Source organism: Lacerta agilis, chromosome 8 (genome assembly GCF_009819535.1).
Source record: "Lacerta agilis isolate rLacAgi1 chromosome 8, rLacAgi1.pri, whole genome shotgun sequence".
In the NCBI taxonomy this organism is placed as follows: Eukaryota; Metazoa; Chordata; class Lepidosauria; order Squamata; family Lacertidae; genus Lacerta; species Lacerta agilis.
The window spans coordinates 40087255-40155552 of record NC_046319.1 but is presented as its reverse complement, the minus strand read 5'-3'; the positions used below and the strand labels follow the sequence as shown (position 1 = coordinate 40155552).

At 50.7% G+C, this 68298-nt stretch overlaps 4 protein-coding genes across 5 annotated transcripts in view; 1 reads left to right on the top strand and 3 right to left on the bottom strand.

Annotated features, from left to right (window-relative positions):
• Window positions 1-2935, bottom strand: part of NQO1 (NAD(P)H quinone dehydrogenase 1) — a 4533-nt gene extending 1598 nt beyond the window's left edge. The window contains exons 1-5 of the mRNA XM_033158915.1: window positions 2677-2935; window positions 2049-2213; window positions 1677-1807; window positions 962-1075; window positions 201-302 (exon numbers count right to left, since the gene is read on the bottom strand). Coding sequence (XP_033014806.1) covers window positions 201-302; window positions 962-1075; window positions 1677-1807; window positions 2049-2213; window positions 2677-2683 — 519 coding nt within the window. The 5' untranslated portion in view covers window positions 2684-2935. The remainder of the gene's footprint in view (window positions 1-200; window positions 303-961; window positions 1076-1676; window positions 1808-2048; window positions 2214-2676) is intronic.
• Window positions 2936-7973: 5038 nt separating this feature from the next.
• Window positions 7974-13931, bottom strand: NOB1 (NIN1 (RPN12) binding protein 1 homolog). Its single transcript, XM_033158902.1, has 9 exons — window positions 13816-13931; window positions 13133-13265; window positions 12591-12724; window positions 11655-11726; window positions 11041-11190; window positions 10709-10915; window positions 9422-9519; window positions 9121-9265; window positions 7974-8572 (listed from the first exon to the last, which is right to left on the bottom strand). Exons 1-9 carry the CDS (start codon window positions 13876-13878, stop codon window positions 8303-8305), a joined length of 1272 nt encoding a protein of 423 aa, XP_033014793.1. The 5' UTR covers window positions 13879-13931; the 3' UTR covers window positions 7974-8302.
• A 305-nt stretch (window positions 13932-14236) lies between these two features.
• Window positions 14237-52338, top strand: WWP2 (WW domain containing E3 ubiquitin protein ligase 2). Of its 2 annotated transcripts, XM_033158867.1 has the most exons (24): window positions 14237-14375; window positions 17552-17615; window positions 20054-20201; window positions 20766-20887; window positions 26801-26938; window positions 27966-28062; window positions 32452-32573; window positions 33607-33799; window positions 36287-36376; window positions 37590-37764; window positions 39854-39908; window positions 42326-42407; window positions 42888-43016; window positions 43352-43430; window positions 43609-43680; window positions 43811-43899; window positions 44499-44658; window positions 47466-47599; window positions 48398-48538; window positions 48993-49113; window positions 49669-49773; window positions 50125-50221; window positions 50573-50645; window positions 50751-50850. In XM_033158867.1, exons 2-24 carry the CDS (start codon window positions 17567-17569, stop codon window positions 50848-50850), a joined length of 2571 nt encoding a protein of 856 aa, XP_033014758.1. In that variant the 5' UTR covers window positions 14237-14375; window positions 17552-17566. The 2 variants fall into 2 exon arrangements, with proteins under 2 accessions (XP_033014758.1, XP_033014757.1); XM_033158866.1 differs by lacking the exon at window positions 14237-14375 and having other exon boundaries at window positions 17567-17615; window positions 50751-52338.
• Window positions 52339-57649: 5311 nt separating this feature from the next.
• PSMD7 (proteasome 26S subunit, non-ATPase 7) lies at window positions 57650-63283 on the bottom strand. Its single transcript, XM_033158913.1, has 7 exons — window positions 63049-63283; window positions 61825-61916; window positions 60156-60248; window positions 59392-59489; window positions 59128-59208; window positions 58611-58702; window positions 57650-58089 (listed from the first exon to the last, which is right to left on the bottom strand). The coding sequence occupies exons 1-7, from the start codon at window positions 63120-63122 to the stop codon at window positions 57651-57653; spliced, it is 969 nt and encodes a 322-aa protein (XP_033014804.1). The 5' UTR covers window positions 63123-63283; the 3' UTR covers window position 57650.
• Between the last annotated feature and the right edge of the window lie 5015 nt (window positions 63284-68298).

Sequence of the window (68298 nt, the reverse complement as noted above, 5' to 3'; positions counted from 1 at the left end):
TCTGGCCAACTGGTTGGAATGCAGGATTGTAAACCTCTGGATTACACAAAGGTTCTCAAACCAGACATGTACAGTAACATAAGAATTCTGTGTAAGGCAGAAGCTTGCACTATCTACTTAAGTATGACACCTTTTAATAATAATTTTAAAACTCTCTTAGAAATAGCTATGGGTTTTGACAATAAATGTTGCCTTGTTACCTGTATTGGCCAAAGAAGGATGTTGATGTCCCCGTTGATGCCTTCAGGGGTGTACATGGAGCCCATCCCACCAGTGGTGAAGGAAAGTAGAGTCTTCTTTTTCTGTAAGTAACCAAATATGAGTTATGCTTTACACAGCAGCTGAGACACTGCCATACAGAGAGCAACTAGTGGACAAGGGTCATTTTGCAGAGTATTGTGAAAGCCCAGCTGATCATCATCTTGCCACAATATGGAGGAAAGGGACTGCACCTTCTCTGTCCCACATAACACCCTTCTCTAAAATACAGTGGTGCCCCGCTAGACGAATGCCTCGCTAGACAAAAAACTCGCTAGACGAAGGCATTTGTCTAGCGGGAGGCTGCCCCGCAAGACGAAAAAGTCTATGGGGCTGCCTCGCAAGACGATTTTTTTTCGGTTTTTCTTTTCGTCTAGCGAAAACCACGGTTTACATTGCCGCTTCGCTAGACGAAAAAACCGCTAGACGAAAAGATTCGTAGAACGAATTATTTTCGTCTAGCGGGGCACCACTGTACCAAGAGGAAGGGTCATTGTCAGAATCCTTGGTCTTTTCCCACTACCACCAGAGTCTGCCATATTATTTCATGCAGAGCACCAAAGAGGCTGACTGCAGGGCTCAAATGCACAACAGACAGGCTGCAGCTACTGGCCAGTTGGAGCAGAGCATGGAAGAGAATGAAAGGCGGTGGCTACAGCAGCAGCAAGACTTCACTCCCACCAAATCCCCACTGCATACCTACCTTGAAGGGCCCCTGGTCATACATGGCAGTGTAGGAGTAGGCAAATCCACCAGTTAGAACACGTTCATACCACCCTTTCAAGATGGCCGGGACACCAAACCACTGGAGAGGGAACTGCAAGAAAAGCAGAGCCACAGGCTAAGAGTTGAGGCCCTTGTTGCACATTCATTTCATGGTACTTTAGAGTCCAGGTACCATTCCCAAAAAGCTCTTCAGTGCCCATGGCCATGCCCTTAGAACCACAAGATCCAGAACTTTGTTCCAATGGCAAGCTCTAGCAGGGGTTAGAAGCATATTGTTTTCCCCCTGTGAAGTGCAGGTCCTGTGTGGACAATTTCCATGTTTTCCAGAATCCAGTTTTTAAAGCCTGAGCTGCCAGTGTTGCTCCCACCCTCTTTACTGAATTAGGACTTCCTAATTTTGCCTCTCCAGAGTTCATTGGCCAGCAAGATACATGGCCAAAATCCACACCCAGGTCAAACATTACAAGCCTAAGGCAAGAAGAGGCTTATGATGCAGGTGAAAAGTCACCACCCTCTAAATCCACTCCCAAGAAGTCTGTGCCCATCTTGGATAGTTGGAGAAGGGCTGTAGAAGGGGTGGGGGAGACTCATGCCTGAAAACCTGAAGAAACAGTTCACTTAAACAACACTGGGCTTCATGGACCAGGTGGTCTGACTCCTTAGAAGGCAGCGTCCTATGATCTGGGAACCACCTGGAAGATGACAAGATCGGCAGCATCCAGCTTTTTTTGCTCCTCTACGATGTCCTTGCTCAGGCGGCCTTCTTTCCATGCCAGCCCCGTTTCGGCAGGGTAGCTGAAGTGCTGCGGGTCCTTCGGCTTGCCTGAGGGAGGGGAAGAGGGGGAAGGGTGGGTCCAGGGACGCAGGCGAGGCGGAGACTTTGGAGGCTCCGGGAAAGGAGCAGCAAAAGGTCCCAGGTACTCGCCCCGACGGCACTTCCTCCAGGCAGGAAGGCTGGGAAAAAGCGCCCCCTACCAGCCGGCCTGAAACCCAGCCGAGCTGGCGCCGCCGCCAGTCAGTGCACACAGACCTAGGGGAGCGAGGGGACTCAGAGACCTATGTACCGGTGATGTCGTCCCGGGAGAGGACCGGGTTGAAGCGCATGGCGTAGAGATCCGAGACGGTCACTTTCCATCCACACTTCTGCAGCGCCTCGACAGCCGCCTCCTTCATGGCATAGTTGAAGGATGTCCGCTCCGGGTGGGCCAGCACGATCAGCGCCTGCCGAGCTGCGAGGAGAGCATGAGGGCAGAGCCTGGCAAGGCAGGGTGCCTCGGGTGGCCACTGGCCAAAGCTCCGGGAGAGCCGCCCTGCCGCTGGGGCTGCAACAGAGGCGGACAGCCCGCAGCAGATAAACTCCCGCCTCGGCGCCTCCCACTAGGGCAGCGCAGCCTCGCAGGCCCCTGCCTGCCTTTCGGGGGCACCACCAGGTGGGCGCCACCCGCCTCCTTGCAAGTTGCTGTCGGCGCTGTGGCAGGGCCTCGGGGAACCCGAGGGGAGACGCTCTCGAGGCGGGAAAGGGCTCCAGCAGGTGGAGCCTGTGCCTTGGAGACTCGACTCTCGATCCCACCCACCCCCGTCCTTCCTCTCTTTTCGACCTGGCCGCTTGGCTCCGGCCCCGGGAAGCAGCCTGATGCGTACTTTAGGGCCCACCAGAGTAAGGCTGGGCCGAGGAGACAAGCTATGACTTACCAGCCATGGCGATGCAAGCCGGGCAGCGGTTGAACTAAGCCGTCGGCGCCGCGGGTCTTATAAGAGGCGGAGGAGGCGGCGCGGATTTGCTGAGTCACTGGGGCGGGGAAACCACACTCCGGCCAGAGCCAACATGTTGCCTCTTGGTGCCCCGAGGGGAAGGCGTCGCCCCGAGGGAGACTGCCTCTGTATCGCGAAACTCATGACCAGGAGCCATCGATAGCCCATTCACTTCTCCCTTAATTTGGCAGCTCTCCATCTAAAGCCCCCCCCCCCGGCCCAGCATCCCGCTTTCTCCCAGTGACCAACCACCAGATGTCCGAAAAGAAAGCTCACAAGGAAGACGCAAAGCCTGCTGTCATCTCTACCACTGGCATTCAGAGATAGACTCTCTTTGACTCTGAAGGCTCCATTTAGCTGCCATGCTGTTAGGGGCAAGCGTCCACTCGTAGCCCTCACAGGGGAGTCTGGTGACAATGCTTGATAGCTACTTTTCCAACATGGGTGTAGCCAGGATTTGGGGGGGGGTGAAGGGTGCAGGACCGACATGATTGGTCAGTTAGTTAAGTATTTCTATTGTTTTACTTTATCTAGGGGAGGGCAGCTGCCATCCCCCCCCCCTTGGCTATGGCCATGGTTTCCAACGTGAAATGTGCCTTTTTCATTGATGCAGTCCCAGCTTGGGGCTCTATCCAAGGCAAAACCCCAGGCAGAATTTATCTCACTGGAAAGCAGATAAAAGGGCACCAAAGTATGCCATGCTGCTTCACTTGCCCATTTGCTGGCAGAAAGCAGAGAAAAAATGACTATAGGAAGCCTTCTGCAAAGTGAACCTGGAATACCTGACATAGTGCAAATGAAATACATGAACCCAGCCTTGTACTCTGCCTTCCCTTAATTCTGCATGACTCCTGACCCCTGCTGCAAATGAAGACAAGCCCCAGCCCTGCCTCAGCTTCCTTTTCTGGAAAACATATGTTGAAAGGGTGGAGAAATTGCCCTTCTATCACCTCTTAATAAGAGTCATTGGATTGTTTGCAAACTGGCCACCACACAGCCAACCAAGATTCTTCATTTGGTCCAGGATGGGGCAAAGGTGAGTACCAGGGCGTGTGCAGATGGCAGCTCTGGGGAAGGATCAGTGCTTGCCAAGGACTCCTCCCATTCTGGATCTCTTACTGTATTTGCAGATCCATGTAGCAGGCCTGCAATATTTAACCCCCTCCCCTGCAAAAAAAGCACCTTGCTAGTTGAAGATAACCCATGTTGATTCAGTGCTGAAGTGTTAAGCCAAGCTGCTAGAAACATGCAGTTTGAACTTGTCTTAGGTGATGAAATTACAGAATGTGAATTTTACAAGAATCACCCATTCCCACCACCCTTCTGAGTAATACCCCTCCCCACTCCCTCACTATATTTAAGGGTCTGGTGACTTCCGTTTCAGTGTATCTGAATAAGTGTGCATGCACACGAAAGCTCATAACAAGAACAAACATAGTTGGTCTCTAAGGTGCTACTGGAAGGAATTTTTTATTTTATTTTGTTTTGACTATGGCAGACCAACACGGCTACCTACCTGTAACTGGCTTCTAGCTAGGCATTCTTGCTGGTGGCTTTTGACATCTCAGCAGCCCTTCCCTTGCCCACAGCATTTTGGGGAGGGACTTTTAGCTCCCCCCCCTTTTTTTAAATGAGCAGAATCCCTCAATTATTGAATGAAGGCTATCCCTATTAAACAATTCATGCCCTAAGCTAGTGGTATCATACAGTACAGGAATGAATGTAAAAAATCCTACATTAGTGCAAAGACTTTAGTAAGTCTAGAGATGGGCATTCATTCTGGAGGATATAGAATTTTCATTCAATGAAAATTGAACTGTAGACAATGCAAAAACCCATTTAAATACTAGTTGTGAAAACAGCTGCTGTTAATCCTCTTCAGAGGCACCAAATAGCCTAGTCAGTTAGTGTATGAATCTGTACCGTTTGCACATGATTATGTGTAGCATTTCTTATATACAAAGTCAGACAGTTGGTCCTTCAACCCTGCAGTATTTACTCTGCAGGGCATAAGGACAAAAGATGAGCCTGCTGGATCAGGTCAGTGAGCCATTTAGTTCTGCATCCTGTTCTCATAGTGCCCAACCAGATGCCTGCAAGCTGGACATGAGTGCATCAAGCACTCTCCCCACTTGTGATTCCCAGCAACTGGTTTTCAGAGGCATGATAGTGCAGGTACAACATAGCTGTTGATAGCCTTCTCCTCCACGAATTTGTCTAATCCTCATTTTGTCTAATCCTCATTTGTCTAATCCGCCAACCAAGTTGGTGGCTATCATTGCCTCTTGTGAAAGCTAATTCCATAGTTTAACTATGTGCTGTGTGGAGAAGTATTTTCCTTTGTCTGTCCTAAAATGACAGGCATCCGCAGCAGTGAGCAGAGGAGAAATGACCACTGGGAGGGGCACAGAGGGAAGAAATGCCATGGTGCCTCTGCAGTACCACAACCAGACATCATCATCTGCCCCTGCTGCAACAAAACATGTTTCTTCCGCATTGGTCTCTACACCCAAAGGTGCCCTTTTCCATTGTCTCCCAAGACAGTTGATGTCAACAACTTATTCCCGCCACCCATCCACTGCACCATTCATCAAGCTCTTTGTACAGCTCAGATTACTGCTTAGATCTTTGGAGGAAAAATTACCAAATGAAAAAATGAGAGCATGTGAAATAGTAAGCACATGAAAGAATTAGCTCTTGCTGCCACATTGGGGAGAAGGCTAGGCAAACACACAAAGCCTTACCAGCTCAGGCTCCTATCAAGGGACTACTGGACTGCTGGCATTGACAACAGGCAAATGGTATCCAAAGCAATCAAGAGAGAACTAGGGCTCTTTAAGGGGGTCCCCAGGGCCCTAGATGTTGCTGTAGTCCTTAGTCCGGTCATAAACAAAGGAGAACAAACATGCTAATTAAACTCCAAGCAGGCCAAGAGCCTTGCTAAGAGGTGGCACTTGGGTCCTCACAAACACATTGAATCTGTTCCTGTGAGACTACTGATGTTCCCCAACAGCCTCTGGGTGCCACTGCAAAGAATCTTGTGGACAGTATTTGGAAGTAGTAAAATGATTTGGGGCTGTACCAAACTAGCTTCTGCTGCTGACAATGGCAATCTATATGAGTACTGTAATGGGATGGATCCAGAGGCAGCAATGTCACATGAATTTTGGGTGATGGTCATTTATCTGAATGCTCTGCTCTGTGGCAGAATCACACATCTCCTGGGAGTATTTTCAATACATATTAGAATTAATATTAGTTAATGAATGAATTAATTAATTAGTAGAATACAGTTCCAATAGGAAGCAGCAAGGTCTGCTTTTTGGCTAAAGGTATATGGCAGGCATCCCCAATCTTCGGCCCTCCAGATGTTTTGGACTACCATTCCCATCATCCCTGACCACTGGTCCTGTTAGGTAGGGATCATGGGAGTTGTAGGCCAAAACATCTGGAGGGCTGCAGTTTGGGGATGCCTGGTATATGGGAACTGGTCAAAGAGACAGGTACAAGAAGAAGAAGAAGAAGAGTTTGGATTTGATATCCTGCTTTATCACTACCCAAAGGAGTCTCAAAGCGGCTAACATTCTCCTTTCCCTTCCTCCCCCACAACAAACACTCTGTGAGGTGAGTGGGGCTGAGAGACTTCAAAGAAGTGTGACATGCCCAAGGTCACCCAGCAGCTGCATGTGGAGGAGTGGAGACACGAACCCGGTTCCCCAGATTACGAGTGTACCACTCTTAACCACTACACCACACTGGCTCCAGTGTGTTTGTGTGTGTGTGTGCGTGCATATGCACGCACACACCCACACTGCCCCAAGCCTCTCCTGTGTTTATTAAGTCCTAGCCACCAAGGGCAGATCTTTGGTGTTTGCACGGCAGATTCAGAACAAAGCAAGCAGGCTAGGCATGCCTATGAAGTTGGCAACTGCCTCCCTAAATGATGGTAAATAATGTTTTTGTCAGCCCTTTCATTCAAGCTGCAAATGCCCAGATTAGCTTTGTGTGGTGCCAGGGTGGGGCACTGTTAGCTACTTAACTAGAGCTATGCAAGGACTGGGCAGGGCCCTTTGTTTGCACTAGAAATCTATCTGATCAAATTTCATTTACTAGTCAGTTTTGCCCCTGGGTATATAGTGGGCCTTTGTTGCATGTTGGGGCATAGTTAGGAGGAATGGAACAGGGGCCAGCCTGCAGCAAACTGGCTGTTAACCTTTTCTCTACAAGGAAAAAGGCTTGTTAAGTGCAAGGAGGATTTGCTGCAGCCCAAGGCAGTAGAAAATGTGACACAACTTGTCTTGCAAGGGGGCCACCAGCTCATTGCCAGGCATTTTTGCAGTTTTTTGTGACATTCCTGCAGTTGTCCTTCTCATGGCTCTTTTAGACCCTTTTCACAAAAGAATAGATTTTAGGCAACCTATTGTCATACATTCTGACAATAGTGGAAGTTTGAGTTAAACAGAAGCCTATTTCCCAGTGTAGGTATTTAGACCAAAAATTAAAACAGGCTTTTACAGGTTCCTACTCTTATTAGTAAGGGATGCGGGTGGCGCTGTGGTCTAAACCACAGAACCTAGGGCTTGCCAACCAGAAGGTCGGTGGTTTGAATCCCCGTGACAGGGTGAGCTCCTGTTGCTCGGTCCCTGCTCCTGCCAACCTAGCAGTTCGAAAGCACGTCAAAGTGCAAGTAGATAAATAGGTACTGCTCTGGCGGGAAGGTAAACAGCATTTCTGTGCGCTGCTCTGGTTTCACCTGAAGTGGCTTAGTCATGCCGGCCACATGACCCAGAAGCTGTACGCCGGCTCCCTCGGCCAATAAAGATGAGATGAGCACCGCAACCCCAGAGTCGTCCGCGACTGGACCTAACGGTCAGGGGTCCCTTTACCTTTTTACTCTTATTAGCCCACATGGATGTGTGTTTTGGGGTTAATCAGATTATCGGGCCATAAACTTTTCTGTTTTTGCTTTCAACAGCCACTTCTGAGGAACAGCTTTGTGGAACTCAAAAGTTTGCAGCCAGCAATGTGATAGAAGACAGTCAAAGAGTAGTGCTTCCTCTCTAGCCATCCCAAACAGCTCACTGTATGGCTGAAGACCTGGTAGAAAAAGGCCAAGGCCTGTGCTCTTGACTACAAAAACAAGGGAAAGGTCACCTTCCGCTCATGGGAGAAAAAGGGGTCTAGTTGTCAGGAAAGGGACAAGCTAAACCACAAGGAGCTGTGCACAGAACCAAATGTGCAGACACCTTGGTTTATTAAAAAAAACAAAACAAAACATGCAGCCACTGCTGCTGAGTCTTTTGCATTAGAATGCACCCAAGACCTGAGAGCAGCACATGGATTCTGCCACACTAGGGCCACTCTCACTTTCCAGATCGTTTGGCAGTCTGCCTCCCACCTTCCTGCTGCTTCCCCTTTATTTACCCTAGTGTCTGTTGTCTTGGAAGCAGTCAAGAAGCAGAGTCAAGGGGCAAAGTCCTGCCTTCACACAAGCTGTAGGAAACAAAAGACTTGTCCTCCCTTCATTGACAAGTGGGACAGGTGGGTGGTTGCATCTCTCCCCACCTCATCTCTTTTTCACAAACTTTTTGGAGGCTGTGTTGGGGTTCAGACGCCTCCTGCCTGCACCCAGCGCCGTATCCCGGATCTGTAGATTGGCCGCCCGGCTGTAGATGTCGTTTTCCGCAAATGGAGAAACTCCTGCAATATAATCGGGGTCAAAGACGTTTGTCTTCTGCCTGGCCTTGCGGGAGAGCCTTTGCTGGGGGAAGTGCTGGTCCTCTGTCAGGTGGGGATTGTTTGCGTGCTTCCCACCCTGAGGAGCTGGGAGAGAGTACTGTGGAAAGAAAGAGGCACATAGTGAAGCCAAAAGGCCCAATGCACCCCTCCCCACATCTGACAGGGAGAGGCGCCTCATACTTGACTTTCATCCTTGTATTTTTTCCAAGGTACGGTTTTACATTTTTACTTACAATGGTATCCAATCCGCTCATTGTTGTAGCACGAGGAGTTAAAGCTGCACAATGGACACCCCCACCTCTTTCCCCCTCATAATGTTATGGGGTATCCCAAACTTTGGAGCAGATTAGGGAAGGCATAGGACATATGCAGGGGGAAATTTTGCTGTACAACCATAAATAGTTGTGCTAGTGGAACAAGTTCCTAGTGCTACACTGGATAGAACTGGCCACAGAACTTTTGCCATTGGGAGGAAATAAATAAACCCAGAGAAGATTCTGCTGCTCGCCCCAGAGTCCATCATGGCTGCTGCAGACTCTTACTTCTTGCCTCAGGTGCTCAGCGGAGAGCACAGCCAGCCAACAGAGAGGACAACAAGTGCGGGAAGCCCATAAGAACACTGGAGCTCAGAGCAGAGCTGCTCACCCGAAGGCCACGGGGGTTCAAGACCTTTGGATTCTGGGAAAAATGCATGTGGATGCTGCCATCGTCATCCACGCTCACCGCCACCTTCTTAAGCGTCCTGTTCCCGCAGTGGGGGCAGAAGAGCCGGGTCATTTCTGATGTAGTTCTGGAGGAAAGCAGAGAAGCCAGGTCAGCGGCTTGACAACCTTGGCAGCAGCCCATTGCCCAAGCCCAGGGGGCACCTCCTGAATATGGCTGGACACAGGCCCAGCTGTTGCCCATATGCCAGAGATTGCAGCCCAACCACCAACTCATCACATACTTGAAGCAGCCGTGGCAGCGCAGGACGTAGCTCCGGGTGTGCCGGATCAGCATGCCATTGACTGCCAGCACATGCAGGCCCATCTGCAGCAGAATGTTCTGTGGGAAAGAGAGAGAAGGGGAGGGGGGCACAATCAACACCCAATGTGTCCCCATGACGCTGGTGCAGGGCAAGTCGCTCTCATGTCCAACAGACTTTGGATATTCCATAGGCTGGGGTCTTGGAAAGGGCTGGAGCTGAAACAAGGCAATGCTTGCTCTCCTTTTTAAAAAACACAAAATGCTGGCTTTGGAAGTTTGCTCTTCTTCTTCTGCTGGACTGACCAAGCTTCTCCAGTTGAAAGAGAGTCCCCCGTTTCCTCTCCTTCAGGTCTGCCAGGTTGCCCAACTCTGAGCACAAAGGGCTGCTTCCCCTCTCCCCTTCCTGTTTTTGTCCCACTGCCTGTTTGCCTTCAATCTACCTCCTAGGGCATCTCCTCATTCTCTCATCCCTCTGCTCTTCACCTGGCCACTTCCCTTCCCTCTTCTCGGCTTCCTGCTGCCACCCAAGTCACCCCTTGCTGCTCATGAGCCACCCTTTCTGTCCCTCCTATTCTCATCGTGTTCTTCCAACATAGACCATAAAACCTCTGCTGGGCCTCCAGGAAGCCTGGACCAGGCAGCTGTAGCAGGCACAAGAATGTAGCAGGAGGCTTACAGGCAGAGCCGTCTCATCCATAGAGGCCAGTGGCGCGGCGCGCCAGAGCGCCGGGCACCCCAAGGGCGCCCCCGCGAGCCCGCCGGCATACCGGGCTCCCCCTCCCCAACCCGCCCCCGCCCCCACGGGCAGGCGGGCTGTAAGCCGCCCGCCCTCGCCTCCCGGAGCCCCAGCTGGAGCGCTGAAGCGGCGCGGGGCTTTGCGCGACCTTCCAGCACTCCAGCTGGGGCTCTGGGAGGCGAGGGCGGCCAGCTTCAGCCCGCCCGCCCGCCGGTGCGCGAGCGCCCGCCCGCCCGCCCCTCATCCTCCGCCCGCCGGCGCGCGAGCGCCTGCTCCAACGCCACGCCCCTCATCCCCCGCTCGCCCACCCCCCCTCCCGAGGGGCGGCCAGCGCGGGAGGGAGGCGGGCGGAGAGGCGGCAGGCTGGGGGCGCCGAGGGATCGCTGCGCCAGGGCGGCCGATCCCTCTAAGACGGGCCTGCTTACAGGACTAGAGTGGATGCATGGAAGCAAGGATGGAAGGGTAAACATAAACCCTTCTCCTTCCCCTCAAGCCCTGCGGACCACCTGGTCTCACACAGCCCACACTTGCCTGCATGGCAAAGTCGGTGGTGACACAGCCAACCTGCACACCAGTTGGCTCATCAGCCTGGCCCATGCCCTGTTGGATCTGCTTGATGTTGCTGGGCGTGATCCAGCCTTCCCCATCATCGCTGTCCTCGCCACTCTGCTCCTCCTCCTCACCACTACTCTTGTTGCCTTTGGGGTCCTCCGGCACAATAACAACAGCATCCGCTTTCTGTGAAAAACAAACCAATTGGGAGAGGAACCGCTGAGCACGGAACCTTCCCAGGCTGCGGAGATGAAGGTGGTGCCCGTGTTCCAGTGAGGCAGGAAGAAAGGAAAGAATGCTAGACTTCTTACCAGCAAGTCCTGTAGGTCCTCCTCAATGCTGGGCAGAGGGTTCCTCCAGAACAGGAAGGAACCAAACTCAGAGGTTTCAGGGCCTGTGGAGTCTGCAGAGCTTCTGCTTCCCACCACGGAAGGACTCTTCTCACCTCCTGGGCACTTGGTCTAGAAGAAAAGTTGGGCAGAAGGAAAGCTGACATGTACAAATTGTCAGAAGAAACAGTCATATACAAGCTCCAGATTGCTTACACTGACTGGCAGCAATGGCTCTCTGGGGTGATGCTGACCAGGACTGAACCTTTTGCAGTCAAAGCAGGTGCTCTGCCACTGAGCAATTTGCCCATCCTCCATGGCCCTCTTAGAAAAGCCATGTGTGGCTATCTCTTCCTATAGTCTTCTGATAGATGCTGAATGGTCACTGGATCCTCACACAAGCCAAGGAGGAGATGCTGCCTATCAAGGACTCCCACTGCAAGGACTCAACTGACACACCTGGTCATTCCCAGATTACACCCCATGCAACCAGGAGGAGGGGAGGGGCAGTGAGTCATCAAGGTGTGCTACCCTCTGCTCATACTCCTTCCATGAAAAGTGGGGCAGAGTTTCAGATTGCTCACAGAGGCAATTACCTTGGAAGGGAGATGGAAGCCAGCAACATGAACAGGTGTCTCAGGGTGCTGCTTTGTTGAGCTGACTTTTACCTGCAAGGATCAAGGGTGGGGAGAGAGAAGAAAGTGGGATGTGAGTCAGGTAGGGCATATTGTTGATTCTTACAATAGCAGCTGCCTCACAAAACCTACCATCCCAGAGTCTGATCAGGTTTTGAGCAGCAGTGGCAAGAAGAATGGCATTCAAGACACAGCAGAGCATAGGACAGGATTCAGGCAGTGCATAATCAGCCTGTTTGGCATTTGCAGCAGCAGGAAACAGACAAAGGCAAAACATAGGTTGCTAACACATGCAGCTGGTGGCAAGAGTGTCCTGCATTTTGGCAGAGGGTTCCCTTCACCTCCAAGAGCTCTAAGGTGGAATGTTCTGCCTGCATTCATGTGGAACTGGATTGCCCCCTCCTACTGGATAGGAAGAATATTGCAACAAGGGGCCTCCTCGATCAGCCAAAGAGGGAGTTGGCTTCCCTCCTCACCAGCAGAAAGAACCTTTTCAATTCCCCTGGGAGTGCATAGCTGAAAGGAAGGAGCAGATGCTGACCTCAGCCATCAGCCAGGGGAACAAGGGATGCAGGGTCACTTGCAGCATCTCTATCCAAGCAAGGAAGTATTATCTGGGCCCCAACTAGATAGTAATGCCTGTGTCCATCCCACCACTTGGTTCCTGGCATTATCCATCTGGTAAACCCCCTCTCCCTAATTTCCCCTTGTGTGTCTTGTTTTTTAAAGTGTGTAAGCCTAAGGGCAGGACCTCTGTCTGTCTGTCTTTTAATTAATGTGAGTTGTTTGGAAGAAAACATTTCCCTGAAAAGCAGGATACAAAACCAACATAGTAAATAAATATTTTGCTGAAAAAGGCCCCTTCAAAAGCGAAATAATAAAACAAGGAAGATTCACCTTCTGTTCTGGCTCTTTCTTCAAGTGAGCCACACCAACATTTTCTGCTTCCAGCTGGTAGGTCAAGGCCAGGACTTGGATGTCTGTGGCTGAAAGACTGGGGTAGTCACCCGTCTTCTTGGAAAACTCCGTCACTAGAAACAAAGAAGGATTTCAATGTTCAAGTCCAGAGGCAAAACTAGGAAATCACAACCAGTCATGAGAAAAAGTGCTTATCTAATTCCAGAGGGCACCAGGAAAACATATCAAAGAGCAAGTAACAATGAAGCAATTGTGGCTGATCAGCTTGATTTCTACTCCTGACTGTGTGTGTGTGTGTGTGTCACATATCAGCTGGGGTTATAGTCAACAAAGCCCCACCCTGAGTAGATCAATTGAAATTAATGAAACTAAGTCATGGCCATTAATCTCAATAGGTCTACCCTGAGTAGGACTAGTCAAGAGCTCAAAGTTACTTACAAAAAGAAAAAAGGCAAGTCATGGAAGAGGGACAGGGTGGGAGAGGGGCAGGAAGCATAGACCACGAAGCAGAGGCTACTCACCAAGCCTTACATATTCAGGAAAAGGCTGCTTGAAGTGGAGCTCATAGGGCAGCACCGCCAGCCGCCTGCGGGTCTCCTTGTCTCTGATCTCAGTCACCACCTCTCGGATTGTGTAGATGTTCTTGCCAATGTCCTGCCAGTGGGGAAGACACAGCTGAGAGCTGTTGCAAGTGGGTCAGGAACTTGAGGGCTGGAAGGGGGCAGGGGGGCAACTAGGTTAGGGAAGAGAGGCAGACCTATAGCCACACCTCCCCTGAGCTACTACTCACACTCCGTAGAAGCAAAAGCTAATCTTGGGGTTCTAGGATGCCCACATACCGAGAAGCATAACAGGGCCATCTGCAACCAGGGAGGGGACTCCAGGAGTCCCATGCAACATCCTGAGGAGCCGCTTTGGCTTGGTAGATCAGGGTGTGTATGTGTGTGTCTTCCCATCCGCCCGAAGCTGTCAAGGGATAGGGAACAACCTCCAGGCCCACAACCCCAACCTGCCATGCGCCCTAAGGAGAGTCTCTATCTAGGCAGCTCTCTCTCTCTCTACCTGGGATGGCCTAATAAAAGCCTCCAACAAAAATCTACCACAAAGTAAAGCATACACCTGTGCCTGTGGTCCTTTTTTGCGGGGCTCCCTAGTGGGCCAATGGCCAAGCTAGGCAGCCGTTCTCAGCCTTCTCCCACTGTACCTGAAGCGGGGCTCCACGCAGGAAAGCTCCAGCATCAGCCACGACGTGCTCCACGGGAGCCATTTTGCACCACTTTAGACTGTGACTCCCAGGGCACCCTGGGAAGTGTAGTCTTTCCTCTGCTCTCCATTGTGGAGCATGCTGGGAACTAACTGTGCGGCCTCACAAAGGATAGTTCACGCAAGAAAGGCATGCTGGGAGCTGTAGTTCCCCTCTAAAACAGTCCTTTCTTCCTATTGTTTGAAGGCGAGGCTTTTAATCTAATACTTTTGATGCCGCCCACCCGCCTCCAAAGAATCCCGGGGAAATAGACTTCCACTTCCAGTCCGACAAGACCTCATAACTGGGAAAGGGAACACGCGATTTCCACTCCAGCCTCATTCCGACAACCGGAAATCGGAGCCCCTGCAGCCACCGTTTCCTCCGCCATTCCGCTCTAGCCGTCCCGGCTCCGTAGCCTCCCTTTCCACTTCCGAAGTATGTGTCACGTGACGTGTCACTTGTCACATGACCCATGACTACAGGAGGTGGAAGTGGGAAGAAGCTGGGAACCGTCGCCGGTAAGTCTTGAGATTTGAGGGTGGGAAGCGGGGGGTCTGGCCGCTGCTGTGATTGACACGTACGGATACACACACCCCGCTTGCTTGCCTAGCTTCCTTCTCTCCAACATTTTGAAAATCAGCGGGCAGCTTTAAAAAACAAAGCACCCCTGAGTTTTTCTTTTTAAAAACAAACAAACATTCCTTTCTTTATTTATTTTTAGGGGTTGTTATTTCCATCCCGCTTTTCAGGTTATAACAGCAACAACAACCCCCGCCCCGCGAAGCTACAGGAAAGGTGAGGGTGGCAAATGAAGGGATGAAGTAGTCAGCCAAAACCTTTAGAAACGGAAGGCCTGAGCAAACCCCAAAGATTTTTGCTGTATGTGTGTGTATATAATGTCGACAGGCTTGGAAACCGCTGTCACCCTGGGTCTCCAGCCCCACTGCCTGCCTTGTCCCTTGAAAGCTTTTAAGAGTGCAAGGGTTGTCTCTCTTGAGTACCTCAGCAGCTGAGCTCTTCTGTTCAGAAGGTGCCCTTAAGATACGTACTTTCTATGAGGCGGACTGTTCCACGGTGAAGATGCCCTCAGGCCCTTTAAGGCAGACTACGTTAGCCTACTGCCTGCCCTTCAGCAGTTTTGGACTACAACTCTCATCATCCTTAGCCAGTACAGTTGTAGTCCAAAACAACTGGAGTATACTAGGTTGGTAAGAGCAGTGTTCAAAACTCCCATTGTTCTAAGCATATTTTGTGACTGGGAATTTCATTAGTGTGAACAGTTTCTGAGCTCTGGGCACAGTACTGCACCTAAGATTTCAGATTAAAACTGCAGAGTGGAAGGAAAGGAGGACCTTTTTCTGTCTCCCCACTTCCAGCTACTCTCTGAAGACTGGAGAAGAGACCCTCTTAAGAATATTAGGGGGGTGAGCAGGGAAAGGATGAAACCATATGAAAAATGAACATAATGTTTTAGCTGCAGTTCGTTCATTTTCAGTTTTGTATTGTTATTTTAAAAGTGTGCTGTTGTTGCACCCATAACCTAGGTTTAAGGTGCTATTTAGCTCCTAGCTTCATATCTCAGTTTCTAACACTGGCTAAGAGTTGCTTTCATATGACTATGGACACCTGGACTTATTTTTTGGCAGTCACTGTAGAGTTTCCCCCCAGAGAGCTGGGCTGCCATTAACCTACTCAGCTGTGGGGCAAATTGCTACATTTTGTGCCAGTGGAAGTGTCCAGACAGTCTATATGGGGTGTCATGTTCAGTTGTGTTGCTTTACAGTGCCTTGCTGTAGGATGAGGCTGCATCAAGCCATTGGGTGCCCTTCCTCCTTTTCTGAGGTACCCACAGAATAGTCTTTGGCTCTACTAGGGGCACCATGACCTTCCTTGGACACATGCAAAGGAGGTTCATCCACTTATTTGCTTTGCTCTGATTATAGGGAAGTTTGTATTGCTTCTTTTATTGTATTGCTTATTGTTTGGAATTCAGCTTTTCTGTTGGAACTGCTGTTTATGTGCTCACTATACATAAACGCAAGGACTGAGACAGGTTTGTTTCTTGAATTGGCTGATTGCTGCTGCTACTTGTAAAGATGTACTGTAGCCTGAGTGATACTGTTTAAACAAAGGGGTGTGTGCGCAAATGAATTGTGTAAATTCTTCCTGGTTGTGGCAAGGACTGCTGTGGGAAACATAGGGACTCTTTAAAGGAGCTCCAGAGAGTTCTACAAAGAAATATGGGAGTAAAATCCTATTTCACAAAGGCAAGAGGACAGCACTCTCTGTCATGCAGATAACAGCTGATGTAGACACATCATGAGGCATGTTGAGTGATTTATGCCACTGCCTCTTGCATTGCTGTGTGTGGACTATTGGACTTCTTGTTTGCATCTTGCTCATTTTGTTGAAAGGAACTACCAACATTGATGTTCTCTGGGTACGCTAGAACTGTAACCTTATGTGGGATTGATCTAACACCCACCTATACTTTACCTTATGTTCTGTTTAACTCTATTTTTGGCTCATTCTCAGTGCACCTGAGACCATGGAGGGAATGAAGTGAATTGGTATGTGTGTCACCTATCACCTTCACAGAGTGCTGGGTTTGAAGGAGAGTAATAAATATGCAATGATTGAATGTGTTAATGATTAGCTGACTTGGTTTGGTTCCTCCTGAGCAGCTTGCGTGGTTGCTAGACTCACACTGTGTTGTGAACCAACTCTGTCTTCCTGCTTTTGGAGATCTGTAGCTAGAGCAGATCAACAAACTCACTCTTTTGTGCGGGATAGAAAGTGAGTGAGGAAACTCATTCAGGAGGGGGCATTCCTGCTTCTTCTTCTAACCACTTGTCATTCAGAGACTTAAAATACAAAACTTTTTATGATCCAGAAGCTCAAGCATGAAGAAGTAGTTGTGTAAATCTCTTCCTCCTCTTTGCTGAATGAAAAGCTCCCGTAGGGCTGCTGCTGCTCTTCATCAGAGCTTGCTGTGTGCAAGCAAATGCTGGCAGTCTTTAACTGAGCTGTTCTGCACCCACTTCCTCTTTGTGTTTGTGCTCTGAAGCTCTCTTCTTCCTCCTGCCTTTGCTGTCTTACTCAGTGAGGGGAATTTCCCACTCTACCCCCTGGGGCCTGGTAACTGACTGTAGGAAACACTTGCTTTTTCTACAGCTGTTGCTGGATTGGGGCTTCTGAGGGTTCTCTTCAAGGAGCTCTATCTGTTCCAGGTTTCAGAACTCAACAACTGGAAAAGTTCTAAGTTTGGAGGGTGCAGGATACCCCTAAAGCAAAGGGGCAAGTTATCTGTATGGCTGGTGAGAGCAAGGTATTTCCTGTCCTGAGCCAAAGGGGCAAGCTTAGAGAAGCAGCAGGAAGCATGAGTAGCCAAACTCCTAGCATCCCACTCCATCAGGCCATGTTAGCTGTGGCCATGGGCGTAGCCAAGGAAGGGCAGGGGGCAACTGCCCCCCAATCAATACAAATCTGAGGTTCTGACACCCCTAACAAAAGCCTGTCCCCCCCTAACAAAAATCCTGGCTATGCCCATGTCTGTGGCTGATGGAAGCTAGAGCCCATAAACCAGGTTTCATACCATTCCCTAGTGCTGATGCTCTCAGCTCTGTGTCCAGTACGGTACCAGAACTTGGAGGAGACTCAATGTGTCACCTGTTGCTCTCTCTCTCTTTCGTAGGCATCCAGTGATGAAATGGCTTCAGTGGCGTTGCCTGGAGAGAAATCTCCACTTACTGTGAAAGGTGAGTCCGCTTGTCCAGGAGCAACTCTGTGGAGTTTGGCAGCAATAAGGAGGCATTTGTTGTTTCTGGTTTGCCCCTCTGTCAGCTCTGGATGTCCTTTCTCCTTAGCTATCCTGTGGAATTCCCATCAGCTGCAAGGATTTTTCCCAACAGCTGCGCCGTGGGGTTCAGTTAATTTACAAATCTCTTTCCATGAAGCATCTCGAAGGAATTTCATAACACATTAAAAAACACATATAAAAACACACATAAAAACAATCACACATATTAAAAAACAATTTCAGATCCATTACAGATACTGATTGGTTATCAGCCAAGTTCGGATCAGAATATTAGGAAGCTTATAGAACCCACAAAACAAGTGAGATTCTTCCTATGAGCCGAACAAACATTTATATTGCTTTATGGGTGCTGTTTTGAGCTATACGGTCTCACAAATAATTATGCTGAGCAAAAGCTTAAAAAAAACAACAGTAGGGAGCAGAGTAGTCTGGGTGAGAACATTTCATGTATCTCAGGAGGTGCTGGATATTCTCTAAAATGAAGAGGAGGCTAGTTTACATTGAGGTGGGTAACTTGTGGCCCTTCAGAGCTTGTTGGGTTCTCATTTCCCTCAGCAGCAGCCAGTATGGTCAGTAGTCAGGGATGGTGGGAGTTGTCATCTGAAGGGCAACAGATTCCACCCCCCCCCTTTACACTGCTTTTATTTTAAGCAGCTGCCTGTGAAGAAGAGCTCCATTTAACATGAAAGCACTGCAGCCAGCATTTGGGTGGTCCCATGATAATTCCTCGACTTGCTTGCTGTGGTCTTTCAGTCAATCCCAGTCATTCCCACTTGTGCTGTCCCCAGCGTAGGGATGACTTCTCTTTTTTCCTTGCCTGCGAGAAAACCCTTGCCGACAGGATGACTGTGTGACCTTCTGATCTTTTCCCTACAGCTTGCCAAGATGGCCTGAATTTAGCAGTTCCCACTCCCAACTACTGTCAGTTCAGGGTGGGGAACAAACGGGTTCTCCCATCAGTATTTGTGTGTGTGTATGTGTGCAGGCACGCACGCGTGCGCGCACACACACACACACACACACATATGCAAGGGTGGGTGTGGAAAGAGAAACAGCTTCCCTACTGTCTAGTCATAACAGCAATGGACTTTTACCTGCTGATCCTGGAAACTTTGGATCCAGCCAGAGAGGCATGGCTGTGGTAGTGTTACTTACCAGGTCCTTCCGCACCATGAGAGCCACCACTGCAGGCCATCCCATCTCACTGCAGGAACTCAACTAACTACAACTGCTTGAATTCATTCTACAAGGAGGAAGGCTGGAAGTTGCTTTATACTGAGTCCATACAGATTAGTATTGTCCACACTGAGTGGCAGCATCTCTCCAGGGTTTCAGGCAAGGGTACCTCCCAACTCTACTTATATGTGAGTGTTTAATTCTTCACATTGCCCTCCAGTCTCAAGGGTTAAAAATGAGACCCACAAGCTTTTCTCTTGTCCTCTGGCCTGTTGTGACAGCAATGGGTCATTGCTCATAAGGACTGAGAGGCAAGTCTCTCCTTTCTCTCTTCCCTCCCCCCCCCCGACTTGTTTTTCTGGGTAGCTGAATGCTTTGCTTGCACCTGAAGCAGCTGCAGGGGGGAGTGTATGATTGGGCCAGATGGCAGCCTCTTGCAGCTGTTGGGTCCGGCCAGCTGCACATGCTGTGCCACCAGGGGGCTCCCAACACTGGCAGTTACAGCAGCATTTCTGCACAGGCTGCAGCTGCTCTGCCTTACTCTTGTGTCTGAAATGTCAGCCCCTTGGTCTGTAGTTGGCACTCGTCAGCTTTGGCACTATCCAGCTAGGGCTAGGCTCTGGGTCTCAAGTAAGAGACCCTCTGGAATGCCAAGGGGACACTCTCACCTCTTTGTCCAGTGCAAGTGGGGAGAGGAGGAGAGTGACTGTCTGAACCAGTGGTAGCCAACGTGGTGTTGTTTGGCTCCAGCTCCGGTCACCCCCAGCAGCCACCATAGCCAGTGGTCAGGCATGGTGGGAGTTGGAGTCCAGCAATATCTGGAGGGCACCACATTGAGCTGCCTGTATTCTAGCCTTTGTTTGGATGGGAAGGGGCTTCTATCACCCTATGAGCCAGCAGGTTTACTTCCCATGGTTCTTTGTGGGAATCCAGAGCTCTTTATTTTCAAGTAAGGTTTCAATGTAGGCCATAGATGTGCCCTTTGCCCAGCTTGTTCCTTTGGGAGTCTTGTGAGCCTCCTGTTTAAAGTGGAGGGGTTAAAAGGGCACAGTTGGGTGGCATTGTCACTCTCCCTGGCATGCAGGTAGATCTGGCTACCCCAAAATCCCCACCAGGAAGCATTGGCTAGCCTGGGGCAGGTGCCACCCACCACTCCAGCTGAGGAGCAGCTACTGAACTTCCTCCACTTCCTCCCTCCAGTGGTGTCAGCAAAGCCCAAGGCACAGGGGCGCCAGGCTCGGATCACCTGCTTCGTGGAGGTGACAGCGGACGGGCTCACCAGTGAGACCAAGAAGACAGCAAAGCGGATCGGGAGCTCTGAGCTGCTCTGGAATGAGAATCTTGTGCTGTAAGAATTTGGGGCTCTAGGGAATTGGGGTGCGTGTGTGAAACTGAGCTGGGGCAGGCACTGGCTTTGCCCAGGTGGGCCTGCTCTGGCCCCAAGGGTTTGCCCAGGCTAGCAGCTGTGTAGGAGCAAAAGTGGTGGGATGGGCCTTTGGTCCTGTGGCTGTGGCAGCTGCTTTTTCCGTGACAAAGCAGGAGCCCTTGCAGGGGACGCATCTGCATGTTATCAGCTGCATTTCCAAACAAGGGAAGGCCCTCGGCTCCCCCTGGCTTGTCATCTTAAGCCTGTTTGCAAAAATGACTAGGCCTTGGAAGGCCTCTCACTGGGGCCTGGGATGACCTAGTTTGCTCTTCTTATGTTTGGGAAGCCCAATGATGAGTCGAGAGCACTCACATTCTTTTCATTTATTTCTGTAGAGCCCCCTTTTCACCTTTTAATGCTTAGTTCCCCCTCCCCAAATTGGCTTTTACTGAATGTCCCTCATGCTTGGCGCAAGGCAAACTTGATCCCGCCACCTCAGCAACCTGTCTTCTTTTTCACCCTCTTCCTCCCCCAACCCTGCTGCAGGAATGTCACCTCACAAAGCCACCTTGACGTGAAACTCTGGAGCTACCACACCCTGCGGAATGAGTTACTGGGCACAGCCTCCATCAGTCTCCCCAGTGCACTGAAGCACAGCAAAGGGAAAGGTATGTCCCATGGTAGAGACTCTCCACAGCCCTCTCCGCTGGCCTGTCCTCCTGTTTGGGCGTCACCAGGTTTTCTGTGCCCTCTGGCAGGGGGGAAATAAGCCATACCTGGTGGTGGAAATGCTCTGGCCTTGGCAGAAGACAAGGCCTCATTGTGAGCGGCTGGGAGGCCTGTCAGGCGCACAGGGCTGCTGCTGCTGGTGTTTTCTGATGGAGGCCACCCCTTCACCAGCCAGGAAAACAGAGCAGCCCGCCCAGCAACATGAGGCCCTTGGCTGTCTGCTGCCATTTGTGGTTGCTGGAGTGGCCCGTGGTGGCAGCCGCTGCTGCTGCTGCTGCTGCTGCTATATAAAGGCCTCCATTCAGGGGGCTCCCGGCAGGGAAAGGCTCTCTCCGTCTCCTTCAGCCCAAACTGCTCCCCTGCCCCCACCATGGCCCCCGCCTCACAGAATACAGACCTTGTATTGAGAGGTGCCGGGCCTGGAGAAAGCAGATGGAGGTGGGGGCAATGTCAGAGCAACAGCCAGCTACTTTTCTGGGGCAGTCTCTCCTCCCTGGGCTTAAACCTGATGGTCTGTTCCACTAGCTTTGAGATGTCTGGGCCTTGGTGGGCAGGCTTTGACTGGAGGTGAGTGGAGAGAGACCCCTTGCTCTGGGTCAGGAAAATGAGTGAAGGCTTCCCTTGCAGCGTCAGAGCTCATTGCCACACTGGTACCTCAGAGCACAAGGTGGCAAGGGCTTCATGGTTGCTGGAAGTGGCTTTTGTTTGTGCGGGGTTGGGGGGAGTTAACATTGGGGTTGCCCTTATGGGGCCTTGTGGTGTGGTTGGAAGGCGAGTGTTTGAGATTCTGCCTGGTGGGCCTGAGTCGCCCTCCCGCCTTCTCCTTGCCCACCTGAGCTGCTCCTCTTCCTCCTTGTGTGCCGGACACAATGCTCCTTTCATGAGGCAAGGCGTAGTTTTGGGCGGCAAATGGAAAAGGCTCCGCTCGGTACCAAAAAGGATGGAATTTTCCCTGGCACTGGCTGCAAGGGGAGGCTTCTTAAAGTGACAGCACAGCCACTGCTGGTGAGTGTCAGAAGATCAGGCTTTCTTTCTCCCCGTGGCTCTGAGGCAAGGGCTGCTTGCTGTGGTTGTTTTCCTGGAGGAATTGCATAAGAACATAGGAAAGACTCTGCAGGATCAGGCCAGTGGCCCATCTAGTCCAGCATCCTGTTCTCGCAGTGGGTGACCAGATGCCTGTGGGAAACCTGAGCAAAAGAGCACTCTCCTCTCCTGTGGTTTCCAGCAGCTGATATTCCGAAGTTTCTGCCTCTGATGGTGAAGGCAGAACATAGTCATTATGGCTAAGAGCTGTTGATAGCCTTCTCCCCCATGGATTTGTTTGACTCTCTTTTAAAGCCACCTGAGTTGTTGGCCATCACTGCCTTTTGTGGGAGTGAGTTCCATAGTTTAAAGATGTGATGTGCGAAGGAGTAGTGTCTTTTTCTGTCCTGAATCTTCATGCAGCTTCATTAGATGTGCTCGATTTCAAGTGCTATGAAAGAGGGTCTTCTCTCTGTCCACTTTCTCCATGCCATGCAGAACTCCTTATTCTTCTACCATCCCTTTCTCGCCTTTTCTCTAAACCAAAAAGTCCTAAACGTTGTAACCTTTCCCTGTAGGGCTGTTGCACCATCCCTCTGATCGTTTTGCCTTTTCCAGCTCCACCATATCTTTTTTGAGGAGAGTAAGTGAAACCAGGTAGAGCAGATTCACAGCTGGCACTGAGAATGGCCACTCTCACTCCTCTTTGCCATGGGTGTGGGTGTCTGCTCCCCATCAGCCTTCCACGGAGCAAGCACCCAAAGACAACACCCTCCCTTCTCTCTGTGCTGGGCAGGAGGGAGGGGCAGCCCTTGTGAGCTGCTGATCTAAGGGGGGGTCCTATTGGTTTAATTTCTATCCTGCCTCATTGCTAGGGCTCTGACCCATTTCAGGATATGCAATGCACAGATAATAAGAAAGCAATACCCTGAGTCCTCTGCAAAACCATCTACGATGGCCACCTGGTTCTCCCAACAGGCACCTCAGATCCAAATGCCTTTCTCTGTGATGCTCTGGCTGGGGGTGGATACGGTCTTGAGGGCACAACATGGGGGATTCACATGGCTCATCTCTAAGGCCCTGAGGACTGGTGGTATGTGTGGCCTCCCTTCTTCTGAGGAGCTGAGAGTGGAGGCTTCCTCCCTGTGAAATAGCCTTGGTGAGAGGCCTACCTGAGGCTGCCCAATGAGCCTCAGGGCTGAAGAATGATTTGAACAGGCCTTGCTGGGCTGCACTGGGAGCGGAGGAAGCCACAGCTCCTTCCTGGCACTTTGCCAGCTGCCTTTAGGCCTCCTGGAGCGGATGGATGGGCACACCTGAAGTTTTCTTGAGATCTCCAGCTGGGTCAGCAGCCTTTGTGTGCCATGAAGATCCCTGCTTGTTCCTTGAGCATCTTCTGTCCTTGGCCCAAGGGTGGGCTCTGTTTGCTGCACCAGAATGGCAGCAGTGGGGTGGGGACTTCTTCCCAGCCTAGCTGTGCTCCTTGGACATCTGCTTCAGAAGCGCTCTGCCAGAACCAACATTTTGGCCAGGCAGCCCCAGCAGAGCTCCAGGAGGAGAGGCTGTTTGGGGAGATGGAGGGTGGGGTGCAAATTAGTTCAATAAGAGCCAACCGGCTACTGCCTTGGCTGCAGCAGCTCCCAAGTCCCCCATCGGATGCATCATTTGCAGCTCCAGATTCCCACCCACCCGCAAGGGACTCTTTGTTCTCAAGCCTGTTCTGGGCACAGGTTTACAACCCCCCCCCCAACCTGAAGGCTGATCCCATTTCTACTGTGTGAGTGCAGCAGCTTCCTTCGTATGTCCTCTCGCCTGCCAGCCAGGCAGGGAATGAGGCCTTCCGCCAAGGCCCTCGAAGCAGCCAGCATCTGAATCAAGGCCGGACCCAAAGCAGGGGGTGTGGCTCAGAAGAAATCTCTCTCTGTGTGTAAAAACAAATCCTCATGTGGCTGCACCAATTGAGTGTGAAAACAAGGGGCCTGGAGCCTTTCAGGCTGCAGTGTGCAAACAACACCTCCCTCCGCCCCTACAATCATCACCCTTGTTCTCAGGTTGCATCAAGAGGTTCTTGTTTAGGGAGCCCCCCTTCTCCCCCCCCCAAATGGTTTTACAGCTCCTGCAAAGGTCTGTGACTTTGCTTCTCGTTCTGCCTTGCCCCAGGCAGGGATGCTGGAGCTGCAGCCACAAAGAATTCATTCAGAAGGAAGCCAGCCCTGATTTCTGCTCCCTGCTCCACACTAAGTAGTAGCAGGATCCAAGGAGGAAATTGTAAGGATGGATGGATGGGCTCCTCATTGGAAAGCCAACCTCAAAGACGGCTTCACTGAACTGTGGCCAGGCTGATGCTGGGAAAGAGTTGTGTGGGAAACCATGTTTTGGGGTCCCAAGTCCTGCTTTGTCCCTTCCTCTGGCTATCCCTCTAATAGTAGCACCTCTCCTTGCAAGCCAACTGGCAAAGCTTGTTTTGTTGGGTGTACAAGGCTTCTTCCAGAAAGGCGCCTTGCATCTCAGTGATTGTCCTCTTTAAACCCTCGAGTGTCCTTGACTAGCATGGAGGGCTCTTTCCCCTTCCCTACCAGAACTCCCACCCAACCTTCTATTCTTGTTGACAGACTGCTAGCATGTAGACTAAATGAAGCTACTGCTTGGTTGATTTGTACCCAGTAGGGGTATGTGGAAGGTCCCAGGTTCAGCCCCTGGTGTCTACAACACCCTGGAGAACCATGGCCAATCAATGTAGACAATCCTGGACTCCACAAACCAACTTTCTCTGCCCTCTTTCTCTCATCAGACAGCTTTCTCTGACCCTATTTCTCCATATGTGTTCCTGTGCACCCAACCAGAGAAGCGCTCCCCTCATTGGTTAGAGTGGTGCTTTTCCCTCAGCAACTGCTATACTGTAGGGAGCCACTGGCTGAAAGGCCCTGCCAGAGAAAAAAGGAGGCAGGAACTCTGGGGTCGCATCCCTTACTTTTGCTGGGAAAGCTCTTATACCCCAAGCCTGTGCAAACTGACAAGGATTGCCTTGGCCAGAGAGCCTTTGGCCTTTGTTTGATTGGCCACAATCTTGATTTGATGTACTATATTTCTATGCCACTTTTCATTCAAATGGATCCCAAAGTGGCTTACAAACAATAATTAATTAGAACATGATAGAACATAATAAACATCACAAATACAGGCCCCTTCTGTTCCCTGAGGGCTCCCTGCTCCTGGTGCCCAGAAGGTGGAGGCGGAGCTCTCTTCTTTCCTTTCCCCTCCGCATCGCTTCTCCATCCATGTTAAGCCTTGGGCTGGCTTCCTCTTTGCTGTCTTGTTCACATCGCTCCAGGCATGTCCACCCTGGGACTGTGGGGAGCCTGTCCAGCAGCTGGAACTTCTTTCCTTTTTCCTTCCTTTCCTTGCTCCTGCTCCTACTGGCCTGACTGCTGGAAAGTGCAGGTCCTTCTTATGTCCTGGCTAGGAATTCCCTGCCAAACGGGAGCGCTGAGGCTCCACGTGGTGCAGCGGAGGTAGTGAACTGAGGAGGCCTTATGTAAGGCTGGGGCGGCCCCTTCCCCCAAATGATAACAGCCCGTCCCCCCTGCACACAAGCTGGCTTTGTGTGCGGCCGCAGAGGGACCCTCGGCTGCTGCAACAGCAAGGTCCCTTTATGTGTGCCTGGGCCATGGGCCGTGGTGGAGGGGCCCGTGCGTGTTTATTTTCTTAAAGAAAGCAGAGGGAGGGGAAAGTGGTGTTCGCTGCCCTGCCTGGAGACACAGGCACCTTGTCTCTGCCAGGGGACAAAAGGGCTCTGTGCAGCCTGCAGCAGGAGCAGAGGGCTGCCAAGGTGGGGCAGCGGGGAGAGAAAGGGGCGAGGACAGGCTCCCTGCATCACCAAAGGTGTGCTGGTGGCCCCTTGGCTGGGCCTGGCTCATTGCGGGTCTTCCCAAGGGGAGATGGAATGCCAAACCCTCCTGCTCCTCTGGCTCAAAACCTTCCCCTCCCTGACTCTGCTGTGCTGCACTTCACACGCCAGGAGCTGCTGCCACCACTGCGGAAAGAGAGGCTGGAGCCCCGTGTGCAGCTGGTGAAAGGGAGGCCCCCGGGTAGCTCAGGTGTGAACTTTGGGAGCCTGTCCAAGGCGCCTGGCCCTTTCTCTCCAGGGGCTGAACATCAGTTGCTCTTTGTCTTCCTGCCCTGGGTGCTAGGGAGGAGGAATTCCTTCTCCCATAGAGGAGCCCAGGTCACCTTGATGCCAGCTTCCTCTTGGGACATTTGTGCTCCTCACCTTCCTTTTCAGCCAGCACGAGGAGACTGAGGCTCTGAGGGCAGATTTGGGCCTAAGAAATGTGCTGGGGAGTAAGCGCAACTGCAGCTGCAGCAGCAGCAGCAGCAGCAGCAGCAGGAAAGGTGTTGGGCCTGAAGTGGGCGGCCCTGAGCCTGACTGTTCTGCTGAGCATCTTCTGGGCAGAGCAGGGATGTGGGTTCAGCTCCCTCATGTTGGAAAGCCTTTAATGTCACAGAGGAGAGTTCCCTGTGGTGCTCCCTGGTTACAGAGATGGTTCTGTCTTCCGGGGTGGGGAGCAAGGTACTCAGCATATGCTCCTGCCCTCCCCGACCCCCAACATTACAGTTCCCTCTGCTGAGGGGCTAAGCTCCAACTCTGCCAGTGGAGGAATGGTGTAATTAAAGTGTTGGGGTGAGGCTAGCTAGGGCTGGAGAGCTAGAGAGGTCTAGGGAATGAGGCTGCCCGGCTGCCCCCACTTGCTTATGGGCCTGTGTCCACCAGGGCCACTCTCCCGGTGTAATGGCTTTCCCCCCCTCTTGTCACTCTCTGTACCTCACAGCGGAAAACAAGCAGCTGACCTTGAACCTGCAGATGGAGAACAAAGGCTGCCTTGTCTCTGGTGGGGAGCTGACCATTTTCCTGGATGGGCCCAGTGTTGATGTGGGAAACTTGCCTAATGGCAACGTCGTGACGGAGGGTGAGTGTGGCAGGGTGGGGTGGGGTGGGGGAGCCGCCTGCCACTAGGGTCCTGGGCAGCCAGCGGGGCCTTTGATGGAGTTATGTCCTATGAGAGATGGGAGCTGAGGCAGACGAGTTCAAGCCGAAGGGGGGGCAGGCGGGTCTGAGCCAAGCCATCCCTGTACTCTAATCCCAGCCATGTGTGGTCTGGTGGCAGGAAAGGGGAATCACTTTGTAGATGTGCAGAGGCAGTATTTACAGCAGCATCTCAGGTCCTTCAGCCCAGCTTAGAGAATGGGAGCAGGTTCTGAGGCTGGGCCCTGACTCCGAACTGAGCCCCAGAGCAAATGTTGCTCTTCAGACCTTTAGTACCTGAGTTGTCCTGAGCAGAATGGCGAGGAGCTCTTGTGTCCAGGGAAGTGAACCTCACCAGGTAGGCATGCAAAATGTTAAACAGGCCCTCTCATCCCGGGGAGGCCACCTCTCTTCCTTCCCAAGGTGCTGGTCTGTCTCTTCCTGCTGCCCCCGCCTTGGAAGGGACCCTGGGCTCCTTCTCCTCACCCATCCTAGCCGAGTCTTTCCTGAAAGTGAGAGGAACTGCATTTGATGGGATGAGAGAGAAGTTGAGAGCTAAATCCAAAGATGCCACAACACCACTGGAGGTCCTCATGGGCAAAACTGTGTTGTGGATGTTGTCCACCAGCCTCTGCTATAGTTGCTGAATCTTCAGAGGTGGGGGGAGAGCTCAGCTCTCCAGTGGCCCCTGGGATCATCCAGCTTCATGATTCTATGAGGACTCCTATGTTTCAACTGTCATAATAACCTGTATCATTTGCTATGGTTTTTACCCTTCCCCTCCATCTCAGCTCCAGGTTACAGCTGCTTGTATATATACAAAGGCAGACTTTGAACAAACAGCTGTCTCAATCCTTGTCCAGCCATACCTCCCCTTTCCCCACAGCTGACTGGCTGTTGCCAGGGCTTGGCTTTTGGCCTGCCTGCCAGGGTCCTATTCTGACCAGTTCTTTGCTTCCTTGTTCCTTCAGGGTCCCAGGCAGCTGGGAGGGACCCCTGTGGTCTAGCCTCGTCCCCAGACAGCAGGCACCAGGCCCCCAGCACCAACTGCTTTGGTGGCAGGTCCAGGTAAGGATTCCCCTCTGCTCTGCCATGGCATTTTGGATGGCTGCAGCTGCGTTTGATGGAGGCCACTCTGGAGCCTGTGATGGTCAGCATGCAGGGCAGGGTAAGCCATGATGGAAAGAGACAAAGAAGAGGACGGGGAGATTGGGAGGTTGTCCAGGACAAAGGCAGGAAAGAGGCCAAAAAGGCCTGGGTGGGCAGGGGGAGACTGGGAACTGCCTTGCAAGGTTTTGAGGAGTCAGGCTGGCCCATGTGCATGTGGGTCAGAGTTGGGAAGACCAGATAAGGGCTACTGCATCCCTCTGTGGTAAGAGGAGCATTTGGTAACAGGGGAATTGCAGCTCCAGGACACTGTTGATAGTGGGCTACATTTGGTACCCCTGCTCTCTTGCTCTAGCACCACCCATTATCTGGTGTGTGGAAAGTCCAGGCAAACATTGAGGGGTACTTTGGCTTTAGAGCAAAGTCCCCTGGAGACTGATAGTTCTCCTTCTCCTTCCAATCAGAGCCTGCTGACTCTGGCAAAAAATGCTTGCCCTGAGCAGCTGTCCAGAAAGTAGGGCAAGGGGCTTGCCAAGGGGGCTCTGCTTGGCCCTTCCTTCCACTCTCTGGCCACAGCTGTGTCGTGTTTGTGTACTATTGCCAGTGTGGTGCTGAATTTAGCACCCCACTGGCAGGATTTGCTGGGCAGGAGGGAGACCCCAGACTGCTCTGTTTGCCCTGCAGTGTCCCTGAAGGGAGCCATACTGCTTCTCCCGAGATGATGGGTGGCCAGCCAACCGACCAGCTTCCTTCACCAGGTTCCATTCTTCCCTGCATTGTAGTGCTCAGCCCCATATCCAGGGAGGACTCTTCCTCAGTGTCCTTTTTCTTTTGGCTGCTTCATTATGCCTTCCTGGCTCTGTTTGTGCAGGGCCCCCAGAAGCCCCTGAATCTTCCACCAAAAGAAGTTTGATTCCCCTGAATAAAACATATTGGCTTCTGCAGATGGGAAGAGCTTTCAGGCAGTTGAACAGGCATCTTCTGCAGCCTTCATGTGGTTCTGCTCAGAAGAACATCCTCAGAAGAGCCTGGCTGGTGGATCACCTAGTCCAGCATTCTGGGTTCCCTAGCGGCCAACCAGCTGCCCCGCTGGGAAGCAGACAAGAGCACTCACAACATTCTAGGCTTCTCCCTGATGCCATAAGGTTGAGAGACTTGCTTCTTTTTAAAAAGTGCAATGGTGTAAAAAGGGCACAGCAAATTTTTGCAGTCCTGGCTCTGTGCAGTTTTTGGATCTAATCAGGTGCTGGACAGATTCTGGATGAGTTCTCCACGTTAGTCTGGAGCAGTGAAAACCTGAGCCTGTCCCGTGATTTCTCCATTAGACACAGGAGTGGGCCATGAGCCTTCCTAGGCCTTATATATTCTCCCATGGAATGGGCAGCTCTTGCAAAGGAAAGTTCAAGCTGACCTTTGGAGTACAAGACCCTTTGCAGGGATGGCTGAGTGATGGGCCAAGAGGGTCTGGAGCAACCTTGATTTGCATCCTGGTCTCTCCAGGCAGCTAGCTGCATGACCCACTCTAAGGGTTAAGCCTCTACTTTCAGGGGAAATAAGATTATTTATTTATCATCATTACTACTACTGACATTGCTGGTTGGAGGCAGGCAACAAGGAGTTTAGTTTTTGATCCTGGCCTGTTTCTTCATTGCTCTGCAAAATTGGGCCCTTGCAGGAAAACTTTGCTGGGATGCCATTCCCTAGTGAGCAGCACTTCCCTCCCTGGATGGCTGCTTTGGGGTGAAACTGGTGTGGGTGGGATTAGAGGGGGATTTGCTTCCACAAGCAGCTGAGGAACATCTCAGGGCGATTCACAAACAGGCTACAACAAAGGTGCCTGCTCTCTCATTTTAGTGCTGTCTCTGATCAGAGAGGTTCCAAGGTGAGGTGTTTTGGGTGAGAGTGTGTGTGTGTGCCCCCCCCCCCCATCTGTGTGTCTTGGGAAATTGTTTCTAAAGAAAGGAGAAAAGTGGGTGGGAGGGCTCCATTTTCAGAAACAAACACTTGTGGCTGGTGGTCTACCACCACCACCACCACCTTTTGCACAGATCAGAGGAATTTCTCAGCCTTGCGTTGCCCGCCTAGTGGTTCCCTGACTGAGGAGGGCTGGCAACACACCCCTGCGACCAGGATTGATCACTCGTGCCTGTTTGCAAAGTGCTCCCTTGCATTTGCACAGCAGAGATGGGCCCTCTCACTGCTGGGTCCCCTCATGGGCTGCCCCTCCTCCACTGTCTTTTTCCTGCTTCTCCTTGGGCGGGGGACCTTCTCCTTGCCCTCTGCTGTCCTTGGTGTCGCATTCCCCATTGTGCCCCCTTCCCCTTGCTACTTCCCTGAGTCCTTCTCCCAGTGGGGTTGCTCATTCCTACCAAGGTCAGCTTGGTGCTGGTTTCCTTTCGCCCTCATGCCCTTTGCTCCTACCCCCCCCCCACTGCACTTGGAGAGAAACCAGTGGGAGGGAGATGCTTAGACAGTGTCTTGATCAGCCAGCATATCCTGGGGATCCTTTGGTTCTGGTTGGCCACTGTGGGAACAGGATGCTGTATTAGATGGGCCCTGTTTGACCTGACCCAGCTGCTGCAGGGCCCTTATTTTGATCTCACCTCTTTGACTCTGAAACAGCCTGACTCTCTGGACCCCAAGCCAGAATCTCTGGAGCTTTCTCTGTATGCATGTTGGAAGTGGGAATTAGGGCTTATTACAGTTCATGCCTCTACCCAGGGTCAGCCCTGCTCCCTCCCCCCTCCCCCTTATTCACTCTACTTATGGGGAAACTGCCTGTTCCTCCCACTGGTTCTGCCTGCCCCCTTTTCCATGTTCCCATTTTAAGCGGCTGCTGTTCCCCGTGAGCTCTGCCATGTGACCTCCTCTGGTTTATTTCCACACGTCTATTAAAAGATGATGCCAAGTTAGGAGCCCTGTAGGAAGGCAGCCTTGGCAGGACGGCTAATTTGGGCCTACACAACCTGCGCAACGCAGCGGAAATGGGCAATTTGGGTTTCTAAAAAACACCCCTGGAGGTCCAGAGGTTGTTTATCCCCAGAGGGTGGAGTGGGTGAGCCATTCCTAGTGATGTCTGCGCAAGTCCTTAGCCAAAAACCTTACCACCTCTCTCTGCGTGCACTAATATGAAACTGTCCAGGATTTTGTCCTGGTTTTGTGTTGTTCTTCTCACCCTTCTAACCCTTAATGTATTTCTTTAAAAAGAAAAAAAAATCAGACAAGCACACGAAAGCTTAACGCAGGTCCAATAAACTTGCTCACATTTTTAACATTGTATAAGAGCACTATGAAAACAGACCCATGGAGAGTTTCCAGCTGAGGTGGAGGTAGTATTATAGCAGCTAGAGGGTGTCAGGCTAGGATTGGAGAGGCCCAGGCTCAGATGCCCACCCAGCCGTGGAGCCCCCAGAACGACCCACCTCCGCTGAATACTTGTTGCTGGGAATCGCAGGTGGGCCGGGTGTGGCTGTTGTACTTGGATCCGGCTTGCAGTCTTCCCATAACAGGCATCTGGTTGGCCGCTGTTAGAACAGGATGCCATACCAGACGGGTCATTGACCTCATCCAGCAGGGTTCTACTTACATTCTTAGAAATTGTTACAGGTAGGTAGCCGTGTTGGTCTGCCATAGTCAAAAAAAAATAAAAAAAATAAAAAATTCCTTCCAGTAGCACCTTAGAGACTAAGTTTGTTCTTGGTATGAGCTTTCGTGTGCATGCACACTCTGAAGAAGTGTGCATGCACATGAAAGCTCATACCAAGAACATACTTAGTTGGTCTCTAAGGTGCTACTGGAAGGAAAATTTTTATTTTTTTTATTTTATTCTTAGAAATGTAAGCGTTCTTACATTCTTAGGAACTTGGGCCAGTCATTCTCTTTCTCAGCCTCACCTACCTCACAGGTTTGTTGTGAGGATAACATAGTATGACTTCCACACACTCCTGCTATGTGCAGAGATGTGGAATGTCTCAAACCAGCACAAACTCCTCTTGTCTTCTGTTTTCTTCCTGGCATATTTCTAGTCCTTATGTCTGTTGACAAAAACCTGATGAAACCTCAAAAACCTGGATGGGGTGTCAGGTCCCTGTGATGTTTGCTTACCCTCTTCCCTCCATTCAACTTGCAGTTGTGACTATTATGCAACCATAATCACCATGATCTTGCAACTATATGTCCATGGACTCAGTTTGCATGACTGATCGGTGCTATTTTGGTGCGGGACAAGGTATGCAATGTCATGGGGAACAGGCTCAGCCATCAGCCTTCCACCCTCCTGCCTACAAGGATATAATGATCTGTGGAAACTCAGGAGACACTCCCCTCACCTCTCGACTGTTTCTTCTGCAGGGCACACAGACATGTGGCTGGAGTGGCCAGGCAGAGCACGGCCAACGGGGAGCAAAGCCCCAGTCCCAGAGCCCAGCAGCAGCCAGCAGGCAAGACCCAGGGTGGCACAGTGAATGGCACAGGTGAGAGGGGGGAGAGGAGGTGATGGTCTCTCCTCTGAAGCTGTAAGGCCAGCCCTGTGTGTCACTTCACTTGTGGGGGACCTGCATTGCCCTCCAACCTGCTTTAATATAACTTTGAGATGCTACCTGTAGATGAAAGATTATCTCCCCATGTCACTTCCCCAGTTTTACTTGACCGGCTGTGCTGTACAGACACAGATTGCCATTGGGGAAACTGGGCCCTTCTCAGGATGGTGGCGATGGACCGGGAACGAGACCTTGAGGTTCTAGTGGCGAGCTTGATGAAGATGTTGGCCCAGTGCATGGTAGCTGGAATTGATACTAAAACGGCCCGTGCTGTTATCAAAATCTATGATGCAGCTGCATTTGGAATGCTGTGTATACTTCTGGACGCTTCACCTCCAAAAGGATATTGTAGAGCTGGAGACATTTGGGAAAGGGGCAGCCAGAATGATCAAGGGGATGGAGGAACTCCTCTGTGAGGAAAGGTTGCAGCATTTGGGGCTACTTAGTTTAGAGATAAAGTGAGTAGAAGGTGATTCAAAAGGAGTTTATAAAACTACACATGGCATGGAGACATTGGGTAGATAAATGCTTTTCTCCCTCTCTCAACACAAGAACATGGGGCTACCTAATGAAGCTGGATGGTGGAATATTCAGAGCAGACAGAAAGAAGGACTTCTTCACACAGCAGGCAGTTAAGCTATGGAATTTGCTTCCCCAACAGGGAGTGGTGGCCACCAACTTGGATGGCTTCAAAAGAGGATTAGACAAATTCAGGGCAGGGTTACAGTTGGCTACTAGCCCAAATTGCTGTGTTCTGCCTTCACTGTCAGAGGCAGGTGGAAACTGCAGGAGGGCAGAGTGCTCTTTTGCTCAGGTCCTGCTTGCAGGCTTCCCACAGGCATTTGGTTGGCCACTGTGAGAACAGGATGCTGGACTAGATGGGCCCTTGGCCTGATGGCTCCTGCTATGTTCTTAGGAGGCATCAGAATCCCCTCAACTCTGCCATAATTGCTCCCCTCTCTTTCAGTGAATGGTGAACCTGCCAGTTCCACCCTCGATGTCCCTGAAGATGAACAGGCTGTGCCACCTGAGGCTGTGTCAGGTGCGACCTCCAGCTCTGGCACAGCTCATGACTCTCCAAGGGCAGGGGAATCTGCCCCCAGCTCAGAGGCCCAGCCTTCTCAGCCAGCAGCACAGACTCTGGAGGTGCTGCCCTCTGGGTAAGTGATGTCCTGCTCTCTGTTTGGGCACCTTGGCCACGGCATGAATGCCCACAGCCTTAGCCAACTAGGGGGAGGTTGGGATGGGTCACCAGGGAGTTGAAACCTTTTAAAAATATGTTTGCTGGGAGTAGAGTTTATCCTTGCAGGAACTCCTGCTCTCTTGTTTCTTCCAAAGTTCTCTCTTTCTAAGCATGATGGGGCCCCAGGCCTGCTTCACGAGACAGTTTCAGTGATTACTGTGATCATGTCTGCGAATCCCCTTGTGCATTTAAGAAATATGAATGCTAAGTATTATCATCCTTAGAGGAATGTTAACAGTGACCTAGGTCCAGCTCTGAGGATGCCTGATCTGGGAGCAGAGTCTGGATTACTAGGGTTAAGATTCAGTTGTGAACTCGACAGTTGTGACTCCTCAGCTGCACCTGTTCCCCTTTCTTCCATCCTTCCTGGTCCTGCAATGTGGCTATTTCAGTTGAGCCTTCCAGTGCCCAAACACCACCTCCTGACTCCTGCATTTCCGATGAAGCGAGCCATCTGTTTTCCTTCTGGCCTCTCAGTTCAGAGTCTCATGTGTGTGTTTGCATCACTTGCAGGTAATTGGGGGGCCGGCAGCTCAGAGCGCCTTTATGCCGGGCGTGTGAGCGCTACTGTTTTCAGGCCTCAGCCACTTCCTGTTTGCAGACAGCTGGAAAAGTCTAGGGCATCTCAAAAGGCTCTTTCTTCCTGCTGGAGCTCTACTCCCTTCCTGCTCACGTACTGCGGTGTGCCTGGGGTCCAGGAGGCAAGGGGGGCACCTTATTCCTTTATGCAGAGATGCTCCTGAAATGGAGGGCGCACCCCGCAGCCTACAGACGAGACACCCTTCCTTTAAGGATCCTGGTGCTGACGGTCCCCTGCTATATAGCGAGAAGCTTGTGTGGGTGTTGGGTGTGGACTGCGCTGTGTACAAGTCAAGTTTCCCCTGCTTCTGTGGCTGAAGGATCTCAGGGCCTCTGGTGGGACAAGTCCACAGACACTTCCAAGCCCTGGCATGTATGCGCGCGCATGCAGGCTGCTTCCAGCTCCTCCTGTTGGCAGCCCAGCAGTGTTTTGCTTGGCTGCATTGGGCGCCTGCTTCAGGCCACTCCATTTGCATGGGCACAAACAGGCTTGCCGGGAGGTAGCCCATCAGAGGGGCGGGGGTGCTGTAGGCTGCCTTTCTGCTGCTCTCCCTTAACATCTGCACTCAACGTGGCAAGCACAAAAGCCTCTCACATACATACAGCTGGAGCGGGGAGTGCAGGAGGCTGTGGAAAGCCATGAGGCTAAACTGTTCCATATGCGGGGTGGGGGGTGGGGTGTTCATGTTCCTGGGAGACCCACGGCATGGCCCTCAGTGAGGAGGACCAGAAGGGGTGCTGCTGTGCAAAGCTGGGATCCTTGTGGGGAAGGGGCATCCTGCTGTCACACACAGGCTCTCTTGCTCACTCACTCTCCCTCTGGGCTGACGGCAGAACAGACACCTCCTCTCCCCCCGCCCCCGCCCCCCGACCTGCATCTGGTTCCTATCAGCGTTGCTCCTGCATCGGGGACAGCGGCTCTCATTAACACGGCGGCGTGTACACCAGTTCGCGCCTCGTCTCGTGCATACAAAGAGGTGCATTATGCTCCCTTGCAGCAGGCGCGGGCTGTGGTTCTTTACGTAAGGCAGGGCGTCTCGCTTGGGCGGCAAGGTGACCTCAGTACTGCTGTTTTGCTACTAGCAAGCCTTGTCTCCATTCAGAGCAGAGGTAGCCGGGAAGATGGCGAGCTGATTGCCTGGGCAGCCACCTTCCTGACCCAGGTCTTGGCTTTATGGCATGGCAGTGCCCTGCCCTCTGGAGTGGAAGCCATTCCTTCTTGCAGATTGGTGGCCATTTATGATCCTTTGCAGAGCCTCCTGGAGTTTGGCTGGGGATATTTAAGAGGTGCATTCTGCATCTCCACAGTTACGTGGTCTCATATATCCTGTTTTGTTTTTTAAAAATAAAGTTTCTAGCCCTTATGAGTTGTTGTTGTTGTTGTTTAAATGGCAGACTGTTCTTGGTGAAAGTGTTGCCCAATCAGGGACTGCTCCTTAATCTTGCTGTGATTGGCCAAAGCAAAACAAAGATGGGCTGCTATGTGTGCCTGCTGATGCCTTTTGGAAGCTGTAGGTCCTGCAGAAGTTGTTGGGGGCCCCAAACCTTGAGACACACCCTTGGATCTGCCTGGAGTATTGCTATGCAGTTGGAGCCAGTGGGAGCAGAGGAGGGGGTCCTGTGCCTTTACTCATAGGGCGGCTTGAGTAAGCCACTGCGCCTACCTTACAGGGCTGTTGGAGTCATAGAAAAAGTGAGAGTCACAAAGTTCTTCATGCTCTGGAAAATGCTAGAAATAAGTAATAGCAACAAGGGTTGTCCTGGCTCACAAAATGGGACCTCCGTCCCCTTCTTACTCCATGTCTCCTATCTTTCTTTCTTTCAGGTGGGAGCAACGAGAGCTGCCAAATGGGAGAGTGTATTACGTGGACCACAACACAAAGACCACCACCTGGGAGCGCCCTCTTCCACCAGGGTAGGTGCTCCGACATGAGCGTGCTTTGCAGGATCTGCTCTGGAGATACTCCAAGGAGGGTGGTTGGGTGTGCTGTGGGAAGCAGATGCTCTTCACAAGATCCTAACATATGTGATAACATATATATACACATACACGCACTTTATATATCTCCGAGGCCATAATTCTAGGGCAGGCTCAGTGTTCAGCTGCCCAGGGCTCACAAAGACAGCTGGTACAAGGACAACCTGCTTGATTGTTTTCATTACAAAAGTGTACATTTTGCTCTTTGGTCCAAAGGCTTTTAGAGCTACTTGCTCTTTAAAAAATGCACATAGCAGCATTAATTAGTTAAAATAGAAGTAGTGGAATAGTCGTGAAAAGCATGCCTACAAAACACCAGCTTTGGAACACATTTAAATCAGCTTAAAGGTCCACTTGGCATTGGAAACAGAGCAGAGTGTCTAGCAGGCAAGCCTCCTTGGGGAGAGCATTCCACTGCTTGGACGGCCCTTTCCTTCCTCACCTACCAACTTTGCTTCAGAAGATGGGGGAGCTTGGAAAAGGGCCTCCTAGAGGACGGCCCTCTGGGGCCCTAAGCTGTTTAGGGCTTTGAAGGTAAGAACTAACACCTTGAGCTGTGCCCAGTGCAGATGCTTTTAAGATTGGCCAGGTGTCTTTCACACACCTGGTCCCAGTTGCCATGTTCTTTACTAGTCAAAGTTTCTGAGTCTTCTTCAAGGGCACATGGCCAAACAGTGCCGTACCTGAGCCCAGCTCACTCTCTCTCCAAGAGGGGCATCAAGCTGGTGCTCTAGCCATCACTGGTGAAAGGTGCTTCAAGCTGTGAAAATTGCTTGGGGTTCTAAGGACAGGGCTGGATTTAACAGGACATGCCCCCCTCCCCAATATCCTTCAAACCTAATCCTGTAAGGGGAGTGCAGCTCTGGCCAGAGAAGGCCGAACTCCACCTCCCAAATCTGTTACCCTAAAGGGGTGTGTGGGTTGAAGAGGGTTAATCACTTGGATACTGACAGAATTATGGAAGAACATCTGGGGTGCCTGAAGAAGGGGAAATTCTTCATCCAACCCCAAAAGCCACCTCTGGCCCAGAAACGGTCCTTGGCAAAAGAAGTTCCCATGATGGTAGAAGAGGATTCATCTGCCACGTATGTGTTTGTGTGTGCAAGAGAGAGACAAACAGAAAGATTAGGCTCTTCTTTCGCCCCTGCAGCTGGGAGAAACGAGTGGATCCCCGTGGCAGGTACTACTACGTGGACCACAACACTCGCACGACCACGTGGCAGCGCCCCACCGCCGAGTACGTGCGCAACTATGAGCAGTGGCAGAGCCAGCGCAACCAGCTTCAAGGAGCCATGCAGCAATTCAGCCAAAGATTTCTCTACCAGGTGAGGGTATTCCCAGCCCCAGCCAGCTAAACTGCACAGAGCGGCTCTGCCACCTTCCCACAGCCACGAGTCCCTTTGCTAGGCTGCGAGAGTGATGCTGTAGGCTGCAGAGAAGTAGCCCAGGAGAACTGGGTACCAGGAGGGGCTGCATCAAAGATGCCTACAAATACCTGCTGGTATCTACAGCAGAAGAGACCCAGAGGAAGAGCTGCAAGGGGACTTGGTTAGCTTACGGACAGGCCCCTTCCATAGCCCCTTCCTTTTGCGGCTTTGGTAGCCGTTGCCTGCTGGCTGCCTTGGTCCTGCCCCAGCTGTGGTCTAGTGTTGCTCTGGAGCCTTCTCTTGAGGGCTCTGAGAGCCTGATTACATTACTAATATTGTTTGTTTCATCGTCAGAGATCCCAGGGCAGCTTACAGCAAGTAATAAAGGACAATGAAACAGTATATATTGAGAAAGGAGCAGCCAAGAGTAAAACAGGTTCCCCTCCTGGCTGCTACTCACAGGACCCCCTGCCCCTTAGTGAGGCCAGAAGCTCATGAGGCCCTGCACAATCCCTCTGCCCAATGGCCCTGTAAGAACACCATAATTCTGTGTCTAATGTACCCTTAAGGAGGCCTTGTGAATGTGGTGCCTGTGGCTTGGAGTGTGGGAAGTGGCCGGTTTTCATTTAGGCATGAGCGACTAGAAATGTCTGGTTGAAATTCAGGGGATTGGGGTAAGGAGAGACTGTTTCCCTAGTCCTGTGAACAGATCTGGTGTGAAGCTCCCTTTTTTGATTGCCAGTACTGCTGGCTGTCCTGAAGGAAGATGCCAGTCAGGCTCCCCTCCTGCCACTCTTGCATTAGATGGTGATGGGCAGGACTCTCCAAGAAGATATGATGCGGTCCCCAGTCTGGGTGCACTGCAGGGTCAGGACTTGTTGTGAGAGCCTGCTGGCCTTCCTTGGCTTGGGAACCTGATCCGCACTCCACAACACAGGAGGCACAAGGCCCTGGCAGCACCATGGTGGTCAAGATAGAGGCCTGCATCTTGTTGTTATTTCCTTCTGTTGGGCCGATGGCTTATTCTCTGCCTCTACAGCCACCCCACAGAGCCGACCCCACATTACAGTGTGGAGAAAACTGCTCTTTGCCACACCAGAGCAGCTCCCTCCACGTGGAAAGGCGTTCAGAGGGCGCCGTTGTTCGCCTTGTAGTGACTTTGCTGGCCAATAATGGAGTTGCTGTTCCCAGGAAGGCGACCCCAGCTTTTCGAGGGGTGTGACAGGAATGGGACTCTGAGCGAAAAAGTCTTTTGACATGAGCCTCCAGGTCCCAGGAGTTCTGTCTGGCCTGGCTTTCTCCAGAGACGAGGGAGGGAGGGGGGCCTAATCTAAACAGCGTGCTGCTGAGGAACTGTCTCCCCCTCCCCAGCTTGCCCATCAGGCTTGAAATGGGTCCCCCGGCCCAGCCTGCCTGGAGCTGGATAAAGGTGCTTTGTATGGGGCCTGGACCTGTGGGGGGCTGTGGGGGAAACGCCTGTCTGTGCGGTATGAATGTTCCTTCAGTCCGTGAGCATCTCGCACCCGGCCGTTGGGTTTCACGGTCCTCTGTGAGGGAGGCAGGGCAGGCAGGGAGGGAGGGAGGGAGGGAGGAGGAGGAGGCAAGCAGCCCGCAGGCCCAGCCAGGAAGCTCTGGGCGTGGACAGGGCTTGTGGGAATGATTTCATTGGAAAGGCCTGCAATACCCCCCCCCCCCCGTTGTGTGTGGTTCTTGGAGGAGGTTGGAGGTGGGACTGTGGTGGGGCTCTCAGTCGCCTCAGCCAGCACAGGGGCAGCAGCAGCTGCTTTCTTGCCTCCCTCCCTTGCCTGCCTGCCACCTGGGCTTTTGCAGCTCCTTCGCTCCCGTCCTCTGCCCCAAGCCGCACACATTCAGGCATTTTGCTGTTCCCACAGTTGGTTGGGACGTGTGTGCTGTTGTTTTTTTAGCCAACTTTGGCGGGCGGTGGGAAGAGAAGGCAGGCAGGGTGGAGGGCAAAACCGCTGGACCCCATCCTGCCTTCCAGCACTCTCTCTGGTAACCCCCGTGGTGTTTGTTTTGCCCCCTCCAGTCGTCGGGTGCCCCGTCTGACAATGACCCGCTGGGCCCCCTTCCTCCTGGCTGGGGTAAGTACTGCCTGACTTCTTGGGCTTGGGGCTGCCCTTCCTGCTGCTTCTACCGCATCTGCCTTTGTTGTAGGTGGGGTGGGTGGACTTCTCTTCCTTAACGCTGAGGGCAGGCGGGCAGGAAGAGTTTGTGTTACTCGGCCAGCGAGACCTGCTTGGGCTCTGAGTTCAAATCCTGATATCATGGCAAAACTATCTCCCAAGTCCAGCGATGCTTCTGCTGCCGGCGGTGCATTTCCAACCCTGGCTTCATTTGTTTCTCTTATTTGGAGGGAGGGTGGGAGCTGCTCTCCTGCCTATGTGGTTGGGCCGCTTCTGCTGGGCTCCTCTTGGAGCCTGCCTTGTCCCTGCTGCACCTGGGGGAGAAGGGGAGGTGATGCTAGGCAGCACAGGGAATGGAGAGAGCTTGTCCATGGTGGAGACACTTTGGGAAGCAGGTGGAAGTGGTTCTTGGGATGTAGAGCCAGTGTAGAGCTTGGGATGTGTCAAAGGAGTCAGGGGTCACTGATCTGATCCTAACACCCGGGGACCCTGGGCCAGTTAGAACGAAACCAAGGGATGTCAACAGTTATTTCTTTCCCCCCTGCCCCTACCTTTGTGAGGGAATTCAGAAGAAGCCCAGAGGGGCTGCAGGGGCCAGATGGGATCTGTGTTGCTGACACTGGACTGGGTGTGTGTTGTGCTCTTGTAAAAGGCCTAGCAGAAATGTTGTGGGAGGCCACTGGACTGTCCAGCAGGTTGGGGGAGTGGGGTCTGGAAGTCCAAACATCAGGAATTGAGAGCTCCTTTTTGAAACTTAGTGTGTGTTTGGTCAGTTCTCCACCCCACCCAATTTGGGACTCAGGACCTTGGCAAGAGCAGCCCCAGGAGAGGCAGGGACTGTCTGCAAGGATTCAGGAGCTGAGAAACAGGACTGGGTGGACTTGAGGAGAGATGCTCTTGGGTGCCTGGAGGGGGACAGCTCTCACCAGGGGGACCCTTTGCAAACAGTCTCGAGAGAAATCATTGCAGCTTGGGTCAGTGATGCCACTGTGGGCTGCTGGGATCTTTGCCTGAGCATCAACAGCAACTTCCCTTTGCTGGGGACAGAGGAGAGGTTGTCAGCTGCTGCCGCTACAACAGAGGGCTGAGCATCCAGCCTCACTGAACCCGGGTCCCGGTGTCTGAGAGAGAGAGAGAGAGAGAGATGTCAAGGTTTGGCTCTTGGCAGTCTTGCAGACCTTGTGCACTTGTGGTGGTGGTGGGAGGTTGAAGAGGATGGACAGACGCAGCTGTCAGATTTCCCTGTAGCCAGACACCTGCTGGCCATCTGCTGGATCATCATGAGGACCTTGATGGTTTTATGTGACCCTTTGCCCCTCCCTCAGCACTCATCCTGGGCAGGGAAAGACAGAGAGGGACGGCCCTGGGGTTAAGCAGGGAAGGGGCAATGGTTATGCACCTTCCTGCTGTTTGGATCCTCAAGAGCACAGGCTACCATGGCATGCTCTGTTGGGGTGGGGGTGGGAGCAGACTCTCTCCCTAGGAGTCAACAAATCTGCTTTGCCCTTGGCTGATCCTGCACACAGGCCATGCTCCCTACCCAAGTAGCTGAGTGGAGTCTCCAGGACAGCCCTACTGGGGCTGAGAGGTCAGAGGAAGGGCCAGCTGTTTGGGGGGCCGTTCGGGAGGGGGGTGCACTGAGCCCCTCCCCACCTTTTGCAGGCCTGGCGTTGGGTTGCTTGCTGCGGTAGAACCATCAAGGGCTTCAGAGCTGAAACTGGGGGAATGAGCAAGCGTTGTTGTAGTGGGGTAGAGGTGAGCTTGAATGAGCAGGGAAGGGGGGAGAGAGAGAGGCTGTCCTGCTTGTGAGCTTGCAGAGGAAGGTGGTTATCACAGACTCTCATTCATGGGCACCACCTCCCTGTCTGGGAAATGGGCACCTAAAGCTAGGCCTCTGAGGCTGGGAGATGAGCTGTGCCTGAGCCAAGGGGGTGCTGACTGGGATGCATCTTGTGTTCCCCCAGAGGAGGAAGAGAAGAGGTCCCCAACCTGAGACCTTCCAGGTGTTTGAGACTCCAGCTCCCATAAGCCCTAGCCAGCGGAGTAGAGGGTACCTCCAGCTGGAGGGGTGCCAGGTGGGGGAAAGATGGATGAGGGGCAAGGCTGAGTTCCTTGTGGGAAGAGGCTGCCATGTCTTGGGCCTCTTCCATGCAAGACTTGGAGGCACAACTCTCTCTGTGTGTACAGCAGTGCTGCTGTGACAGGGAGCATATCAGGAAAACCCTGGCATGCCAGGCTCATCCCATCTGAGCCTGGCTGCTGTGTGTCTGCTGGTTCTGGATTCCCCATTAGATTTCCCTGCTGGGCCCCAATCCAGCCTGGCCAAAGAGAGGAAAACTTAACATTGCCTCTCCATTCTTTTCCTCTCCTTCCAGAAAAAAGACAGGACAACAGGCGAATCTACTACGTGAACCACAACACCCGCACCACACAATGGGAGGACCCACGCACCCAGGGGTAGGCTTGGGTTCCTTTTGCTAGCTTGCACTCCGGGACTCCTGTCTAGTAGCCTTGGGGCAACTGTGAGGTCTCTTCAGCCTGCAGAGGGGCATAGGAAGCCTGCAAGGGGTCTCAAGCTGTCCACCGGGCCCCACAGATGGACCTGAGTTGCATCATTCCCAGCGGCTGGAGGAAAGTTCTACCTGGGACAGGCAGGGGAGGCTCCTTCTCAGGCCCTTGGGCATGTGCCCTGAATTCAAAGCCTGGTGAGCAGGCATAACGACTGTGCCCAGCAAGATTGTCTCTGCCTGCTCCTGGTTCCTGCCCAAGGCTGAACTGGAGCTAGCATACTGGGCATGGGTGGAGCATTTTGTGAGCTGGGTTGAGGCCACCAGGAGCTGAAGCTGCCGCTGCCTCCTGCTGCAGTGGGTGGGCCTAGGCAGGGGGGGAAGATCAGGCCAAGGTGTGTGTTGCCATTGAACTTCTTACTCTGCTCAGGATGATCCAGGAGCCAGCGCTGCCACCTGGCTGGGAGATGAAGTATACAAACGAGCGGGTGCGTTACTTTGTGGACCACAACACCCGCACTACCACCTTCAAAGACCCCCGGCCCGGGTTTGAGTCAGGGTAAGTCCCTCTGGTGTAGCGCTCTGCCCTCTCAGCACCGCCCAGCATAGCCTGTGGGTTTCTTCCCGGATGGAGGATTCCTTGTGAGGGGGGATTTTTGACCATCTGACCCTTGTTTGCCAGCCAGGCTTTGAGGGGTGGTGCAGTGCATTGTGGGAGCTTTTAGGACCTTCCAGATACAGTGCTGAAGATTGTGGGATATCCACTCTGTTCTTGGAAGGTATCTAATGAATCTGGAATGTTCACACAAACTTAAACTGTGGGAGAGAAGTAAACCAGTCAGTCTCAAGAGCCAATAAATGTGAATGTGAATGTGAATGTGTTTACTGTTTCAGGAGCAAACAAGGTGGGTCACCCGGAGCATACGACCGAAGCTTTCGCTGGAAGTTCCACCAGTTCCGCTTCCTTTGCCATGTGAGTTGCTCATTCACCATGTTCCCAGCAGGGCAGGAGGAGAAGCTGCGAGATTCCCAGGAAATCGGTGGCTCCCGATGGTGGGCGGTGGGTGGGGACGAGGATGCCCAAACCTACACAGGATGCAGGGACCAAATGTGGGTCATTGGGCCTCTCACAACCTGTATCTCTTTCACAGTCCAACGCGCTGCCCAGCCATGTCAAGATCAGTGTCTCTCGGCAAACACTCTTCGAAGATTCCTTCCAGCAGGTGACTGAGTCCTGGGTCAGGTGGAGGGGAGGGGAGGGGAGGGGAGGGGAGGGGAGGCTGGTCATCCCTTGGGCAGAGCACCCTTGTCCTCTCCCCACTGCAACTGCCAACGTCACTTCTCTCTGCTCAGATCATGAACATGAAGCCTTATGATCTGCGGCGTCGACTGTACATCATCATGCGTGGGGAGGAGGGTTTAGACTACGGCGGAATTGCCCGGTGAGTTGGCACAGCACAGTGGAGTGGGGGGGGGCTTCAAATTTCCACCCTCCCATGTCCTTTGGGATTTGTCCCACCCTGGGAAAGCTGCTGAAGCAACAGCGTGGAGGTGACTCAGGATATCGGGGTGGGATTGACAGGGCCTGGCCTTCTGCAGAGAGAATGAGAGGGTTCCCTGGCTGGCTGGCTGGCTGTGCAGCCTGAGGCTTGAGAGGCCTCCTGGTGGCCTCCTCTGCGGAGCTTCGAGTCCAGCGTGTTCCAGACGGGCTGCCACTTCTCCTGCTCCAGACGGCAGCCGCTCCCGCCCTGCAGGAGCTTCTGACGCATCTCCCTGTGTCCTGCCAGTGGTTTTACCCTATGGTAGGTTACGTCATGCTGTTCTACCACAGGGTAGAACCACGGACAGGATGCGGGGGCTCTCTGCACCAAAGGAGGGAGATGGCCAAGAGAGAGCAGTGATTGCGGCTGTCGAAGGAGCCTGTGTGCGCAGGGCCCTGCCCACCCTTGCGCAGGATGGGTGACAATGGTTGGGCCTGAATGGCTAGGCTGGGCTGGCTCTCATCAGCCTTCCTTGTTCCCCCCACCCCCCACCCCAACAGCGAATGGTTCTTCCTTCTATCCCACGAGGTGCTCAACCCCATGTACTGCTTGTTTGAATACGCTGGCAAGAACAACTATTGCCTGCAGATCAACCCTGCCTCGTCCATCAACCCCGACCACCTCACCTACTTCCGCTTCATTGGCAGGTTCATCGCCATGGTGAGCATCTCCTATACTAGCACCTGGGGGGTGGGGCCAAGGCCATCTCTGTCTCTTAAGGCTTTTGTGCAGGGGCGGTGTGGGGCTGGGTGGGGCTTCTGCTGTCTCTCACTACCTCGGGTGTTCTGCCCTTCACCTTGACTGCAAAATCATTGGTGGCTGTGCTTTCCGTAGCATTTGTGAAAGCCACGCCACTTGCATTTCATGGGTGCTTGCTCACAGTGTAGGCAACTTTTTCTCTAAACTCAGGTTGCCTACCAAGAAGTGCAGGTCATTGCAAAGCAGGGGCCATAGCTCAGTGGCACTGTGTCTGCCTTGTGTGTAGGAGGCCCCAGGTTCAATCCTTGGCATCTCCAGGTGGGCTGGGAAAGACTCCTGCCTGAAAACCTGGAGTGCCACTGCCAGTCAGTGGAGACAATACTATGCTTAGGTGGGCCAATGGTTTGTCTTGGAATAAGGCAGCTTCCTGTGTTCCCATGAAGCTGCTTTAGGACAAATCAGGCCACGGTTTGATCTATCCTAGTATTGCGCAGCCCAGCCTGGTGCCCTCCAGATGTGTCAAACTGCAGATCCCACCACCCCTAACCATTGGCTGCGGCTGATGAAGGGCACCAGGTTGGGGAAAGCTGCTGTGCTGGCTGGGTTTCAGACAGGAGAGAGGAGCCTTTTCTAGCTGGGGACTGATGGAATCCATGCATCTAGCAAAAAAGAGTCCTCAGAAGCTCTGTTGGCCACAATAAATCTGTTAGTTTTTACGTTGCCACAAAGGTTCTTTGTTGCTTTTCCTTCAGGAGACTAACACAGCTACTACCTCTCTGGGATTTGATACTGAGCTGTAGTACTAGTGGCATTCAGGAGAGGCTACTGTGAAATCATCAGGAGCGATGCATCAAGTGTTTGCTCTTAACAATCTTTGAAGTGAAAGGGAGGCACCCCCCTCCTCTCCCAGTAGCACCCATTGCCATTAGCAGCCGCTTTGCAATGTTCATCCTGTCCAATTCCACCCACCTCACCTGGCCAACCAGTGCTCTGGCAGCATTTTGCTTCTGGCTGTGCTGCTATTTCCCACTGTATTCTGGCCATTTCTGGATCACGTGGGGAAGGACATGATCGTGTCACGGCACTAAGTGGCCGAAAGCAGCTTTGAACTCTCTGGTTAAATTGGGGTGGGGGGATGTCTGTCGCCAAGGCAACCTTGTTGTGCGTTGGCCTGGTTCCTTTGGCAACAGGGACACATTTCTGCCCCTCCAACAGTTCTGCTGGGAAAAGGTGTACACAGGAAAGAGAAATCATTTTTTCCCCTGGAATAAAAAAAGAAAGGGAGTTCTGCAGAGTGGGAATCAAAATATTTGCGTTCTTCAAAACTAAATTTAATTCTGTGGCCAAAGACGGCTTTGTATCCACTGAGTTCTGAAATGGCACGTAAAGTCTCCTGTTCTGACTCTGTTGAGCAGAAAGGAAGCAGCCAGGAAAAATGGATCAGGTCAGGTGGCCTCTTTGTGACAAGAGTGTGTCATGGAACACTTTCTTCCCTTGTTTTTTCCAGAGTTCTGTATTTTTGTTTCTTAGCAGAGAAAGGAGTGTAACTCCCCCCCCCTTGATCCTCCTAGCAAAAGGGGAGGAGAACTTGGGCCTGGCCTGAGAATTCTACAGGAGGAAAACGCAGCTGCCCACACCCAAAGAAAGGGGCTGCTTGGGAATGAACCCCCCCCAAAGTGCTCTAGAGGGCAGGCGCTGCCCCTAGACCGAGTCTCGGGGCCTGATCCCTGGGTGGGCTTGCCCTCCTTTGGCCTTTGAAAGAGCAGGAAGAACTTTCCCCAATGGTTTCCCCTCCTGGCTCCCCCTTCCCCTCCAAACCCTAGACTATTACTCACCACCAGGCTGGTCTTTTCCAGACGCGCAAAAGTGTCTGCGTTATTCTTGGCTCCCAGAAGACCATTCTGTGGCCGCGGAGTTTCGATTAAACAAACGTTGCTCCAGAGCTGTTTGGGGAGCAGGCTGGCTGCCTCAGCTCCCCAGAGGGGGACATTTGGGTACCCGCTGGAAAGCAAAGTGGGGGTGGGGGGTGCTAACAGTCCCTGCGGCTTTCAGCCTTTAAAGCTCTTTGTTGCTTCGGGCGCAGGTACTGCCGAGTGCCACCAGAAACGTAAGGGCCCTTCCTTGGGTCATCTAGCTGAGTATTGTCATACACGGGCCGGCAGCTGCTTTCCTGGATTTCAGGCAAAGGTTCTTCCCAGCCCTGCCCAGAGATGCCATTAGGGATTGAATCAGGAACATTCTGCGTGGCAAGCAAGGGCTCTGCCACTTGTGGGTCCTTATTGTTGGCAAAGAAAGAGAGGACTTTCTTCTCGGTGACACCTCAGCTGGAGTGCACCTCGCTAAAGAACCATGCCTAGCACCCATTTTGTTGACTTTTAGGCATCAGGGTAAGGAACCCAATTCTCTGGGCATTGAAATGAGTTGTGTTTTAAAGACTAGAAATGGAGTCCACACACACACAACCACTATGCCACTTTATGTGATTTTTGTCCTGTTGTGGGATTTCTGTGGGACTTGGATTCCAAATGAACACAGGGCTAAATGTTTCTGGTATATCAGCACCTTAATTTTTTTTAAAAACGAATAACCTTGGAGCCTAGTGTGCAGTGGAGGTGTGTGTCTGGGGGAATGCAAGAAGAGAGTTGATGGGATCAGCTGCCCCTTTGATGTGTGTGTGTGTGGGGTGTCTCTTTTCTTTTCCTCTGCAGTTTGGTGCTAAGCTTGCTCTAATGTACTTTTTTTGGGGGGGGGGTCTCATTGTGCTGTAGGCTTTGTACCATGGCAAGTTCATCGACACAGGCTTCACACTGCCTTTCTACAAGCGCATGCTGAACAAACGGCCAACCCTCAAGGACCTGGAGTCCATCGACCCTGAGTTCTACAACTCCATCGTCTGGATCAAGTCAGTGCCAACAAGGGTGCTGCTTGCCCCCCCCCCCCATGTCCCATGGAGCTGCTGCCCCAAACCCACTGATGGCTTGCACAGCCATTTTTAACCTGTGGTGATCTCATAGCATGCAGCATTACAGCCCCCGCCACTCTCCTGTTGCTGTCGCTTGGCACCTTGCCCAAGTGTGTGTTTTGTTGCTCTCATCTTCTGTGTTTCACGTGCCCCAAAGCCTGAAGGCTGAGGGTTGCAGTGCAAAAGCAGGAGGGGCAATCCGCCAGTCCAGGGGCCAAATGTAGCCCTCCAGACCTCTCTGGGAGGTTCCCCACAAGGGGAAGTGACCCTCCAGCTGAAATAGGTCCCACCCCGGTGTAAAGAGGGAGGATGACAAACAAGTCAGAGCAAAGGGGCAAAGCAAAATAGCCACCTAGAGAAGAGACCTTGATCTGAATGTTGCTGTTATAATGAGCAGAAGAGGGAGGGTGAAACTGGCGGGGGTTGCTTGTGGCATAGTGCCAAGGAATTGTGGTTTGCAAACCAAATTAGGGCTGGGGATGCTGAGAGCAGGTCTCGTGATATTTTCTGGGGGGAAATTAAGCTACTGAGACTACAGGGGCAATTTTGTCTGTCCCAACTAGGAACGCCATGCATGCCTGGGACTCAGGATATCCTGCCATCTACAGCAGGCACTCGGCCTGTGATCTTTAGCCCCCAGAGCATGATTCTTGTAGGTTTCGGCAGCAGCTGCTGAGGCCCCCCAACTGTCCTCCTAGTGAAGATTCAGCTGCTGCTTCTCTCTCCCACCCTTTGCAGAGAGAACAACCTAGAGGAGTGTGGCTTGGAACTCTACTTCATTCAGGACATGGAGATTCTGGGCAAGGTGACCACCCACGAGCTGAAGGAGGGTGGAGAGAGCATCCGGGTCACTGAGGAGAACAAGGACGAGTACATCATGTGAGTTCCTGGTCCTCACTTTCCTGAGGCTTAGAGGTGCTTCAAGAAGCAGCTTGGCCCAGAGGCTCTTTCATTTTGCATGCCATTTGGCTTCAGGAATTGCCTCTTTGCTGGGCTGCTGACCAGGCAGTGTGGTAGGCCATGAAATTAAGCTCTGCACTCTGCTGTTATGCTCGCCAGCTAGCCTTGAGTATTTGGTGCTTAGTTCCCCATCTGTAAAATGGGAACGTTGTGGACCAACTTCACTGGCTGATTCCGAGGATGAATGCAATACAGATGATAAGGCATATGGGATTCTCAATTGTGGTGTGTGTGTTCATTAATCCATGAAATGCAGGAAACAGGGTCCTCTCAAAATCACATAGTTGAGGTTTGGATCAAGCCAGGTCCAGGTCAATCAGTTGCAGGTCTTTGGGTGCCCAAGAGATGCTGAGTGGTCTATCTATCCTTGCAGGTTGCTGACGGACTGGCGGTTCACCCGGGGGGTGGAGGAGCAGACCAAGGCCTTTCTGGATGGCTTCAATGAGGTGGCACCTCTGGAGTGGCTGCGGTACTTTGATGAGAAGGAGCTGGAGGTGAGCTGGGATGCTGGAAGCGTGGGGGCCCCCTCTCCTACCCAGAGGGGACTGTCCTCCTGCCATGGGCTCTGCCTTCGTACCTTGTCAGGCTGTGCAGAGGTCACGGCAGTTGAGTGATCTACTGTCTGGCTTCCAGGGAACCAACTACATGGTCATCTACCATCTTATGTTCCTGCAGCCCCTCAATAAGGCTGCCACTTCTTGCGAATTCGAGACTTCTGACTGTTAAATGATTGTCAGTGGAACAATTATTGAGAGAAAGGAACATTTCAGAGGGACCTTGGTATTTACTCAATTAGAAGGTTTTAAAAAGTTCTGACTAATTGAATCTCCCCCCTGCCCCTCGCCCTCTGACTAACCAGGAAGTAAATCTTGTAAAACACACACACACATATTTTAGTCCAATGTGTCAAGTTATCTTCCAGTTTGCAAGATGCCCAAGATTGGCAGCTGCATTCTCAAAACAACAGAAGCCTTGCCTTGGTGGGTCTTGCCTCTGGACTTTCCAGGTGACTCGGGTGGGGCCCCCTCTCGCCTTCTCCTCTCTTCTAGCTGATGCTGTGTGGCATGCAAGAGATTGACATGAGTGACTGGCAGAAGAACACCATCTATCGGCACTACACCAAGAACAGCAAGCAGATCCAGTGGTTCTGGCAGGTGAGCCTCCCCAAGGAAGAGCTCCTGGCCAAAGGGTCCCCTGTAAGGGCAGAGGGAAAGGAAGCTTTGCCCTGGACAGACCCTTGGATGTGGCAGAGTACTGACACGTGCCTCTGATCATATGCAGAGTGCATTTGCCTCATCAGTAATTCACGGTGATGCATGACTTGTTTGCAGGACCTTTTAGTTCAGAGGATCTGACTTCCAACAAGATGTCTCTCCCCGCACTTAGCTGTCATTATTATTAACACAGTCAGTGTTGCTTTGGGCAAATCCCTTTCACTGAGAGCCTGAAATATTTTTGGGAATGTGGGAGCCTGGTCTGACATCCCCCAACCATGTTGGCTGCAGGTGGTCAAGGAGATGGACAATGAGAAGAGAATCCGGCTTCTGCAGTTCGTGACGGGGACTTGCCGGTTGCCAGTCGGAGGATTTGCTGAGCTTATTGGTATTTGTGCATTTGGCTGCCTAGGGAGGGAAGCAGGGGATGTCGCCGTCCCAGCTGCTGAGCGACTGTGGGAGAACTTCATGGGGGGGGGGGCGGGTTGTGTGGTTCTGTCTGTCAGCCTTGGAGCAGGGCTATGGGGGCACGTGGAAGTTGTTTTGAGCCTGTTTGGTTGCCTTTGCTTGTGGTGAAGGAACTCAGCTCAATCTACTTCTCAGCTCTAGTCTTAGAGGTGGGGTGGGGTTGCCAAGATGGTTTGCAAGCCAGTTCGCATTTGAAGTGCAACTGTGTGTTCTTGTCATACCCCATGGGTACTTTTTCTGGGTTTCTGATGTTGTGCTTCTTTTCTGACAGGCAGCAATGGGCCCCAGAAGTTCTGCATTGATAAGGTTGGCAAGGAGACCTGGCTTCCCCGTAGCCACACATGGTGAGTTAGTCCGCTTTGGCCTTTCCTGCCCATGCTTTGGGTGGGTGGGAGGTCACTTCCTTTCCTTTCCCCCTGCTGATTGGCTGCGCTGTCTTCCTTTTGCAGCTTCAACCGCCTGGATCTGCCTCCCTACAAGAGCTACGAGCAGCTGAAGGAGAAGCTCCTTTACGCCATTGAGGAGACAGAGGGCTTTGGGCAAGAGTGACTCCAAAGAGATCCTCCTGGGAAGCCATCCTGAATACCTGGAAATGGAGCCAAATCTCCAGGAAGGAAGGAAGGAAGGTGGAAGGAGGTGGCTTTGTGGAAGAGGGATTGCCCAGGCCTAGATCTTGTGGTTGGAGAACTAGAGGCTGCAGAAAGTGCTCCCCTTCTCTGCCCCCCTACCCCCCAAAAATATTCAGTTGAATTGCTTTCCAGCAGAGCAGTGGCTGCAAGTGGTATCCACCTCCTTCCCTGTGGATTCCTTGTACCAATTTCTGAGCTATGCACCCATTCTGCCCCATCTATGGGCCTCATGGGCTTTTGTCGTAGCTGCCTTTTAAAGCAATCCAGACCCACCCCACCCCCCACTGGTACCACCCCACCAGGACATCCTGAACATTATGTCAAGACATTCTGCACAGGAAAAAAGAGCACTTTTGAGAATTCCCACCTTGCCAAGGACACTGGAATGTGTTGCGAGCCCCTGCTCCAGATAGCCACTGGGGATCAGTAGAGATGGGTGGGATCTAGAGGCAGGATTCCCTACAACTTTCCTAAACCCACCTCCTCTTTCCTGATGCCTTTTCCTACTCCCTGTGCTGGTAGATGAGGCTTTTGTGCCCTGCAACCACGCAGGTTTTCTGCTGAGAGCAGTGGGCAGGATTTGGCCCACATCCCAGGCTCCTCTCCTCCCCAAACCCATGAAGCAGAAGACAGGGCAGGGCCCCAGGCAGTCTCCAGCTGTGTCATGGAGCAGGATCTGGGCTTTTAAAAGCAGCAGATGGGTAGCCCACTCAACCCCAAAGGCTACAGACCCAGAGCCCTCAGGAAGAGAGAGGGTGGCCTTTGCCCAGATTGCAAGGAATGCTGAACCAGGCTTCAGCCAAGCATGGAGAACCCGAGTCTCATGATTTGATCTGTTGCAAGTCTTGTTGAAAGTGGGGCATCTTCTTTTTCTGGAAACATTGGTGCCCAGTGAGCTGCAAGATTGTAGGGGGAAGCCTTTACCTTGAATGTCTACAAAACAGGTTAGCCCAAGTGCAGAACCCTGAACTTTTTTGCACTAAAAGGCAGGAAGAAGGGGCAGGGGGCGAACCAGAAGAATCCCCCGTCTTTATTTCTGGGTGGTTTTTTTGTTTGTTTTCTTTTAATCCTCTGATTGGAGTATGCGTGGCTGGCACACCCTGAGAACAGGGACCAGATGCAAGAGTGGGAGTGGCATACGTCTGCGTGTGTGTCCTATGGCTACATGGCGGAGGGTGGGGATGCCTCAAGCCTCCACAGCAAGGTGTATGTCTGCATATGAGAGCTGGACTGTGTGTGCGTGTTCATTTGTAAGTGTGTATATATATATATATATAAATGTGTATATAAATGTCTGTGGATACAAAGAATTGCAATAGCTTTTGATGGGGATCCTGGATAGTTTTGTACTGCATCATCCTGCCTCAGTGACGCCAATTTATTGTGCAATAAACAATCCGCAGCTGCTTGTGGGCTTCATGTGTCCCTCTGTGCTTTGGGATCCTGATGTGGCTTCTCCTGGGTGCTGGTGGGGTGTTCCCAAACGTGTACATGGCGAAGGTTGTTGCTGTGTTAAAGCGTCACAGGTGGGGGCACCGCAGCTCCTATCGCCCTCTGGTTTGTGTGTTTCCCCCAATCCCCCCACTGTAGGATCACCCAGTTGAGAGTTTGGCCTGACTCCTGCCTGTTTCCTTGCTTGCAGGTGGAGGTTTTTGACCCCCTGCTCCTAATGCTCTGGCTTGAAAGGGAGCAAGGGGAACATCCTGTGGACAGGCAAAGAACAGCAGCCCTGGGCAGGCCTGGAAAACCAGGGCAACCAAAAGGGGTTAAATTCTCCTTGCTTTTAAGCACATCATCCAGCCCACTGCTGTGCTGCAAATACATGCGCCTGTCATACAACTCAGCAGCTAGACGAATCTCCCCATCTAGTCCACTTCAGCATTGGAGAAGTGGCACACATTTTCGCAGCCCAAGTGGGGAGGCATAGCAGCACCTGCCACCACTGCTCAAGGGCCTGCAAAGGCTTGCATGCACTCGGAAGAGTGGAGAAAGGACGCCAAGGGGCTCAGTTGCAGGAGGGCTCATGTAGGCTGCTTTTTTCCTGTTTGGGTTTTGAAAGTGTGTGCCCAGAAGAGGCTGGGGAGAGTGGTGTTCTTATATGCATTGGGCTTTCCAGGATGGGCATCTGGCAGGCCACTGTCAGAACAGCAGGCTGGGCTAGATGGGGCCCCCTTGGGTCTGGTTGAGCTGCAGGGCTCTGCTTATGTTCTTCAAATACTCAGACGGGAAAGCCACATTTTGCAACAGTCCCAGGCCGCCGCCACCGCCTTCCCCAGCTGACTTGTCTCCTGCTCCAACCAGGGAAACCAAAGAGGCCCCCAAGCTAGCCTGGCGCCAAGGGAGCCATTGCAGGCCTGGCACACAGGCTGCTGCTTTTGGCATTTGGAAGCGAAGGTGGGGGTGGGGGGAGGTGTGACCACTTCCCCCAACTCTTTAGCGCACAACCAGAGCCAGAATGGCTCTGCTGGGCAGCATTTGGTGCCAAAGACAAGCCCCGTGTGTTTCAGAAGAAGTTTCCAGGGCCTGGAGGGAGGGAATTCGCAAAGGCTTCTACCTGAAGGACTGTCGGAGGGGAGGGGTTGGGGTCTGTAGCGGAAAGATTTCCCCTCCTCTCTGCTGGCTTTAAAAGCATGGCTTTGTCCCTGAAGGCAGAGAGCAGCCTTGTGTTGTGGGCAGAAGGAGGGAGCAGCAAAACATGTTTAGCTTGGCCAAGAGGCACAGGCTGGCTTTGTGAGCTCTGCTGCAGGGAAAGAAGATCACCCTGTTCTCTGGGGAAGCAAAGCAGCCAGAGATTCCCACTGCTGGGGGAGCCACTCTGGGAAGCCAGAAGGGCGAGCCCCATGCCCTTGGTTTGGCCTGTGAAAACCCTCACACATTCCAAACTGGAGGTGAGTGGCCCCTGCCAGCGTTAGGGTGTGATGGCTTGGAAGGTGTTGGGGCAAGCTTTGCCATCTTCCAGGCTCTCAAGCTAGTTTGCTTTCTGTTTCATCTCCCAGGAGAAAACAAAAGCAACGGAGCCAAATAGCAAAGTGACGGAGAGGAAGGCTGGGCCAAAGACAAGAGGGCAGTGGCTATTTTAGAAGCAGCGCTATTAAGGCAGCTTGCAATAGCTCTCATTTCCAAGATGACTTAAAGTGGCCTGGGTGGGGTGGTGGAGAGAACCTGTGGGTCTCTAGCTGTTGCTGGACTACAACTGCCATCATCCCTGCCTATGGTGGATGGGAGTGAAGTACCCAAAATAGCTGGAAGGTCACAGGTTCCTTGCCTCTGTTGGACTAACACTTTGGAAAGCAGGGGGAGCACAGGTCAGTAGATCAGTAGATCAGCAGTCCAACTGACCTCCACCGTGCTTGTAGCTTATAGGGCTGAAAAGCCTGTGCCCCTATGGAGCCACAGCCAGATGGAATAGATCATACAGGCCAGCAGGACTCTCATGTAAGGCAACTTCATCTTCTACTAGGGAGGGGCCATAGCTCAAGAGGTGAAGCACATTTGTGTGCATAAGTTCCTATGCCTATTTTAAGGGCTCAGTAGGCAATGGAAAAGACCTATTGCTGGAGAGCTGCTGCCGCAGCAGCCAAGAACAAACCCAATTTGGTTAAATGGACAAAGAGCCTGGTCTGGTAGAGGGCAGCATCCCATTTCCCCCCTCTTAGACTGTGTATTGTTTGGGGCATTCTAAGCAGAACCAGCAGGTCGCTCTGAGCTGAGGCAAATGGTTGCCCACCCTGTGTCATGATAATCCTATAAAGTCATTCAGATGAAAAATAACAACTCACCCAGGAAACTTCCAAACTTTTGCTTTTTTAGCACCAATCTATTTACCAGTAGTTAGTGCACGTTAATTCCTTATCCAAGCCAACAAAGATGTTGGAGAGCATCCAGCACAGGACAGCTGTGACACAAATATGGTCATTTCCCTTGCAATTAGCAGCCTCTCCTAATTCGTACATGTTACACACAGGTCTGGAGGTAGGTACCTCATCTCTTTCCCTAGCAAAACACAGAACAGAACTTCAGCTATTTCTCTACAATGTTCTTCACTCTGCCAAACGCAATTACAGTACTGAATCAACTAATGAAACCAGATCTTTTGCACATGATCTAGTCTTGCAGTAAGCAGCAGCCCACTGGCTTCTAGATAGTTCTATCCAACCATTGTCACCTTAATTCTGATTCCTTCCACCATCAGCTACTGAGTTCCTGTTGAATTTCTGCATCTGACTAGCCAGGACTCCAAGGGGGTGGGCAGAATGTCCTTTTTTCACACAAGCAGTTTTGGGCTGCTTGACTCTGTGACCTCCTCCTTTTGCAGAAAAGCCCTTCTGGATTCCATCAGCATCTTGCCAAAGCCACTTGGGAGAACTGCTGCCAATCCTTAACAGGCAGTTTCCTTTGTAATTAGAGGGGCTGCAGTGGGGGCTGAGTTTGAAGTCACCGTTGTCACAGGCTTGGCTGCTATATCAGAGCTCTGCTCTTGCTGCTCTGGGAACTGGAGGGCGGTAGTTGTAATCTCCAATTTCACTGGTGGGCCAAAGAGCCTGTAAATTAGCAATTCTTGTCCCAGGAACAAACATATTCCAGAGAGGTTTTTTCCTAAGCCAAGGGCCTACTCCTGGGTATCTGACTTGCTGTAGAAAAGCAGATAAAAAAGACTTCACAGGAAATGCAGAGGTTGTGTTTGTCTCCACACGGGTTTGGAATCCCAGTTTCAGGTCTCCCTACAGCAAACAGGCAGCCACTTGAAAAAGCAAAAGCAGAAACACAATAAAGTTCTGCAAAAAAAAGGTCTGTTTGGGCCCAGACAGATGTGTGCAAAAGCAACAAGAGAGGAAGAAACAAAATCAAGGATGCTGTGCTGGAGAAAAGTGCAAATCTTTTTCCCTCGTCTCATAAAACAAGACCTCAGGCTCTGAAACTGATTGGTAGCTGACCTTAGACATGCAAAAGGAAGTACTTCACAAAATGCAGAAATAATTCACAGAATTCACTCCAGCAAGATGTACTGATCACAACAGCTAGGTATTTACATATATTTATGCGTATTTGTGTGTGTGCACGCGCATGTACACAAAACAACAAACGTAACAAAAAATAAAACAGGAAAATGACAAAAAACAAAAGTGGTATGCCTGATTACCAGTTGCTGGAAATTACAAGTAGGGAAATTTACTGTTGTGCTGATCCTGCTTGCAGGCTTCTCGCTGGCATCTGGTTGGCCACTGCGAGAACTGAATGTGGTGTTAGATGGACCTTTGGTCTAATGCAGCACCCAGATTCTGCCCAGATTCCTTTGTTTCATCTCTCTACCCTCCTCCTAAGTAAAGATGTCTTCCTTATACTGTACCACTATGTCCGTGAAGTGGAAAGCAAATGACCTGGTCAAGGCTAAATATTTCCCCTTCATGTCACCTGTCTTGAGAGAGGCTATGGGTGCGGCAGGTCCCTAGTAAAGTAACCTCCTTTAGCCCCAAACGTTTGTCAGCTTGTTCTTGGACAAGGTGGGCATCTGTGGCAGCGGTAAGCAATTAATGGTCACCTCAGAGCAATCTCTCTAACCCTCTCCTGTTGTGCAACCGTCAAGAGCTTGCCTCTTTTGTGGGTAATGTGCAATTTTTACTCTCTGCTTATTGTTTTGATGGTTTTACTGTTGATGGCTTGTATGTCATTTAACTTTTGTTCCCTACTTCGGGGGTTGTATTGACAATGATTTCTAAAGCCAGCTGCATGAGTGTTTGCTTCCACCTGGCGGTTGAAGCTCATTATTGCATGAGCTCTGGCAAAGAAGTACCTCAGGTTGTTGTCTTTGCTGTACTTCAGAACAAATCCATGCAAGAGCTGGCCTGTGGTCTACCTCTGGTGTGTGTGTCTGGGGGTGCATGGCCATGCACGCCCCCTAACAGGCTTTCTTGGTTATGGGATTAAGCTTATGGTCTCACTAACCAGACTGGATAGTCCAGTTTAGGGTGTGCATCCGTGGGGCCTGCTTTTGAGCAAACAAGACCAAGACTCGGTCTTTGTAGCTGGCTGAAGAGGCATTATGCCATGCCAGGGTTGACAGCTCTTGCTAAAGCAAAGACTAACCAGGCTGCCTGCCCTAGTGCAATTTCTTGCTTCAGGCTGTATACAGATCGGGGACAGGGAACCTTTTTCAGTCAAAGGGCCACATAGCAGTGGTAGGCAGGGGCAGAGGCAAAAGTAGGTGGAGAAATTAATATCCATTTCCCCTTTATGTAACAGCTTTTATTTCTACACACATTCCTCTCTCATCCATCCAGGCAATTAGAAATGTTAAGATTTCTGGGACACATTCCAGCCAGCCAAAAACACTAGCAGAGCTAGTGCGTCTCATAGAATCAGAGTTGGAAGGGAGCCTAATGGTAATCTAGTCCAACCCCCTGCAGTACATGAATCTCAACTAAAGCATCTATTATAGATGGCCACCCAACAACTGCTTAAAAATCTCCAGAAAGCACCTCAAGGGCCATGCAAAGTCCTGGGGTGCATTTGGCCTCATGGTTTATGATCATCCCTGCCATAGATGGTCCAGTTAAACAGATATTGCTCAGGTCATCTCATCTTCTATCTAGCTACCCACCTACAAGCCAAAGCAGTTCCGGGTACACCCCCCCCCCCCCAAGCCTCTACTAACAAAAAAACCTACAGCCAGCACCAGAATTCAGTTTACAAGGTTTTAATATACAAATACAAAATCCTACTCTACTTCTTCTCTTTTTTCTCCTCTTTCTTGCCATCACTCTTCTCCTTATCTTTTTCTTTCTCATCCTTCCTCTCCTTTTTGCTCTCCTCCTTCTCCTGCCCCTCCTTCTTCTCTGCATCTCTATTGGCGATCTTGTTGTTTATGAGGTTGTGGAGGGCAACCACAGAGCGGATGAGTGAAGCCAAGTAGACCACCACCATCTGGTCATTGGTCTTCAGATAGAAGGCCTTGACAAACTCTTGCAAGTTGACATCAGGCAGCAGGTTGAAGACATCCTGGAGCTGGTAGATGATCTGGTGGTTGATGGGAAGTTTGCCCATGGCGACTTTCTCCAAGTAGCTCCTGATGTCTAGAAGCTTGGAGTTCAGTCCCTTCAAGCCATGGACCTGGTTTGTGATGCGCTGAGAAAGGGTGCCTACAGTGGTGTCTTTAATATCCCTGGAACAGCCAAAAAAGGGGTCAGAACAAGAGAACCCAGTTGGCAGGAAAGGAGGGATAGAATTATTTTTGTCTGCCACATTAAGGAAGTCAATGCTGGGCATTTCTACAGTTGGACTAGAAATCTGAGTCTGGACCAACCAACCCATACAAAGACATGGGGGTGTAAGCAAATATCAATTGCGTTGTGGGGAGGTCCAGGTTCTGCCTGTAGGCTTCCCCTTAGGATGAGACCAGATGCTAGACTAGATGGGCACCAGAATGGGAAATATGGTGGCACATTTGCATGGCTAAGGAATAGGCTACCACTAGATCCCAATGAAGGGTGGCTGTCAGGATAAATTAAAGATGCCTCTATTAAACTGGTGGGGTGTGTGGCCTTGCAGGGGTCAAAGGCATTCTGCATCCATTATTTTATATCTGCAAGATGGGAATGCCTGCCTCCCTGTATTATCTTGTGGAGTAACTATATAAGCAGAACACAAGCTCTGAAGTGACAGGCAAGAAAGGTATTTTTTTACCGTAGCAGGTGCTCCACCCCAACTTCCTCTGCTTCTTCTGCTCCAATTTCACTGGTCACATGTTCAAACGTCTTAGAGGTGGGTGTCCCATCCTTTGGGGTGCAAGAGCAAGCAGAGACCAGGCATGAAAGTCATCACCTTTATTCAACTTCTGGGCAGAAAGTGTGTGTGTGTGTGTCTGAACCCTGGAAAAACTTACAATTGTTCCATCAGAAGCCAAGAGCTGCTGAAGAAAAAAACAGGTCCATAACTGGCCAATGGAAGAGACACACTAACCCTAAATTACCTCCATGAGGAAGTGTGAACTGAATTAATAATAAACACTGGCAAGTTCTTTCATCCTAAGCAGAGTTTTTTTCAGGTATTCTGTAGGGTGCTGGCTGCAAAAGGAGTGACATGAACAAGGTACAGGCAGCATTCCTGTTATTGGTTCACCCTGTTTTAGTCTGGTCCTTTGGTTGACACTGAAATGTATGAGGGAAAAGCAACTTGATGTGCATAAACCCTGGATACTCACATCGTGAACTTCTTCCACAGAGATGTAGGCTTCAGTGGGCAGCCCCAGGTCCTTTGGCTTTACATCGATAATTACCAATACCTGTTTGAAAGAAACCCTTTAGTGCCTATTGATAGAAAACAAAACCTACCAGTCTCCTTCCAGTAACTTGCAGCCTACCGTTGCATAAAGGATCATCTTGCCATTTCCAACTTGTTCTTACAAGCTGCAGTAACATCAAATAGCAAGCACTGTCAGGATTTGTAGGTTGTGAGTGGCTCTTACCGAGTTTGAGCAGTATCTTTTCATTAGCTCATTGATAGCAATGTCATTCTTGTGCAGCTTGGGACCTGTGTGGTACCATCCCACAATTCTTTCCCTGGCTAGGAAAAAGACACAGAAAGCAAAGCAAGAGTCAGAGTACACGAAGCAGCTGGAAGAAGGCTCAACCTCCAAGAGACATTTCCTTCTTCTACTGTTTCACTGGAAGTGGGACTTTGCAGGAATAAAGCATGGTTCTACATGCAATAATATTGTATAGCAAAAGGGATGAGACCTTAAAATTTCTCACAAACTGGCCTATCATTCGTACTGGACATTGCTTACATCCAAAGTTTACTGGACTTGGACATCAGCTTCAAAATAAATTTTACTGGTACAGAATACTACACATTGAATGTTGGCAAAATAGACTAGATATGCCCAACCTTGAGGACTTTGCCAAACTAATGAGCAACAAAAAGCCTATTTACTGCACACACAAGCTATAATAAGACCCTTCAAGTAGCATGTAGTCTAAAATATGGTCTCTTTGCTGGGGCATTAGGTTAAAAAATGAGAGGTTTTGCAGAATCTGATGTTGAAGGGTGACCCAGTTCCTTCATTTTCTCACTAACAGAGGTGTTCACCTCCAAAATGAAAAACCTTTTAACTACTAAGCATCTGTGAGCAGTCATAGCAAAGTTATTTAAATAACATCACTTTTTGGTGTTTCCTAGTGATAAGATTTAGCTGTGACTTCCTCTTCTGGCTCACCAAGCATTGCTTACCATTTACTTTCTTGAACATCCCATACATGTTCTCCAGATAGTCATGGTCCAAAAACCATACAGAGTCGTCTTTATCATCTTCATCAAAGGGGACTGTGGGTTAAAAAAGAGAAACCAAATCATGGCATGAATTTCCAGCCTTTAAAAAAAGAATGGAAATGGTTTATTGAATATTTAAAAATAAACTGTAACAGATAAGAACATTGGCAGGATTATTGTAATAACCTGCAGTTTTATAAGAGTACATATTAAAGTAGATGAATAAATTAGTAAATTATGTTAATTTGGAATATGCAGAAAATATACAAATAAATTTAAGGAACCACAAAGAGGGGGAAGGAAGTTGAGTTTTGAAATGTTAAACTGATTGTAAAATTACTGAAATGCATAAAACTGAAAATCATTTTAAAAAATTAAAAGAAAAATGACAATTTTGCCAAGTTGCGTCCTATGTGGTGGGAATTAAGAGCAGCCATGCTGGATCAGGTCAAAGAGGGTCCAGGTCGTCAAGTACTTTGTTCTCACAGATGCCTCTGGGAAGCTGGCAAGTCACTTAGAATGGGATCCAGTCTTGACATTACAGAGGTGAGGATGATTTAAATTTCTATTCCACCCTTCACAAGTGGCTCACACGGCATTTGAAAATAGCAAGTTATCATGCACTGAGTAAGACCACTGGACTATTCAATCCCAGTACTGGTCTCCTGAGTGGCTACCCAGTGCCTTAGGCAAGGGAGTTTTTCACCAGCTGCCACTTGGTCCTTTTTAAATGGAAATGCCAGGGACTGCAAATTCTGTGAGCAAAGCATGCATTCAACGACTGACCTACAACACTTCCCCAAGGAACAGAAGATGCCATTATTATTTATTATATTCATATCCTGCCCTTCCTCCCAAAGGAGCCCAGGGAGACAAACAACATGTGGTAAACAATAAAAGCATCTTTTTAAATACAGTAATGAAGTCAATTTCTTTACCTAGGGTCTCAAAACCGGGGTCTTTCAGCCCCACCTAGAAATATAACTGGGGATTGAACCTGGTATCTTCTGCAAGCAAGGCAGAAGACTCTACCACTGATTTAGGACCTCTTCCTACTGCAGTATTGATCATAGTATGTGGTACATTCCTTGTGTGCATGTAGTTGCAGCCCACAAGATCAATGACTAGACGAGATCACAAGTTTCTAGAACTGGGCAGACTCAGATTTAAACTAAAGGCAGATGAGAGAATGATGATTCCCTGGAGCAGACTATGGAGAGCTAACGCTGGCTTCCAACAGCCTGAGAACTCGAGGGACCGCATTTAAGCTTTTAGCCAAACACAATCCAGCAGGTTCCTAACTGGACCCCTTTGGGTTATTATTTAATCAGAGAGCTGTTGAAACTCAAGACTATCAACCAAGCTTCAATTGAGATTTATGACTAAGCTTTTCTGGGTCTCTCACTTTAAGACAGAGGTGGGGAACCTGTGACCCTCTAAATGCTGCTGATGGAACTTGGAGTCCAACAACATTTGGAGAGCCACAGGTTTCCCACTGACAATTTAAGGGACAAACCCCAAATTTCCCCAAATCCATTAATGGGGGGGGGGGAAGGTTAGGGTAGGAGTGCACATTACACATCACATCTGGCTTGCTAGACAACCATAGAGATCTCAGGCGTCACTTTACCTGCAAAGCTGTTGGAGACATCCAAAATCTTCTTCTGCCACGAACCCAAGAGAACCCCAACAACTCGCTTCTGATTTCCAACTTTTCCTATCCTAAAATAGAAAGGCAAAATCAAAAGAAGGATGAGATACATTGATGTGCAGCACAAACTATTCCTGAACTGAGTTTTTAATCAACTCAGGACAATGAAAACCAGCATAACTAAGGTGGGAGGAAAAGAGTATGTAGCAACTTGCCAAGACTCCCAACAGAAGGAGTCTTGATAGTCATTAGGGAGGAGGCAGCTGAGTTTGATGGCTTGTCTTCTTCTGATGGTTAATGGAGGAGGTCAAGATACAAAAAGCCGACTTAGCCCACCAATCCACCCCTCGTCTGGCAGTGACTCTCCAAGGTCTATGTCAGAGCATGGCCTTTCACACCACCTGCTTCTGAAATCCATTTAGCAGGTGTGGTTTCTGGGGGAGATGTGTTGTTGGACTGGAACCTGCTGCTTGTAAAGCAAATGTTCTGCCACAATCCTACTCAGTCAAGTTGGCACAGCCATGCGCTGGTTGCATGTATTTCATGCATGCAGCTGTGGCTGCTACTTAGGAAGCAAGTATATTTTAAGTCATATCAGTTCACTTATATTCCGCTTTTCCACTCAAGAGTCTGGAAAAGCAGTGGCAAAAGATGAATCTCATCCTCTCTCCACCCGCCATAAACACACCGCGATAAACATAAAAATCAAGTCGGCGAAAAGTAGCATCCAGCCCCGCTCTGGCCCAAAGGCCCGTTTGTTGGGGTGCAGAGGGAGCGAGCAGCCGCTTGGACTGCAGAAGGAAAGAGGTTCCGGGTTCAACCCCCGAAAGCTTCTCCGAGGAGGATCGGGGAGCCAGGCAAATGACAGGCCTCTCCCCTGGGCTCGACGGCCTCACTCCGCGAGAAAGGCAGCCGCTTCCTTTATTGCTCCGAGGCCTCGCTAAACCCAGAAGGGGCGCCTGAGGGTCTCCCCAACCGAAATCCGGGGTAGGGCCACAGGCGGCCTGAGACCGAGCCCGAGCCCGTGACTAAGCTGTCCTTCCGCGGCCTCCGCCCCGGCGCTTCTTTACAGTAGCTCCCTTGCAGCTCGCTACCCCTGAGCATGTGCAAAGCGCCACCCCATCCCTACGGCCACCCTGCCTCCCTAAGCCCTGGCCTGCCGGCTATGACTCAGCCAGGCCGACCGGCCGCCGCCTCCCTCACCTGTTAAAGTGATCGACCACGCTCAGCAGCACCAACGGGTGGACCACCACTCGCTCCACGGCCAGCTCCGGCATAGCAGCAGCGGCTTCTTGGCCTCCACGTCCTGGCCTAGTTCCTGGCCTCCTTCTCTCGGTAAGCAAAGCGCCTCTCAGTGACTCAGGGCACCGGGTGTGAAGCAAGCGATGCTGAGGGAGGGGCTGGGCAGCCGCGCCATCTTGGGAAGGGCAGCTGCAGTGACGTCATGCGACTTCCTTTCAGCCTGTGGGCGGGGGGAAAGCGACGCCATCTTGGGAGGGTCTCAAGGGTACCTCACCGGCAGGTCGGCTTCCTGTGTGAAGTTCCATCTTGGCGGCGTGGGGCGGGCGCTTCCAACCGCCGTGGGGCGGTAGCGTCGCCATATTTAGAAGGGCAAAAGGAGGGATGCCATTATGCGAGGGTCAGTTGCCTCCAGAACATTCTTGAGGGAAGCCGCTGATGAATGATTTAAGGGCCCTTTTGTGCTTTTCGTTCACAACCTAAGTCTGGAGGCGGCTTTAGCATCCACCCAGAGATACTTTTTCTCCGTGTTTTGGGAAATTTTGGGAAATTTGAAGAGAGAAAAAACCCGAGATTTTGGTTTCAGGGAAGACTGTATAGCTGCTAATACGTGCAAGACACATTACACGCTCCAAATGGAGGGCTTCCTCGGTTATTTGAAATTCCGCACACAAACACACGTTTTCAACAACTGAAGGAAATGTTTGCAACATTAAAGATTTCTGTCTGTGCAGTGCTGCATTCACTCTGGAGTCATATGTTGGGGGAGCCACGTTTATTTCCAGAGAGAGAAAACTAGGCAGCACACAACAATTTAAAACAAGAGTTTAAATAGCAACCAGCAACAACTTTTTAAAATATCTACTATAGTAATCCACTCTTAACTCCAAAGTATTAAGGGAAGGGCTGTGGCTCAGTGGCAGAGCATCTGCTTTGCAGGCAGATGGTGTCCTACCTAAGGCTCAATCCACAGCAGCACCTGCAGGTACGTACTACAAGGAGAGAAACTCTGAAACTTTGGAGAGCTGATGCTGCCAGTCAGCATAGTTAATTCTGGGCTGGATAGACCAAGACTGTATGGGGTCATTTCTTATTGCTCCTACTGTTAAGAGGTGAGGGAATTGAGTGGTGGGCTTTGCCTCAGCCCACTTCTTCCAGGGCTATTAATAATATGGGCCACCTTGAGGCCATGGCAGTAGAGCACAACACTTCGGTTTGAGGCAAATCACTCTGAACAGCAGAGTAGTTTTGTAGCACATAAAATAATCCACTCTGTCCTCTGGCAACCGTGAGTTGGCAGCTGCAATTCATTCAGGTTCTTATACCGTACTTATTTAAACCACTCCTGAAGAAATTTGCTTTAGCCTACAAGGTGCTGTGCAAATAGCATACAGATTAACCATTACTGAGGCTGAAGTGGCAACTTGCTCAAGGTCACCCAGAGGTGCGACTTATTCCCCAGGTCCAAGACCAGCTCTCCATTGGCCCACACTGGCTGCTGTCTCTTGTCTTTGTTTGGAATTTCTCGCTGTTGCTGAGGAAAGTAGATGTTATAGAACCACTTAATTGGTCATAATTTTTGCAGAAAATACCAGCTTGTTTTCTGGCTCAGTGATTCAGAATGTGTGTTAATTAATCTCTTGTAAGGCATGATCTTGATTTATAGGGATGGCTTCAGATAAGAAAAGATACCCAGATATATTCATTCGGTTCATTCACAAATATCTTATAGGTCTCTGTTGCTGTTCTTTTGAAGCTCCCCCCACCCCCGCCTTGAATGGCACCTCATAAGAAAGATGAGCTTTTATGCTTTATCCTCCTTGAAGACTCTTGAGTGACATCGCGCCCACTGCAAAAGCCCACAGAGAAGGGACTAACTTTTTTCAATGTGTCCTGAATTCAACCTCCTTCTGATGAAGGAGAAAATACATGCCAGTCCCAAGTAGTTTCTCCAGAAAGCACTCTATTGCCTCTACCTTCTCTTTGATAATGAGAAAGATCTCAGGTGCCTCTTCTGATTTCACCTGCTGCATTGTGGCATGGAAAGAGAAGTGGCTTCTTAAGTAAGGAGATCCAAGGCTTTTTAGAAATTGCAGGAAAAACTCAGTACTCTGAGCATTTGTACCTGGGGACCTGGAGGACACCAGCGTAGATCACAGGACACAAATAGGAGCAAGAGCCTTGAGCTGAGATGTGATTTTTAATGAAAAGTGTGCTGCAGATGTTGGCAGCTGCTTTGGCTTATTAATGGGAAAGGGTGGTACTTCAGTGGATAGAGCATCTGCTTTGCATGTAGAAGGTCCTCAGTTCAGTCCCTGGCATCTCCAGGTGGAAGAAGGAATGTCCCCTGTCTGAAACCTTGGAAAGATGTTACCACACAGTGTAGACTGTACTGAGTTAGAAGATGGGCCTCTGTTATAAGGCAGCTTCCTATGTTCCTACATAATGTGCAGATGTAGTTGCAAGAAGAACAACTATCATGGTCTTGAAGTGATGGGCACATGAGTGGCTGTTCTCAAAATCTGTTTGTGAACTTCTCACAACAAACAGCATTGGTGGGTCGTGGGGGATAATTTCTGACCAAACATTTCTTTGTTCCATGACTGAATGCTGAGTATTTGATAGGAAACCTTCTTGGGAACCTTCTGAATCAAAGGAAAGAAAGAATAACTACCGTAAGTTACACACCACCCACTCTCAGTTGGCAAGCTTGAAAGTTTGTGTTGCACTGCTTGCTTTCTGAGGATTGGATGTGCTTCTGCCCAAAATACTTTGCTATATCTTCTTAGCCATATCTTGCTATGATCCTCTTCCTGTCCTGGTCTTGCAGCTCTGCACTGAGTGACATAATTGCGCCTCTTAACAGATGCTGTTTCTTACATCCCAGCTTCCACTAGTAAGAGCCAAAGAAGAAGAAATGGGAGACTGCTTGCACAAATCCTGGCACCTCAGACGCTTTTAAAGAAGTTTCAGGATTTCATACAGATTTATCTACAATGAAGAAAGTCCTTTGGCCAGTAGTTCAACCCCGACAAGGCACTGCAACAGGAATTTGCAATATGAGGTCTTATATGGATCAATTTTAGTCTCTTAAGGGAAGGAGTTGACCTTTTATGATTTGGATTTCTGGTCAGAGATTATTCCTCATAAGAGACAGAAAAAACTTGCTACCTGATGGGACCTGAGGTTATCACTACAGGGTCCTTGCTCAAGCGCTGTTGGACAGAGGGAGGTTGAAGAAAATTCCCAGAGCGCTTAATTTATTTTCTTTCTTTTTTTAGCTTTCGGTATTTTTTACAGAGTGAAGTTCAACCATGTATTTTTTTCTGATCCTCACTGCCATTGGGTAAAATATGTTTTCTTTGGTGTTTCAGAGACACATGGGTGATTCTAGAGTGTGGCTAACTTGTCAACTCCACCACTCCTGTTGCTGTATGGCTGACAGAGGGGATTCCTGTGACCCAGATGGGAGCTCAGGCAACCAGTAATTGACCTTCTATGCTGCAGATGGAATATCAGGGTTCAAAGACTCTGCAGGAATGAAGGATTCCTCAGGGTTGCTTGCAGTGCTGGTGTTCCGAGGTGTGTGTGTGTTGCGATCCTGCTTCCCCTGTTCCTCCACCTCTAAGAAGTCTCTGGTTCATAGTCTGGGTGTAGCTGGACCCTGACAAATACCTGGCTTTTCTGGTTAAAAAAAAAAACAACCCATAGCAGCAGATGGGAAAGGCCTCTGCCAAGTCCCTGGAGAGCCACTGTAAGTTAGAGAAGAAAATATTGGGCTAGATAGTCCAGTGGATTGACCTGGGATATGGCAACTTCCCATGACATTCTTAATTTGCTTAGTTTGCCTGTTTGGGTGGAAGTGAAGGAAAAGGCCGCAGGAGGGAACATGATGTCTAAATAGGACCTTGTCACAGTTGTGCCTACGGAACACTTCTCAAGAGGGGCCTACCTGGAGTCTGCTTTGCTCTCATTTCAGCACCAGGCTAAAACCTATTTTATCCCTCCCCCCTCTGTAATTTCAGTATGAATTATGGATTTTAGACTGGTTTGCCATTGCTGTTTTATTTTTGTAAGTTTTATTTGCCAAATGGATTTTACTTTTCTAACATTGCTTTTATGATGCTGTGTAAGCTGCCCTTGGAGACTTTTTACAGGACAGGATACAAAAAACCCTGACACCCCCCACCCCCCCACCCACCCCCCCGGAAAGATCCACGAGCAGAATACTATATTTCTGCCAGTGACTTTCTCTTTAAAAGTTTGAATGGTTTTAATTTTGTTTACTGTGTGTTTTTGCAATATTGATTCCAGAAGGGCTCCCATGGACGAAGACGTTATGATGCAAAGCACTTTTGTTGTTTATTTACTTTATCTTATTCTATATCATTTGTTACATTTATCAGTCACTGAATTGCAATGAGCCTCTCGGTGATGTATAACCCTGATACAAAGGGTTTAAAAAAAAGCACATCATAATCCAAGCAACACATTGTGATATACAAGCAACTAAATAAATAAGTATTAACACTGGCACAATCCAATAAAAACTAAAAGACCCCCACAAGCTAAAACTGAATGATCGCTGTCAAGCGAGCAGAGACTAAAATCAGATGATGTTAAGGCAGCGTTAAAATGCGAAAAGGTCCGACTTCGATCCCTGGCAGCATCTCCAGGTACCTGGTGATGGGAAAAGCCTCTCTCTGCCCAAGACCCTGGAGAGCTGCTGCCAGTCAGAGAAGTCAATACTGGGCTAGACAGGTGAATGGTCTGACCTAGAAGAACGCAGCTTCCTCTGTTCATAAGCTGGAAGAGCCCCCTAAATAGCCCTGTGTGGCCTGTGCTGAATCAGTTTGAAGTTATTGTTGTATTGTAAGGGCAGGGGACCTCTTGTGGCACTTCTAGACCTTACATCACACAATTTCCTAAAATACAGTACAGTATTCTATTTTCCTTCTGGGTGGAATCTTTTCTTCTTTCCAGCAGGGGGAGACATCTGACCATATAACAGAACTGATAATGCTGCCTTTGGACGCTTCTTTTATCAATATACATATAAAACTCAATGCTCAAATTAACTAGTTCAATAAGTAATTTAGCTCATTGATTTTTGGGCATATCCTAAGTGCCATTACAAGCTACGGATATTTTAAATGCCATTACCTAATAGAAGGAATGTTTTAAGCACCTTCTATTGATTTTATTACTGCTTTA

Coding starts and splice junctions, on each gene's coding strand:
- PSMD7 (XM_033158913.1), bottom strand. CDS start 63,122: ATGCCGGAGCTGGCCGTGGAGCGAGTGGTGGTCCACCCGTTGGTGCTG. Junction 60,249..61,824: donor TGTCTCCAACAGCTTTGCAG/GTAAAGTGACGC, acceptor TTTAACCCACAG/TCCCCTTTGATGAAGATGAT. Junction 59,490..60,155: donor GATGTTCAAGAAAGTAAATG/GTAAGCAATGCT, acceptor TCTTTTTCCTAG/CCAGGGAAAGAATTGTGGGA.
- NOB1 (XM_033158902.1), bottom strand. CDS start 13,878: ATGGCTCCCGTGGAGCACGTCGTGGCTGATGCTGGAGCTTTCCTGCGT. Junction 9,520..10,708: donor CCACCGACTTTGCCATGCAG/GCAAGTGTGGGC, acceptor TCTTTCCCACAG/AACATTCTGCTGCAGATGGG. Junction 9,266..9,421: donor CGCTGCCACGGCTGCTTCAA/GTATGTGATGAG, acceptor GCTTTCCTCCAG/AACTACATCAGAAATGACCC.
- WWP2 (XM_033158866.1), top strand. CDS start 17,567: ATGGCTTCAGTGGCGTTGCCTGGAGAGAAATCTCCACTTACTGTGAAA. Junction 37,765..39,853: donor GCCAAAGATTTCTCTACCAG/GTGAGGGTATTC, acceptor TGCCCCCTCCAG/TCGTCGGGTGCCCCGTCTGA. Junction 43,431..43,608: donor AGTTCCGCTTCCTTTGCCAT/GTGAGTTGCTCA, acceptor TCTCTTTCACAG/TCCAACGCGCTGCCCAGCCA.